Source organism: Cygnus olor, chromosome 4 (assembly GCF_009769625.2).
Source record: "Cygnus olor isolate bCygOlo1 chromosome 4, bCygOlo1.pri.v2, whole genome shotgun sequence".
NCBI classification, from domain to species: Eukaryota; Metazoa; Chordata; class Aves; order Anseriformes; family Anatidae; genus Cygnus; species Cygnus olor.
In genome coordinates, this window is record NC_049172.1 from 7295768 (window position 1) to 7349119 (window position 53352).

At 43.3% G+C, this 53352-nt stretch overlaps 2 protein-coding genes and 1 pseudogene across 4 annotated transcripts; 1 reads left to right on the forward strand and 2 right to left on the reverse strand.

Annotated features, from left to right (window-relative positions):
• Positions 1-207: 207 nt before the first annotated feature.
• Positions 208-4228, forward strand: LAMTOR3 (late endosomal/lysosomal adaptor, MAPK and MTOR activator 3). The gene is made up of 7 exons (XM_040556864.1): positions 208-306; positions 462-509; positions 635-669; positions 784-842; positions 1677-1810; positions 2790-2853; positions 3439-4228. Exons 2-7 carry the CDS (start codon positions 501-503, stop codon positions 3510-3512), a joined length of 375 nt encoding a protein of 124 aa, XP_040412798.1. The 5' UTR covers positions 208-306; positions 462-500; the 3' UTR covers positions 3513-4228.
• Positions 4229-4375: 147 nt separating this feature from the next.
• Positions 4376-30257, reverse strand: DAPP1 (dual adaptor of phosphotyrosine and 3-phosphoinositides 1). Of its 3 annotated transcripts, XM_040556861.1 has the most exons (9): positions 27843-30257; positions 18552-18674; positions 15473-15606; positions 11447-11577; positions 9360-9407; positions 9116-9178; positions 7323-7408; positions 6662-6749; positions 4376-6223 (listed from the first exon to the last, which is right to left on the reverse strand). In XM_040556861.1, the coding sequence occupies exons 1-9, from the start codon at positions 27902-27904 to the stop codon at positions 6173-6175; spliced, it is 786 nt and encodes a 261-aa protein (XP_040412795.1). In that variant the 5' UTR covers positions 27905-30257; the 3' UTR covers positions 4376-6172. The 3 variants fall into 3 exon arrangements, with proteins under 3 accessions (XP_040412795.1, XP_040412796.1, XP_040412794.1); XM_040556862.1 differs by lacking the exon at positions 9116-9178; XM_040556860.1 differs by lacking the exons at positions 4376-6223; positions 6662-6749 and having other exon boundaries at positions 7323-9178.
• Positions 17936-18052, reverse strand: LOC121070290 (annotated as a pseudogene).
• Positions 30258-53352: the final 23095 nt, after the last annotated feature.

The following is a 53352-nucleotide window of genomic DNA, read 5'->3' on the forward strand; positions in this document are numbered from 1 at the left end:
GTTTGCACATTTTTGGTGTGTTAGGGACTAGCGCAGTAAGTGAGCGGGCCAGGGTTCGACGAGGAATGGTTCCCAAAGCCCCACAAAAGCCGACGGGCAGCGTCTTCCCCGTCGAGCTCTGACAGACTGACAGACTGACAGACTGACTGACGGAGCCCCGCCGGACTGGTGGCGCTGCGCCTCCCCCAAGCGCCGTCCCCTCCCTCCCCTTTTCGGCCCCGCCGCCTCCCCGTAGCGGGGCGGTGCTCCCGGCTGCCATCACGTGAGAGGCGCTGGGAGCGGCAGCGGCGGCTCGCCGACCGGCAGGTAGGGCGGAGTCCGTCCCCCCCCCCCCCCCCCCCCCCCGCGGCGCCGCGGTGGTCCCGCCCGGCCGCCACCCCCGTCCCGTGAGGGGAGCGCACCACGGCGGCGGGGCGGGGGGGGCACGCGCGGGGCTGACCGTTCCGCCTCTCGTCCCGCAGGCCGGCGGAGGTGGCAGCAGCGCCGGGAGGCCGCCGAACATGGCCGACGTAAGCGGGGCGGCCGTTGGGGTTGGGGGGCGGCCGTTGGGGCGCGCGGACGGGCGTTGGCGGGCGGTGAGGGGGGGGTGCCGATGCCGGTCCTGGTCCTGTCACGCCGCTCTCTGTCCCCGCAGGACCTGAAGAGGTTCCTCTACAAGAAGCTGCCCAGGTAAGGCGGGGGCGAGAATATTTCTCCTCCCTCGTGCGCTTTTTCAGATAAAAATACGTTTTTTTTTCTGGTAATTCTTGTGTTTTTGACGCCGTGTCGCTTCGTGTCCCGCAGCGTGGAAGGCCTTCACGCCATCGTGGTGTCGGACAGGGACGGGGTGCCCGTCATTAAAGGTAACCGCAGCGCCAGGGGGCGGCAGGTGCCGCGAGACGCCCTGCCCGGCGCCTCAGCGCCACGAACTGCACCGCTTGTGCTTCCTCTACCTCAATAGTTCCTTATGCGTGTGTTTAAACTTACTCTAGGCACTCCTCAGTAGTTGTAGGCTGGGGGGGCTTTCCTCTTTCGCCTCGTTACTAAATAAAGTTGATGTGGCGCGAGGCGCTCACATCTTCGTGTCACCCCCCAACAGATACGGGGCACTTACCAGTGCTTTGTTGATGTTGAGGAGCAACTGAATCCACCTTTTACATGCCATACAGTTCACTTTGCTTTTTAGTGCTCTCATTTTTATCATATCTCTGCAGTCCTTGTTTCAGGCGTTTTTATACTGCAGGCAAAACGACTTAAGAACACAAAGATTCAAGTACTGCAGTTTTATGTGTTTTTTGTTGTTTTGGTTGGTTGGTTTGGGTTTTTTTGTGTCCCAAAGTATGTAAGCAGCTAGCAGCACTTGCATGTTTTCATCCACTTCCATTCAGTGACTGGAATTTGCCATTAATCACTTCGTTTAGCACGTGGGTGTGTGGGATGTGGAACTGAAGTGCCACCAGCACAGGCTGTGTGTTGTGAGGGGGAAGGCAGGCAGGGAAGGGTGCTGTGTAGCGACTGTAGGTCACTTACAGAGCACTGAGCGATGCGCTGCTCTTGAGGATTTTCCTGTACTTGTTGCGGAGGCGCAGATGATGCGTTACATGTACACCAGCACCAGATCTGCTTTTGGCAGACAAGGATTTGTGATGCAGTCAGAGAGAGAGTATAAAAGCAAAAATGTTCTTGTTCTGTTCCAGTTGCCAATGATAATGCTCCAGAACACGCCCTGCGACCTGGCTTTTTGTCCACATTTGCCCTTGCAACGGATCAGGGCAGTAAACTGGGACTTTCTAAAAACAAAAGCATCATCTGTTACTACAACACGTATCAGGTGAGTAACCTCAGCACGGCTTCTTCTCGGCGACTAGAGCTCCTCGTATGTTTTACTGAGTAAGGGAGAGAGCGTGGTTTGAAGCACGCTAGGCTTCCACTTGGCTGCTATTTCTGTTTTCTTTGTCACGCTGCTTAAAGCTGACTAAGCTGAACTTTTGCAGTATTTGTTGAACTTCTCAGTTTTGAGAAACATTTAAGAGACCATTCACTGGTGGAAAATGGTGAAGTTTCTGAACAGACAGCAACCAGGTATAAGCAGCAGGTGCTATTGATGTGGCTGGCCTTCAGAGTCTGCTGTGAAGGGTTTATGTTCTTTTGCAAAGGATATTTGTTTATAATTAGTGATGCCTACAGTTAAATAAGCACGAGCAGCCTACTTCATAGTTAATGTTACTGCTGCAAATATGACTTCCAAGAAAGGCTTGAAATACTCATAACTTCTACAAACTGGTTATTTGTGTCCTGGAATCTGTCACCTACTACGCTTCTGCTCCTTCTCAAGTCCTGGTGGCCTTGAGAGCTTTATGTTTTGGCTGCAGTAAACCAGCCCGCTGTTTAGCCCCTAGTATCTTGTTTTGTTTGGAGGATAAACGGTTGAATGAATTAGTTTGCATACATGAGTACGTTGCTGCAGTTCTCTTGATGCTACTAGATTGTTGATGTGCTTAAGATTGAAGTTCTCTATCGATGGAAGAAAAAAACATTGCTATATATTGAATCATATTTCAAAACAACAACCCTGCCAGCCCTCCTGTTATCTCCTGTTAGAGAGTGGTTCCCACAGAGAGCTCTGCAGCTTTTGCAGCTGAGGTAGCTCTCAAGCGGGTAACACTGGAGAACACCAGAGGGAAGGGAATGCCAGGCCTTCCACACACAGCTTCCCGCACTGCGGTGTAAGCCCTGCTGGTGCTTGTGACTATGGCATCCATCATGTGAACACTGCTGTTGAACGCTGCTCTCTGTCTCTCTCCTTGCAGGTGGTGCAGTTCAACCGCTTACCTTTGGTAGTAAGTTTCATCGCGAGCAGCAATGCCAATACAGGTACGTCTTACGGTGATTTTTTAAAAATATTTTGGTATTTCAAGCCCCAGGTGTTTGAATAATTGAAAATTAATATACCTTGATGTAAATTCAGGTAATTTACTTTTCTCCTGCTGTGAATTTTGTCCAAGTATTGTGAAGGGAAATGCGTGGGTAGAAATTCGTAGCTTCTGGGTGACTTGCTGGGGTTGTTACTCTGTTAGAAACACCTGACTTCTCCTGTGCTTAACCTTGCTGTGTGGGCGGTGACTGCACAGCACGAACCAGCTGCTCGGTCTCTTTCCATCAGTCCCAAGTTGTGTTGTGCAGTGAGACGTGCAGCTCCGTCCTCAGTTCTGCACGACAGGGCAGTCCTTCAGCAAGGCACCTGGGCTTGTGCGCGAGCAAAAGGGATGGAAGGGAGGAGGGGGGAATTGTGCTGCGCCGGGTGTTCCTGCTGGGGCTGCGGGCACTGCCCAGCAAGGACAAACAGCTCAAGTGAAACCCTTCCTGTGGCCCGGCAGGGGAGGGAGCCACAGGTTTTGGAGAGGGGCTTCCCTCTGTTGTGTCACCTGATGGGATGTTCCATTTATTTTCTTTTCCCAGGGCTGATTGTAAGCTTAGAGAAGGAGCTCACGCCCTTGTTCGAAGAACTGAGGCAAGTTGTTGAGGTTTCGTAGCCCGGTGGTACAGTCGGAGTGCAGCATTCCTCTGCAGCCCGGTGGACAGAAAGATTCAATGATCCTCAGTGCAATAGCACGTCTCGGAAGAAATACCGCAGCTCCTTAGTATACTAAATAAGAGTAAATTGTACATAGTACTGAATCTGAAATGATCTACTAGTGTGTTGTCGGTGGATGTTACTTTAGACCACGCTTCTTGTATCGCGCAGTACCGGAGAGACCACTACACAGCTCCCATGGAGTTTAGCTCAGCCAGCGAGGTGCTGTTGGCTCAGATGAGTGGCCCCCAGACCCCCTGCCTTACAGGGAGCCAGGCGCACGGTGGTTTGTCCTCAGGTGTCATCAAAGATGTGGCTGAAAGCGTTGTGAGGGCCAGCGTGCTAGCGGCGAGGTATCAGTACAATCAGCCAATACCCCATCTTTCTTACGTTGGTGATACTTCGGTGAGAGAATCTTACTAACCTGGGTGCTGGCTGCATCCTGCTTTCATTAAGAACGCTATTTCCATGAACAGTGTTGCTTTAGGGGTTTTCCTATTGCCCACATAAAAGCACCTGAACAGCGATTCACATGTTTTTGTTTTGTGTGTAATACATTTGTGAAGTTCTCATGTCTCTTAGTTTTGTGTGGGTTCATCACGGGTGACACTCAGCTCATTTACCTTTAGGTTCTCCTAAGTAAATATAAATAAAAATCAGTATTTTTAAATGACAGAGCCTGGTCTGCTCTTCTTTTGCGCCATAACACTCTACAGCATCTTGCATCACCTTTTCTGTGCAGAGAACAGGTCTCGTAGTTGTGTGTAAGTGTACAAAAGCCAGGAGTTTACAGGCTGAAAACTCACCAGTGTGCACCTCGGCTGGGCTGTGTGGGTGTCCAGTCCTGTGTCAACATACAGGTGCAGAAGTTCTGTGTTTGTAAGACCACGGGGGCTCCATCCCGTGCCTTCACCTCCCCTCTTCTCTCCTTCAAGATGACTCCGGTGCAGACGTTCAGCTCCAAATCCCACCAGCGCTGGTGAAAGACCCCCTCTGTGGCGCCGCGTGCCGAGCCTGCTTCTAACGTTTTGTGCCACAGCCTGTGCGTGACGAGGAGGGGTGCTTTGTGGCTGCACTTCCCGCTTCGTTTCCAAGCCGCTCGCGCGGAGCAGTGGGAGTATTGGGCAGCACCAGATCTCTCCTCCCTGCACGCTGCCTTTGCCACAAGCAAAGTCACCACAGCTTTGTAGCTGAATCGGAGGTGCCGGTGTGTTAGCTGACTTCTTTACGGCAGAAAGAAGGACAGGTGTATTCTGCAGAGCTTTAACAATACAGTACAGAAATACGGAAGACCTGTGGTAGTTTTTTAATGACATTTTATTCAGAAAAGTCTGTATAAAAACTATTTACATACATTTTGAATTTCTAAGTTGAAATAAAATACTATTCCTATGTCCAAATCTGCATTTTCTTTTTTCTTCCAGTGTGTTTTTCCCCTCTCCAGTTTTCTGACATTACAGGCATCTACTGAACACTGCTGACCTGCTGCGTGAGCAACACCCAGCCCTTTGCCACAGCGTTTTGCCCAGCAGGGGAGGTTTGCGTGTGGTGTTACAGCAGAAATGTGACCGCTGCACAGGGAGAGGAGGATCCTGCAGGAGCAGGATCACTCAGGGGCAGACAGCAGGTCTGGCCTGGAGAGCCCTCAGGGTGTCAGGTTTTGCTTCCAAAATGCAACACTTCTTTTCACTACAGCACCAAAGTACGGGGCTTCTGCTTCTGAACTCTGGTGAACCATGATGCTGTTGCATGTGCCCACGTCTTCCAAAATACAGAAATTTTCATCAGGTTATGTAGAAGATAAATTCTTCTAAATTCATATTTTTAGAGGACATTATGCTTTCCTGTTACTATTGCTTGTCTCATTCAATTTAAAGCAAGCACCTCTTAATTCTAGAACACGGTTCTGGACAAAGCCTCCTGTATGCTGAGTTCTCTGCCTGAGGAAAATGTACAAAATCCAGCCCATTTTCCAAGGGGTAGCATAAGGGACCAAAATGCAGGTGGCATTCCATTGCTGTGGTATAAATCTAAACTGTACAAAAACACATTTGACCAGAAGTGTTACTCATCCATCGCCTTGAAATATTGGGTTTAATTGTTTGTAATCTAGGTATTATTTACAGGAATGTAATTAGCTCTGTCATTGTTCTTTTGAGTTAGACCCTAAACAGGCCATACAAAAGAAGTCTTTAATGTTTCCAGAAGGCCTGGTTTTAAGTAACAGGCTCAAGGTTACAGACTCTGCTGCTAATGGTTAGTAGTGATGGAACTTGCAGTAAATTCTCAAGAGTGCTCTGAATGACCACAAGGTTTTGAAGTGACTACTGTGACTAGTTAATGGGCGTCTGAACTAAGTGTGCACCATGGACATAAATCACACATATCAAACCGACACTGCGATTTTGCAACAGTCTCCACACATGACTCAACAGCCTGAAAGCACTCGGCTGTACAAATCTGCGTGCAGAGCTGGATGCAAACATCTGTGTGTGGCAGACACACGTGCACAGGCCCTCTGCAAGTCATGCAGACATTTGAAACTGTCCCCTTGTAGCCAGGCGCCTTCCCCTTGGCAAAGAGGCGATTCATGCCCAGGGAGCAGTACTGGAGGTGCAACTAGGAATTGAGGGCGGAGTTACGCTGCTCCAGTTGCTTCCGTATTTGTGACTAGAACAGAAAAACAATCCATTACCATTTGTCTGCATTGATGTGGGAAAGTAAACACGAATCCAAATACTGATTTTTTTTTTTTTAAGGAAGTAACATTGTCAAGCCTTTATGTTGCCGTGTCATTGCTCCCTTCAGGACCAACACATGCAGTCTGTGCTGATGCTCAATACCGTCCACTATCTACACAGTGACATCTTTGAAGATGGAAGTCATTTCTTCTTCGTAACAAGTATCCAAAGGGCATCCCAAAAAATGTAAAGTAGGTTTGCAGACGTATACATTACATGAAAACTACGTATTCTGGTCTAGCTGGCCCAGAAGCCAGAGCAAGCACTCCTCGCTGATACTAGCACGCTGTAATACTGGGGCTTATTACGGTAGTACCAAGGGCACTGTTTCCCGAGACGCAGTCATTTAACACCACACATCACCTACCAGTTTCCATCGCAGTATTTTAATCCACTCGTCCGCTTCTATTCCAGTTTTTGCGCATAGGTAGTATGTCCTTAGTGGGAACACTAAGCTGTGAGTAAACAATCAGAATTATTTCTTAAATTGCTGGAACAACCTGGTGGCTCCTCCAAAAACCGAACCCATCTGGCCTGTATGTTATGTATATGTATTAAAACAAAGCAGGGCAGTGATGTTGAGAGGCTAGCCGGTGGTGACTCACAGTCCTTCACAGCTCATGGACATGCTGGCCTAGGCCCACGTGGACCCAAGACTCACATTTGGGCACAAAAGCAATTACTGTGTGACCTGTAGCAATATTTGATCTGGCAGCTGGGCCTTCCCTCACTGAGCTCCACGAGTCTAGGTGGCAATTATACACGCTTACAGGATTAGGAAAAGAAGTGCCCACACTATACAGGCCTACCCTCTTCCTCCTCACCAAGCCAAAAAAACCTCTTGCCACTGGCAATGAGCCAATGCTGTGCAGGACTGACACAGGATGGGTAACAAGAACAGGCTCATGAGCTAGAGGAAGATCAGGGCTGCAAGGTCAAGGGAGCTTTCAAAAGCACCCAGTGGCTACATTTAAAACTCCTGGCTATTTTGGCCTTCCCAGCAAGGTGCAGAAAGAACAGCAACTTACCAGAAACAATTGACTCTTTCTTGGGAATAGTCAAATTGCACAGCCGAGCATTCAGTTAAGTCAAGTGCCCGAATTGGTTCTGTAGCCTTGAAAATAAAGTGGTTTTAAAATGGGAACACATGAAAACAGAATATAAGGCTAATTCAGTTCCTCTTCAATGCACATGGACCCTTATACACACTCCAGGTTTCTCTGGGTGTAGGTGCAACAGGTACAACACTGCAAACCCACACTAGCAAAATCAACATCGGTGCTAATGTCAGATGAATGCAGCTAAATGTAAGATACTGGACAGTAAGCTCAAATCTGGACAAACAGCAAACTACTGCTGCAGGAAGTCAGAATTAAATGCAGACTGCTGAGGGTATGGTTGATTCATTGTAACGTAACAGATGCAGTAACAAATCAGGTGTCCAGCTGAGGCTCACAACAAGAAGGAGATAGTTGTAAGTCTTATCAGGTTTAACCAGCTGTTGGATATTTAATTAATTCCAAAGTGCTCTAAAAGGCTGAAGCTGAGTAGGGAGAAAGGCAAAAGGAGAGCTCAAGTAGTGTGTGTATGTAGCTTTCTGGGGATGGGCCTGGAAGTGCTAAGGTGCAGGGATGCAGAGTGTTTGCATGTGACTGCAGCCCAACACCCTTAAGAGTTACCTTCTCTCCAGGTGTGAGTCCTTTTGACTTGTTTCTCTCACCCTCACCCTGTTGAGCACCTCATAAGAAGTGGCTGAAGTGGAAGAGCAGCTGCTCTCTGCTCAAACACCCTCAGCAGCTCCCACAGTCCTTTGTCCAGCATACAAAGTGTTTTCTCGCTTTTCCTTATGTTTTCCTCTGGCTCATTGTCTGTTAGTTGTGCACCACGTTACAAGGAAGCTGCTTGCCCGTAGGTATCTACAGCAGCAGTGGGAGTGCCAAGACCTGCTGTCACGGAGGAGGCTGTATTTCTGCCCAAGATGCATTCTTCCCTGCTAAGTCACAAACGCAGCTCAAGCAATTGGGGTGCTGCCCTTACAAACGTTACGCTGGAAGCCTAATTCAAGGTGGCTTAACTGAAACGAACACCGATGGCAAATCCCACAAATACTATATAGTTGTTTATAAATGGGAATGTTTGGGATGAAAGGGCAGGTGCATGCTGTTGTGTTAAAATCTGTTAGGCACTTGAAATAGGGCTGGGCAGAGGTAAACCATTTGGCTGCACTTATGGAGGAACTCACCCTAGAGGTCTTGCAAGGGTAGGGAAACTCTAGCTGTATTTTTACTAAGTTTAAGACAAAAATGGAACAGCAACTGAAAGGGTGAACTTTTTCCCAGCTGCAATAGGTGAAACTATGTGCTAGGTGGAGTGCTAACAAAGAGTTTTTTTTTTTTAATGAACAGCTTATGTAAACTGTGCAACCTTTTGAACTAAAAGGATGAAATCAAGGAATGCAAAACATACTTCTGGTATTTGCAGAAATATTTTAATAGCACTGCTTTCCGTCAGGCTGTATGTCAAAACTACCATGAAAGCTGTGCCGGTAGCTTGAAATCCACTAATAAAAATGCCCTGTAAAGAGCAACTCTAACTAGTAGGTAAGACTGACAGAGCACAGATGTTTTCTAGCTGTAAAACTTACTAACTTGATCGTTAAGGTCATCAGCAAAACTCTGACTTTGAAAGGTCTGACTCCTCTGACAGCATGGGAAGCTGTAACTTGGTAAGCTGTGATAGATATGCAAGAAACCAGAGGTAGGAGGAGGTTGCAGCTGCCTCTACAGAGGTTTAAAGAGTGGAACTGGTGTTTGCTACTTACTGTCTGGTCTTTGAAATATTTAAGTTCGTTCCTATGCAATGTAAACCACCTTGTCTTCCAGTTCTGAAAGATTAAGAATGGATGGTGATTGCTTTGTGAGAATTTAGTGTACTGCTTCTTGGGAAAGAAAAACACAAATTTTTCCTCTCTGTAGGGGAATTGAGGTTGAGCCATTTCAGCTCTGCATTCTCTATCCTGTGTGTGTGATTACAGAGTAGAAGCAAGGAATAAGAGGTTTTCTTACCTTGACTATTTTGCCTTGTTTTACCAAATATCCCTCTTTCGTACCAAGCTGTGAAGTAAGAAGGAAAGGGATCGGGATTAGAGACAGCTCTGCTTCCATTTCCCACGTCCTCCTCTTTGCCTACATCCATGAGATGGAAGAGCAGCCTATTCTCAGGAAACTTTCCCTCGCTGCTTGCACTATCCTCAGCCCCGTGTGCCCTGCTCCCCTTGTGAGTCTGGATCCAACACCGGGATAAACATGGACCTGTGCTGGCTCTAGGGGCAAAATCTTACACCGTGCCTCCCTATTCAAGCTTCTGGCCTACATCTTGTCAACCAAATGAAGCAAAATACTTGCAGTTATGGTTGATTTTTTATTTAGTACACTTGGTTGGCTGTCCCTATGCATGTTATAACCAGAAGTACCCAGGGTTTACCAGACAGTGGAATTACCCACAGAAATTGCTGTTGAAATGCAAGACATTTCTTCTTTCAAGCAGCCACATGTTTCAGAGGAAAGACCTGTTACATTCTATGTGCTTACTGAAAAATTATTTTTTGAACTGTTTTACTGGTACCATGAGTGACTCTAGGAGCCTGTGATTTCTCAGATAGTCGCTGAAACTTTCTGTACGGACCTCACTGTGAGACTGCTGACCTCTAGAAACCAGATTCTTGGAGAATTGGTTACTATTTGCTCTTGGAAAAAAACATTGCCTTTTATGTGCAAGCCAAGTTTCTTCGAAGGCTAAGTGGAACTCAGACATGAATAGTTAGTTGTAGGATACAAAGTGTTTCTTTCATGGACTTAATTAGCCTGTATTAATGTAACTCTTCCTCTTTTACTCTCAAAAGTTAGTTATTAATATACTTTACTCTGTGTTTTGAGCAATAGTGTTCTGGACAAGCCACCTGTCTCACTTAGATATGAGTTACTAGGGATTTAAAGTCTCTAATTACTGTCCAAGTGAGTCACAGATGTCAGAGCAGATGGCCCAAATGGATATGAAGATGTTCTCTTGTTTCTCACACCAGGAAGGCATGGCTTCTAACATGACACAGCTTTTTACTAGGGCTGAAAGGGTCGAGGCTCTCCTCTGTCATATTGCTCTTTCTATTTTGGGTGCAAGTCTGTGTTAGAATACAGTAAGCCATCTTCCTTCTTATCATAGAGTAAGATAAGATGATTCTAAAATAGTAATAAGTTCAAATGAGAAAATGCTAAAAAATTCTTTCAAATAATGTACCTATCAGGATACAGATACACTTACTAATTCGGTTGTACCACACTTCAGTCTGGGGTTTCCTTTCATGAATGTGTCCCTGCCTGTCTTTTGAATGGTTTTTTGTTTGTTTGTTTTTGTTTTTTTCAAAAGCTCCCTTTTTAAGTGACTTAGGAAGTCAGAGTTGCTCTCTTCCTTCCTTCCAGTTAGGAAGGGGTCTGTATATTGCTAACTGAGTAAAAGAATTCTGCCAAACCAAGAAGGATACTAAAATAATGAGCAACGAGTTTCTGTCTAATCAGGACCACTGTTCCCTGTCAATTAATCCCCATGTTCACTGAGTGAGACAAAATATCACAGATCCTGTAGCTATTACTTGTTTTAGTTATTGTGTGTTCCTCCCCACACCTGTGGAGAGAGGAATTTCTCACTGACTGTAAAGGTTTGCCCAAACCAGGGCTGAGTGCAACCTGACAAAGGTATTGTAGCATACAGCCTGACAAGTTTGTCAGAAAGACTTGAGAAGTGCTTGTCTTCTGTGTTGTTTTTTTAATTCCTGATAATGTTAGTGATAAGGTGGCATTTTAAAGGGAAGATAATGCAGGAGAACTAAAACCCTCCTACGTACTTTGTTTTGATGGCCAGACTCACCTAGACCAGCTGCAGACAATGTTTTCGCACTGACAGCATCGAGGTTCTCAGAGAAAACAGTTGTGAAAGGTTTTGCCTGTACCTAGCAAATCTGTTTTGCCTTGTTTGGCGAAGACTTCCTGTATTTCAGAACCCGTAAAGGGATGAACTATTGGTGTTATTTCATAGCTCGCTCCAGCAATCATACTAAACTCAGGCCACCAAACATCCCTCACACCAGAATGTGACTTACTGAGGGAGCACTTGGAACAAGATCACTCTCTGTCCTTCCCGTCTGCATTGCTGTGTGAACTCGGACAGACTCATAAATGGATGGTTCTTCCACTTTGCATGGATAGGGATGCTTCAATACAATTAAGGTTCCTGGAGAGAAAAAGAGCGGGAGTGAGTAATCTGGTAAAACAGTCTTAGAAAATAACTGGCAGTAGCTGCCTGCTTGTGGAATGGTGAACTTGACCTTTTCTTAAAAATGGAAAAGGTATAATGACTCTCTCATGTTGATAAATCCAGTCAAATATTTCAAACCTGCACCATTTGAATAGTTCAGACTTTGTGAAAGATGTCTTCTACAAGAATTCACCCATGCTACAGAAAGGCACTTGTTGCTGGATTCACTTGCCCAGTCTCACCCTCTTAGCTCTACTGCGTTGCTCAAACAGACTCCACAATGACTTGGGCACCTGGATCTTGCTTAAATACATTCCCTCATCCCTGTACACATCCCTGGGTGTGGATTTGTTCGTGAAAACCCTCTTCAATTCTTCTAAGTAGTAGATAATTAAAACCATCCTGCAATGCATTAAAAAAAAAAAAAAGTGGGGAAAAAACACGGTGGCAATCCTCAGAGGTAAGTGTCTCATCCTGCCTGAACCTTCTTTCCAGTCACGGAGTAACTAGGTAGTACAGAATAAATAAACTGAATCACAGGTTTCATAGTTAGTGAATGCTTACAGATGAAATGCTGACCTAAGCATAGTCAAAATTTGCCTTGTGACTTTCTTCAAAGTACAGGCATCTCTTTCACTGCGTGCACGAAGATATGACTACAGCCGTTATCATGCCTGTTTACAAGCATCTGTGAAAACTGTAAATAAATGGTGCCTCTTTAAAACTTTTAAACCTACTGGTGTTCACACTAGGACATATTAAATTCCCTTCCCGTGCATGAGGCTGGGTGAGTAGGCAGGATGCTATACTAGATATGAGGTCATAAATTGTCCTGGTTTTGCCAACTCCCCACACTTTGATTCTGCATAAATCCTTTAATTTGTCAAAGATAGACTTCAAAACAGTAAGCCTGCATTACCATCACCTTTTATTATTTTGCCATAGTTCTTCCTAGTTAGTAACATTTTGATTAGAGGGATTCTTTATTCTTCAAATAAGTTTTCTTTCTCCCATTTTCTGCAAAAAACTGTGTTCACAGTAGTGAATCTATCTCACTATTCACCACAGTGAAGAACTTCCACAAAAAAGGAACTGCTATACCTTTTAATCTCCTTGTTTAAACACAATATCGCAGCGTACTAAATGCTGCTGCATTTCCATTTTATGCTGGTATTGTTAGCTGTTGAGGAGGAGGGACGCTAGAGGTGGCAAGGACTTGGACTTGAAACCCGGAGGTGATTTGAGTAACTTAAATGTGAAATAAGGTTTAAATTATGTTTTGTAATGTGAAGAGCTACAAAGGGAAGTGGAACCATGACATCTGAAGTAGCCAACTGAAATCTGCTCACAGGCGTACGTATGGGTGTATGCAAATATGACACATTCAACTTGCAATAGGTAAAAAGTCAAGATCAGTTTAATTCTCTCTGACCTTACAGGAAGAAAATGCTGTACGTAAAAAAGGAAATTGAGACACACCCCATCACCAGCCTACACAAACTATTCCTCAGCACAGACTCTGAATATTACCATACGTACATCGTGGACGGAGATCCCCATGGCAGAACTGGCAGGACTAGTTTAACATTTCATACAATACTTGTTTTCTAGTAAGCTCTCCATGTTTTTTTCTCCACAAAAGATACTTGTACAGAGTCATTTGGTAAATATATAAAAGAACTAGTAAAAGCTGTACTGCAGCAAGATTCTGCTGTTTGTGCACAGTATCTATTTCTAAAGAAGAAGATAAATTAGCCAAGTTGTTGGAAATGCTAGGTTCGAATGACTTTTGCTTTCCTGTCTGAGTAATGACCCTATGTTTCTGTATGTTTTCAAAATAATTTAAAGGAAAAACTGTTAAACAAAACAGACAGGTAAAAATAACATTTTGACCTTGTCCCTTTGAATAAAGACAGAAATATGGAAATATTTGCTTTAACAACATTAATTAATAGGTTCAGCTTGCCTGTTCAAGAAACAATCTCACAGAGCACAGTAGCCTCAATTTCCTTTTAATTATCTGTACTTCAGGAGGAAGTATACACGTTGCACTGCAGAAAAATAGGTTAATCCATGCAGCAAGCTGAAATGGCAAATGAAGCTGTAGCAAGACAAAGTTTGTTGGCCTTGGAGCACAATCCTGCAGCTGTCCCAGTACGAAAGAACCACTGTGCTCCACTGACCAGTTTGCAGGGCTGTGGCCCTCCATGTTCAAGTACTGATCAAAGAGCCTGGTGTACCTCTTCAGACACACAAATAGCTCCAGTGAGACAAAACTTGAATGGAAAATAGAGGAAACTATTACATACTCTTCTGTATTCTCCTGGAGAAGCTGGCAGCCCACGGCTTGGACTTTGCTGTGTTATAAACTGGCTGGATGGCCAGGCCCAGAGAGTGGTGATGTAAGCCCCTGCTCCCTTTCTAGTAGAGATCGGTTATCATCACAGAGAGTTTTGACATCTGCATCTGAAGGAATGTTGCCTGAATGCAAGCGCTCTCTTCCGCTCTACTGCTATCCATAGTAAGAAAAGGCAAAGCATTTTTTGATGGGATGTTCAAATGTTTTTTTCCTGCACTGTATCATGTTCAACTTAAATAATTCAAAGAGGCTTCACAGAGCCAGCAGAATCTGATCCGGGAGCCTTAAGGTGACAAGTGAGCCCATCCTTCAGCACTGTTGATTCTGTCCACAGAGATCACATAACATCGGAGCCTTAATTACTACTGTCTGCAACACATGTACTGAAGGAATGGGGAAATACAAGCTTTATGTCATCTGAAATCTTTACAGTTAGGCCTGTGGGTGCATGTCCGATTTCACAGGAAAAATTGTTTACTGGCACAAAAGGTACCACTAGAAACTCTGTTCTAAATGCAATACTGAGTTTACTACTGCATTGTTTTGTAAAATATTTTGCAAAGCGACCCTTGAATTTAATGCCTGTGATCAACTTCTGCTAAAAGAGCACCGATGTGTATTTGTGTGATATATCACAGTTACTGCATATGGCAGCTATTATTTAACTGGTCACTTCCATACATGATTAATGCGACTCAGAGTTATTTACATACACTTTCTACGCAGGATATTAAAATTTTTGGCACTAATCTGTTTTGACTCATCTTCTACTCTTACATCTGAAGCTTATTGTTAAAACTGTCACTTTCATGCTAACACACACCTGTTTGTTGTGGGATTCCAGTCTGGTAGTGCTCATCTCACTTGTAGGAATAGAGTTTAATCTTTTGACTCTTAATTCAGATAGTATGCTGGCTGCTAAAGAAGCCTATGTTTTTCTCCTGTTCTGAAAAGCTACACAAATCACTGTAACAGCAAATGAAATCAGCAGACTGATCTGCTGTAGACAGAAAGAGGGAGAAGTCATACAGAGCACATTTCCTACAAAAAGGCGGAGCATATCACTGTAGACTTGCTTGGATGAGGAATTACGAAGCTAAACAATTTCAGGTCCTTTTTCTACTTATTCTTATTGGGGGATTTCAACTTCATATATGAACACTTATTTCCTCACTAGTTAAAAACTCTGCTTCGGTTTTGCCCTTTTTTCAGAAGGTTCTGCTCCTCCCATTACATGCATATTTTGAAATGCTGCTTTCTCTGGGAGGCCAAAAAGAGCTCATGTCCCTAGATAGCAAAAACCCAGTAAGTTTACATGTAGTTTGTCTTCACCATAACTTGAGTTTTTGAAGAGGGATATCTTAGATACCTCAGGTTAACACAAACGTAAATTTCTGAAGAGGAGCACTTCAGCAATAGATCTACCTTTTAACATATCAAAAGTTCCTTTTACTCAGATCTGTGTGAAGCATGACTATAAGCATGTTGATACAAACATACGTCTCTCCTTACCTGTTTCACTTCCAATTAAAGGCTGATTTGCAAAGTGCATGACTAATTCCTTCAAGCTAGAAAATTCGTTAAATCCGAATTTGAATGAACTTCCTGTGTGTTCAACATGGAAGTGTTTCACAGAATCTTTTCCCCTAAAACAGAAAAGAAAAGTTGTCAAGGCATAAATACCAAGGGCATTTGGCACGTAAAATCCTTAAGTAGCAGCTTCCACTACAGGAAATCAGATCACAGGCTGAAAATCATTGTCCTGGCAGTAATAATGCTGCTATTACTAATAGGCACTAATAGTCAACACATCTGAGAATCAGATTTATTAAGAAAATATAATTGCTGCTTTACAGATGAGGGATAGTGAGAGCCTAGAAAGGCCAAGTAAGTTAAACTAATTATTGTTGCCAATAAGTAAAAAGACATAAACAAGGTTTCCAGCCTTCTGTCAAAGCAGGATGACACTCTTTGTTCATCTGGCTTTGGTCATGATGCTGTACCTGGGTCACTCAATGTATCTTATTTTTCAGGTGTCATCCCAATCTCACTGAAAACGCTTTGTTGCTTTTTCAATCGTAGGCTTTTTTGCACCCAAAGAGGGATTTAATAGCCTAACTTCAGACAACTAAGGCTTTAAAATTTGTCTGCTTTGTCTCTGTCCTCAGGCAAAGGGTTCCTCTACAGTGGGTGCTGTCAAACATGAACCAGGGTCCTTTTCCTGTCAGGGAAGTAACATTATTTGTTTATGAAAGCTGATGATATTTAGAGAAGTGTGCAAGGCCTCACTTCCTGGATGGGTACTTATTTTGACTTCAGAAGGCAGTGAAGCACTTAGAGCGAGTATCTCTTCTCTGAAAAAGTTACTTCTGTTAATATTACTAGCATCCAAAGGAGTCCAGAGAAAAATCTGTCTCAGGAAAACTGTATGTAGGAAATACACAGACAAATTTTGCAAAAGAAAGGGATTTGTCTTTTCTGTTGTTTATTGCCACTTCCACAGGAGACTAAACAGTACTCAAGACATCATATTGTAGAATATGCCTCTGTCAACCTCTCACGTGCTTTGCCCTACAGCCAGCTCAGATACAAAGCGTGCAAGTCAAGTGCAGAAGCCCTATCTACCAAATAGCCACTACAGCCGTTTGCTATAATGACAGAGTTTTTATCTTTTTATTTAATTTCACAAGAAATACAATGTTGCAATGAGAGTAACTTCTATTCTATTTCCTTGTTCCTTTCTAAAGTTGGCTAATTTAGCTGGGGAAGGGAGTTTCAGGCAGCATGTAGTCTCTCTCCCTGTTCTTCTTACAGCTGTCAGTTAAAACCCCAAGGGACGTTTGAGCACGGTTTCCTTTTACAAATTACAATAACGACTGGTGAAGTTTCTTCAGAGGCAGAAAGTAAAGTAAAAGCTGTAGAAATAATTTTAGGATAGAAGAAAATGGCAGCTATAACTTCCAAAATAATTCTACAAAATAAATCAGAACAAAAATGAATTACTTCTTCCAAAATGAAGTTTTATTATTAGTCAAAAAATGCAAAGGAAAATTTAGAGTAGAAAACGGACAAATGAAGTATTTTAAAATCAAAATAAGTATTTCAAGGGAGTTGTACCACCACAAAACTGATGTAACAGATTAAAAGACCAAGCATCAGACTCAGGTCTGGAACACTCCGTGCATACAGTGATGCTGTGACTCTTATCTTATGTCAAGAGATGAATAGAAGAAGATTGGAACTGGCCCAAAGTAGACTTTTCTAGGTATCATAAGCCTAGAATTTGTTAAAATGGCAAATATATTTTCACTAACACTTTAGCTTTCATTTCATATTAGAACAACTACTTAAATTTCATTTTGTTATGATGAATTGTTTCCGAGTGCCCTTGAAAACTAGTTTCACAATTTTTTTTTAAAACTGAGGTAGATTATTCCAAATAATGTTTGGTTGCATTTTATAGTCAAAAAATACTAACTAGCAAGATATAGGTTCTTCTGAAATTACTTCTTTAAGGCAGGCTATTATACATACATGCTACCATTCTGCTTTCCAACACTTGCACTCAATTCAGACATTCCTACTCTGAATATCTGTTCTGTAACATCAGCTTCAGATCTCAGTCTAGCACCCCTCAAGCTCCCTCTATAAATGGTTGTCTATAGCAGTAATACCTTTAGCAGTGTGTGTATAGTCATACTTGCTCCAGAGCCTTCTACCAGAAGTCAGCTACACAACTGATATTTACTTTTCATACCTCAGGGGATCAGGACATGGGCAAAGTGCACTTTCCTCGGGTTCTGAGTGACTACGCTCCCAAATCGTAACAGCTCCTGGTACTGCACATAGAAATTCACAGTTTCAAGGGAGAATGCTGTGTTCCTATCTACCAGGGTCATGAATAACTAGCATCGTTGTATCTATCAGAGTGACTTTGGCTTAAAAAGTTACTGTGATTCAGCTGAGCTGTGGTTCAGAGGCTTAATCTGAGGCAGAAATGGGCATGAATGCAATAGCTTAAATGTTCACTACAGGCTGATAAGATAAGAACAGATACTACACTTGATCTTAGCCAAAAGGCCAAGAAGCAAGGCTTGATATACCATACAGTTGCCGAAGGTTATGGATGTAATTAGGGTTGGTTTCCTCCGTGCAGCAACCACTTCATGTGTCTAACGTGTGTCCCATGTTGACTGTCTAAAATACTTTGGCTTCTTTGCCTCTTGGGTTTTTGAATGTTATTCAGTAGCAACTTACTCAGGCTAAGCTACACCAGCATTGTATTGGCTGTGTCCTGAACTGATGTAAATTTCTGTAATTCTGATGATACGGTCAATCCATGGAATAATGTTTTCTCCAGTAAAATTAGTTCATAGTTTGGAAAAATGAGATCAATTTCCAAACCCAATGCACGTTCAGGTGTCATTCAACAGGATTACATCATTAGGAATATAAATTAAAATAGTTTGGGCCTTAGAAAGAAATCTGAAGGTCATATCAAGGCACGAGATGCAAAAAAACATAGGAGCAAGTGAGACTAAAAATGCCAGTTATGCAGCATTAGATGAACTCACTTCTGTCTGTACCTTACCTTACAGAGAGGGAATACAAACCTTCCCTTTCATTACTCTTCCTCAAGAGATAGCTTCCATCCTGCCCGTTGGAAAGAAGCAGAGCTTCTGCTGCGTGTCGGGTAAGATTATCATGATACCACCTGGGAAGACACAACAGGATTAAAGCATCATTCACTCTGCTCTTAGTTAACAGCTTCTGCTGAGTTATGGAAAAAGGAAGCACTGCAACTAACACTGCTAGGATTCTACATTATTCTTCTCACAGGCTCACACAGATTGCACAAAACTCGGCCTCTTAAGGAACCTCCTTTTGACAAGCTCAGAAAATGATTTTCATTTTAATGATGAAAATGTGTTCTTCCACAATTTACAGTTGATAGCTTGCTGAATCTTTTTAAGAAGCCTGCAAATTCTACCTGTGTAAGCAACAAGAAATACCCAGACCTATTCTGAGAAGGTGAACGCAATTCTGGGGGGTATGCAGGATTCCTTCTCTAATTTCAGAATCTGTACTTCCTGCCGTATCTACACACTTAGGTATGCTTTCTCTTTTGGGGCAAGCACACAGCACTTTAAAATAAAAATCTCCTCCCAAACTCCGTATTTCTCACAACTCAGTTCACCTGCACTGCTACAATCTGCAATTTAGCAGATTTGCCTAACCTTAAATTTTTTATTTGAAGCATAACCTTTTTTGGAGGATGGAGCAGAGGGAAGGAGCAAGGTTAACCAACAGAATTTGATGTGAAAATTTAGAAAATATTGCCATCACTGCTGTTCAGCCATATGTGGTCTGAGGAATGCAGTGAAGTATCTGAACACTTGCTGCATTTAACTTCAGTGAATATTCATTACTTTTTCAACACAAAAAAATCCATAAGGAATACACACGGAATTCTGTGGAAAAAAATCCTGCAATGAAGACCACGAAATGCTGTTCACAGCCTCATTTGTGTCCAAAATGATTCAAAATAGAAACAACTGATTTGTTTCAACAGAAAAGGATGTCATTAGAAACATTCCCCAGACTGAACACAGAAAAAGGGCCACAGCTATAAAAGGCTGGAGTGCCAACCCTGTAAGAGACACTGTATGCAGATATGAAAATGGCTATATATGGCACCAGAACTTCTGGTGCAGAAGAAGGAAAGAATACAGTGCCTCTGGTACTTCTCCCCTCCTTTGCACGGGGGTGGTGCTGTTTCTCCTTCCCCTTCCTTTAAAGAAGGCTCTTAGTGTGTGCCTGTAGTTTTGGGGTCAAAGTCCATTACTATTTCAGCTATTGAAATATAATTTGTTTGAAGGCAGAAGGTTGGATCACAGCACTCTCTGGCATTTGTATCACGACAGTCTTCAAACTGAAGTGATGTGTAACTATACACTCTTTCTCCTTATCTGTTCATCACAAGTTGCCACTAAACTTGGCATCTCCCACAAAGTTTTAACTCTGAATTTAGCTGGCTGCTTATTTGAAAGGCCAGCTGGTTGATAAATTGCTTTATAAGAGACCTCAGACTGTTAACCCTGTGCAAGACAAGTTCCACGTGAAACTCAATACAGGCAGAGTATTGCTGCTTTGGCTCTAGAACGTGCTCTGTGGACCATCTACACAGTAGAATAAAATAATGAGTATTTAAAGATCAAAGTGTCATCCTCTGAAACACCTGTCAGCCAAAATCTGTTTTGGGATTAACTGCCCAAGTAACAGTCAAAGGTCAGATCTGTTCTGATGTGATGAGGATCACAGCAGCTTGCAGGGTTGGCTGGATCTACAGCTGAGAAGACAACGCTGTGTTCTGGGTGGAATGTCATCATGCGTTTTCTTTCACGTCTGTGCAAAAGAAATATATTCAGAAAACGTCAAAAAAGTGGTCATTTTCATAAAGAAGGCATGTTCGGTTTGAGGTTGCTCATAAGTGTGCTGTTATCTTATTTCCAAAAAGCCTTTTATTTGGATTTTAAAACAGGTGCCACTTAAGTTCATAAAATGTTCTATTTAAACCTCTTTACACACAAGAGTGACAAATGAAATTCTGCCACTATGTTAGCAGAGCCTGGGGGGAGCACTTGGGAAAGTAACTTTGGCATAAAGTGGATATTTAAATCAGCTGGAAAGGTTGCACCACTCTTCTCACATAAATATGCTATCTCAGACAAAAATCCCTCAAATATTACCACGGTCATCTTGTTCAGCTTAAAAAATAGAAGTGAATGTGAACTAATAATGCAGCTTTCGCTGTCAAAGTGGCTGTGTTACACAGCTATTTTATCCCCTCTGTTGTCACAGATGGCTCAATCAGTAACAACTGTCAGGTTACTTGGCTATTCCACTCTGAAAATGGTCATCAAAATTCGTTTCAATAACATAAAAGCAGGTACCATTTAAAAATCCCGTGGAAAATTTAGCATTTGAACGTGGACCACCAGTAAAGTAAATACACATCCATGGAAATATCTGAAGGTCCTTCTGCTCTCCTCACCAAGTCTATCTGATGACGCAAATAAAAGTAAACAAGGCTAAAAAAAAACCCTAATAACCTTGTACTTGGATACTGCTAGATGCACTTCAATTGAATTTAAGTATTTGTTGGGAGGGAGAAATCCTTTTTTTTCTTTTTTGGAAAAAATCTTGAAGGCAGTTTCTTGAAATTTGCAGTCAAAATGCAGGATTAAAAAATAAATACATCATGGTAATTTGATAAATTAGCTGTTGTATGCTGTCTGATACCAACTGAACTTTTAAGATAGCAGACTGAAGCTCAGTCTTTGTGGGTATCAAGGAGGGGAGACATGGCTCATTCAGCAGCACATTATAAAGGGCCGTCACCCTTACCTTAAGTTTTGTTCTTCTGAGTGATAACTGGAAGAGGAAACTGTAGATAGAAAACATAATATATCTACTTCCCTGACTCCTTAACTCAATAAATTAGTTCAAGTTGAAAGACACTACAACTACCCATCTGTTTGAGGTCATTAGGAAGCTCTACTTCAAAAAAGCTGAATTATCTGGCCAACGTTTTCGTTTTGAACGACAGCCCATGCCTTGCATATTGGGATCTCCCTAAAGGTCCTTCAAAAAGTCAGCTCTATTTGACATAACTTACAGAGCTTGCATTTACTGCAAAAATTTTGGAAATATGCTCTGTACTCTGACACTTGCCAGACTGAAAATCACCAGGAGAGCAGAAATTGTCTGGGACTCCTGACACAGACCTCTCTGAAGAATACGGAGGGAAAGAGAGAGGAAAGTCCTTCCCTGCTTCTGAGCCTCTTCTGCTGGGTGCCCTTGGCCTTGCACGTGCTCCTGTCTCAAGTACTAATTTCTGGGAGGTGTTTTTTTTGTGTGTTTGTTTTTCCCAGTTACTTTATTTCTCCTATCAAAAATCCTGTATGCTCCACGATGCTATTTCTCCTGCTCTCCAGGGTGGAAGCATCTGCTGGGCCAATCAACAGCATGTCTTAAGACAGGCACACATCATACTGACATTACCTTTGTTTCTCTCTGGAAATATAACACTTTTTCAGAAATCAGACTACCCTTTAGATGAGATTTCATCAGTGACAGTGTAGGACCGGCTCTGCTGTTGTCACTGTTAAGATGAGGAGGGGGCAGAAGAGAGACAGTGCCCCAGGGAGCCAAAAAGCCATCACAGTGCACGGCCTTCTCCTCAGGATCCGCCCACCAGCGGGATTCCCCCGTGGTGGCTGACACACCACAAACCACATCTGTACCAGCCATCTGTGCCATTATCGGTATGCCAGTCCGTACAGGCCCAGGATAGGGCACTTTGACATGAAAACTTATTTATTTTTTTAAGATCTCTATGTAGTTAATGCAGTGACTAGATCTCTCACCACAGCAGTGTTTGGGGTGGGAAGCTCCCTCTTCAGATAAGAACAGCATCCCCAAAACGTGCATGTGTTCTTTAATAACCCAAAATACTTCAAAGAAAAATGTTACTGAAACATCATTTCTAGGTCCCCTACAGATCAGGCAGTTCTTATGCGTGTCATCTGCCATTTCCAATAATGTTGTTGGCAAAGAAATGATATGGGTATTTTTCAAAAATGTTTCTTTTCAGCCCATGGGGCTGGTGAATAAAGCTGCAGTTGGCATCAGATGGATTAACTTTTTAACAGTATTGGAATACACAAGAAACACAAACACTCATCCATGGCTGACATAAGGATAAGTGCTGAGAGACTTGGCTAATCCTCTTCTCAGACATTTCTATATGCAACTGCTTCATGTCCAGCAGCAAAGCTCGCTTCTCCTCATCAATAAAAATGACAGATAACTAGTAGCTGCACGGAGCACAGCAAGAAGTTTTGACTGCTGTTTGCTTCTCATGTCTGAAGTGATGCTTAACTTTGAGGTATGCCTCGCTATCAGAAAAATGCAGTAGGGCTTATTTTTTGCATCCTTATCAGATTATGTTCCCAGGTAGTTACAGCCTGGATAGAGTTAGATACTCTTTGTACTTCTGGGTCACTTCTGTAAACGCTCAGGCAATTTCAAGTTCCTTCTTTGAAACAGGAAGGAGATTCTCAATATTCAGCTGAATTTCAGCTGAAGCTCCCTCCCCTGCTGCAGTAGGTGCACTACTGCTTGTTCTCCGTGGGTGAGCGTCCCTGCGGATAGCACTGTGGCTGCCTGAGCTGCAGGAGCCAAGCAGAAACGCCACAAACTAAGTCACCTCTCATCCAGCTCTGAAAGTGAATGGAGATACACATCAAGGGGAGACAGTCTAGAAGCGCTCTCAGTAGGACTTCATTCCTAAATTATTCAGAGCAGCTATTTACCCTGGTTGCTGTTTGTTGTTATGGTGGTGTTGGTAGAACTTGGCAGGTTTTGCACCTTTTTATGTATAAAAGGTACCTTCTACCACAGCAAGTTGAATTACTTTATACTTTGAAATTATATACTAGCCTCAAAGATGTATTCCAATCCTTAGTTTAAAGGAGTACTATACTGCAGTGCTTGATTTATCTCCTTTGGCTGGACATGATGCTCTTCATGTGCATTTACCCCAAAAAGGACTCTACAAAACGGCCTCACCGGTTTCTCTAGTCTCTGCATGCTGCATATTAGCAACTTCAAAATCAGACAAGTCAATTTCTTTTTCCTATTCAGAAACCCTAGAAATACTACCTATCACCATCACAAAGGGCTCCTTGTTTGTCACGTCAGTGAAAGCAATGATCTGGCAATGTCTTAATTGCACGAGTTGACAGAGCTCTAGAGAGCCTACAAAAGGGTGAGAATGTTGAGAGAGGAATTATGGGTGGCAGACAACCAAAATGGTATTTAATAGACATCCTTTCAATGTGTCACACTGAAACACTAAGTTTCAGTGTGTCACAGTCAAGCACACACCCATGGAAAGTACTTTGCTGGAATACAAGGGTGCCACCTCATAGGAACATTAACTAAAAAACAGAAATATAAGGAAGTGACTTCAGTGCACCCAACCTTAAAATTCACATCTTCTATCTGCAGGCTTTCACTAGTTCAGCTTCTGCTTCTCACTTCCATTTTCTCTCCTCCTTCTTTCAACTGACTTTGTTTCACACATTTCTTTGGCCCGCTTTCTAGCTGAGTTAATTTCGACCTTGTCTACATTAGAGATATAGATGAAGAAAAAAAATTATTCTGACCATTTCCTCTGCCCTGGTCATATCAGTTCCTCATCCCAGAAACAAATTTTATCATAGTCTGATTCATGTCTGTGGTCTGATTTCTTTTCTCTTACTAAAACTAAGCATGAAGTTGCTCATGCTTAGACTTATTCAGTCTTACAAACACTGTTTGTCACTATATTGTCAAACCTGGAGCAGGAGAAACATAAAAACTGTGCTACAAGAGATGACAACACTGGAGCTACAAAGGGAAGAATGCTACAAAAACCTGGCTCCTCTTCCCACATTTCTTTCACCTCTCAAAGACAGAAAATAAATCAGCGTTGCCAAAGCTGTATTATGTTGGGAACAAAGGTGCATTACCAAATCAGTCTGTAATTACTGAGATGATGAGATATTCCACATTCTCATCGCTTGCGCAAATAAAAGAACCACAACGTGGAGTTCCCCAAACTCACATTATACGTGATCGGCTACTGGAGTTTCACGCTGCAGTACTCAGGCTGTCCTTTTAGCACGAGTAACAGCAATAAATGCAGCTGGAAAAAGTGCTGACTCCAGGAAGAGCCAGACAGCTCTTGAGAGAAGAATCATAAAGTCAGTTTCCTTTTCCTTTAAACCAAGATACGTCTCTTTTGACAACCCTCAAAGCTCCCTTTCAAATATTTTTGGAACATTTAGGTAATTTAATGAATGAGGTAACATGTTTTTTACTTATGTTCTGGTTTTGGTCTTCCTATTCATTCAGTATTAGTTACATCTATAAACACCCTGACAATGGAGCTGACAGGATTCTGGATGTCCACTTTGAACTCTTGACTGCCTGACCACCAAACCTATCAAATAGTTTAGATGGCTTCAAATAAACAAGCCACCATCTTCCCACAGACTGAGCGACTGAAATAAATTGTTTAAAATAACAACAAAAAGCCAAATCCATCACACTTCCTGTGATGTAAAGGGCTAAAAAGTTCTTCTTTATAAATACTGAGGCTTTGCAAAACTACTACCCAATCTAATAAACAGCTTTAGATATGCCTAGACCTCTCAGTGTCTATGATTGTCCCTGATAACAATTTGGATTGTTAAATCTCATTTCTTGATTTTTATTTTTATTTTATTTATTTATTTATTGGTGATGGGTGATATACCTCTAGCAGGAGCAAAATAACAATGGGGTTTGTGTAGATTGACTTTTTTTTTTTCCTTCTCCCTTCTGCATTGTTCTCAACAATGTACTAATTAAAGTGTAATTACAGGAGCATTAATCTAGACAAGCCCAGTGAACACCAGGTCCTCCAAACCTAGCAGAGTGTCTGATAGGTTTTGTACTGTACACCCAACTGCACTGTTGTCAACTTTCCATTTTGATAACCAGCTGACCTGGTAAACTCTTAAATTATTCTGGTACCAATCTCCTTTCCCTTAAAAGTTAAAAAAAGTGCTTCCCATTTCACACTTCTTCAAACCTTCTCCAACTTCTTTGATTTTTGCACAACAAAGCAGAAGCTGTAAAATAACCTATTTCATTTTTTCCCAAAGGCATGTGAACATCAAAGTTGCTCCTCATTTGAATGAGCTTTTTCTCTATTGGTCTTTACTACGGCAATGACATATATTCCTCACCAGAATCGGGTCTCAGCTGTTCTAGATGCTACACTGGGTGTAAGGGAAACTCATCACTACCATAGCACCAGGGACTAAGATTAAGGGAAAAAAGTTGTGGTGGCTGAGAATTGGATGTTATGGTCTGGCGAGTGACATGCTTACTTCTTACAACTGAAGAAGTATTTACATTAAGAAATCTTTTAGACCATGCCACCAGCACGATCATACTGATTGCCTCTTTTCCTATTACTTGAAACTTTTTCCTCTTTAGGAAAAAAAAAAAAAAAAAAAAAAGTGGACTTAGTACTACCCCCAAAAAAAGAAGTGCTTTATTTAATGATTTGAAGGGAGTCTTTGTTTGGCATTGATTATTCAGCTTTAGTTCATTTAATTCAACACACTGCCCTGAAGGAAATGCTTAGTATTTTGGAGTAGGGTGAGAAGTTTAGATCTTGCCCCTAAAGCAGAAATAAAATAAAGAGGCTACAGCTTTAAAAAAGCATCTTTGTAGCTTTCTCATTTGCAGTCTTCCATTCCCACTTGTACCCAAGCAGGTTGCTGTCCTATGGGACCATCAATTAGGATGAACTTCTTGCCAACCAGCAAAGTCATTTATGAGCATAGGTCACTGGCATAGATCAGCTCAGGCCATATAGTCTAAACAAATGAAAGTCTGGCAACTTGGAATCATGTTTTCTACAGCAGCTGAAACTCACTTTTTTTTCCTGTAGCCTTTTTTTTAGGATGAGAGTAATCTTACAATTGTACAGGGAAAGCAGATAATGCCCACTATGGCTACCATTACAAAAGTGACTTCACTTCATTTTGTAAGTTAGATGCTTCACTAACAAGGCACTTCATTAATAGGTGCTTCCAAATATGCAAACTTATTAGCTGTATGGAGATAGTAATTCCAAGCCTTTGTATTCCAACCTCTTCACTAAGTGAATTAATCCCTAAAATAAATGGTTATTCAGTCCTCATCCGTAAGTACCCAGAAAGCAAAAGTTTTGCTTTTTTCTTCTTTTTGAATGCAGAGATGACACCAGAGCCTGTTTGCTTTTTCAATATCATCACTGGTCTTTTTTTCCTGCTTCGTCTCCCCTCCAATTTGCCACCGCAGCCCCTTCCCTCCCTGGCCTTATGGTTGCCACCTCTGCTGCTCCACCAGCCTCCATTTCTTCCTATCTACAGCAACACTGCCTGTGGAAAAAGCAACGCAAGCCTTCCCGGTGTAAAAAGCAAAACTAGCTAGAGCAGACAAAATGGGCGAGACACGTCAGACTGCCAGTGGCGAGGAGGGAACGGGGTCTGTGGCAACCTGCAGACTTCCTTTTGCTTCTGGGGCTTTGTTTTTGGGTGAGGATGGCACCTTCCAGAGGGCTGGCAGCTGTCCACTGCCTGCTCCTCTCGCTGCCAAAGCCCAAGGTGCCCAGTGAGGTGTGGAGTTGGGGTGGCCTGGGTCCAGGTCAGGCTGCCCACTGGGGCTGAGGATGCTCAGAGGATGGGCTTGGTGCTCCCTTGGGATGAGGCAAGTAAACCAAGAGCCAGAAAAAAATCCATCCCCTGGCCCTACATGGGGACACCAACATAAAAAGCAGCGTCTTCCTGATGGAGAGGTCTTAACCAACATAGATATGCCCCATCCTGGAAGAGCTGTAACCCCCTGGTTATATCTGAAGCGCCTGCCTGCACTCTTGATTTTTCTAATTATTATTTATTCCCCACCTGCTGTGCACCAGCATCCTCTGTACACCTGTTGCTCTCTTGGACCCCATCACCTGACAGGGTACCAAGCCCCTCCAGCGGGCTCGTTAGAACAAACCACTGTTTTTCTTACTCCACGCTTTATTAATATATATATACTTTTTTTTACCCAACGCCTTATTATTAAAGCTGGCACTGCCAGCCCCGCGCTGCCCCCCACCCCACACCGCCGCGCCTCAGCGCCGCCATTTTGCGCGGGGCACCCCGCGCCCCTCCGCCGCCCCGCGGGCCGGGGGGCCGCCATTTCGCGGCCGGACCCCCGCAGCCTCGCCGCCTCTGCCGCCGCCGCTTACCCCAAGGCCTGCAGCTCCTCGTCCAGCCGGGCGGCGGGACGCGGCTCCCGGCGCTCGGTCATCGCCTCCGCCCCGCCGGGGGACGCCGCCGGCCCGCGGTGGCCTCCGCGGGGCGCTGGGGAAGTGCGCGGACGGGCGGCCCCCGGCGGGTGCTGGCCTCTTGGCGGCCGCCCTGCCGCGGGGAGGGCCTGGCCGCGGGGATGGGGCACCCGGTGCGGGCTGGCTTTGCGGTGCTGGAAGCACTTTTCCCAGAGTGATTCAGCCGTGAGAGCACGCCAGGGGTGGTACTTGCTGTCCTCATGAGCGCCCGCAGTGGGTACCCCGACCTGTTTCGTGTACACGATGAATAAACCCGCACAGATCTTTTACTTCATTTCGTTCACGTTTTATCTCTGACTTACGATGTTACATCTCTGACTTCTGATGTTTCTTCAACTGTGCCAGCAATAGGTTAGAACTTGTTTTTTCCTAATGCAGATCAGAACTGACGGAGATTCAGCACGTGTGAAAGTCAATATAAATACACAGCGCTCACTCATTATAAAGGCTCTTACGTTCAACAGACTGATGAAACATACTTTTATTATTACTTTCTGAAGCTGCTGTCTCTTTTTCTTTCTTTTATCTATTTGCTTTGTCAGCTTCCTGAGCACTCTTTTACACTCATAACTGCAAGTTCAGGGATAAGTGATTTCTGCAGCGGTTGTCATCCCTCTCCATGTAAATTTTAAAGAGATCATACTGATTGCCTCTTGGAAACAGTAATGGGAAAATATTGTAAAAGATTGCCAAAAAATATTAATGTAATATCTAACAGGGAATGAAGTTTTATTAGATGATGACTGAGCTCTGTGAAAGAGAAATTTCTCATGTTAGCTAGTGCCTGTCCTTCCAAATGGTTAAAAGACTTGTTGGGTAATAGAGGATATCTGTAATCCCTAATACATCATGGTCAGTAATTATTACAGTTCTGGCAAATTCTTATCTTTATTAAACTTTGATAAAAAAGCAGGGCTCTGGGGAGGGGAGGGAAGATACAACGCTATTTTCCAGTCACACACCAAAGTTTTCCCTGGGTATCCAGCACTGAAAACTAGTTGTTTCTAGAAGAACTGATATTTCAAGAGGCCAGAAGAACTATCTGTTTTCTCATAAGTAGTCATTTGAACAGTGTGCTCAGTGTGGAACTAAGATTAATTTGGAACAGGCTCATTAAAATCCTACTGTTCCTGATGCTCTCAGTGAGTCGGTTTTGGAAAAGTTTTTTCTAGCCTCCTAAATAGGAAAAGCTTGACAGACTTTCCATACATCAGATCAGACTGTCCTGCTCCTGGAGCTTCTAATTGTGCTTTTCCTGGTTGCAAGCTGCTCATCTCCTTTACTTGACCATTCATCTCAGCAGCCAAGCATTCAACTGTAGACAGATTTCATAAATTAGCTGTTTTTGTTTTCTCCTTCCTAGCTCTGCCTGCTTTTGCCCCTTCCTCTATCACTTATTGATAGCTTGTGACCAGATATTGTCTTTGCTAATCTGGTCCTGATATCCACGACCTTCAGTTAAATAGTTGTTTTTGACATCTCCACAATTTGCTTGTATTTATTTTTTTTTTCTCCTGATCTGAAAGCTGCTTGCTTTGTTTTCAACAATGCTTCTGCTTAGTCCGTTTCAGGTTATCACGTTTGCTTGTGTTACTAATATAGGAAGAAAATTAAAGAGACTGGAAAGAAATCAATTAAATTCCAAACAATGATGAGCCACAACTGAATTTTAGCAAATTCTAATTATATCACAAATTGTCGTAAAAGTTCAGCTTTGCAGGCCAGAAGGTAGTTTCCAATCCTCCTTCATGTTTTATGCACCAGTGGCTGCGGTGGGAGAGGGTTCCCATCTCAGAGCAGATGCTTCCTCTTACTCTGCACCTGGGAGTGCACTGTTTCCTTTTCATTTACAGAAAAAAATGAAAGCAGAAACTGAACTCTCTTACAGCATGGATCAGCCTTCCCTTTAATCAAGTCCACTTAGTAGTTTTTTACACACTTCAGCCACGGAAAAGAAAGGCTACAGATTCCCAGGTCGCATTTCCCAAAAGCCAACAGGCTCTAGCGATAGGGTGTAGGTCCCTTTCCCAAGACAAAATCCCCGTGGATTGGATTTGTGTGTGTTTAGAGCACTGCGCAGAGCAGACCTGTAGGTAGCAGCAGTGCTCCAGCGCTTGCTGTGCAGTCCAGAGTGCTGCTGAGCACAAAGCATCCCTGCAAGAAACAGCAGAATAAGGTGCCTCTTTGGAAATCAGTGTATAGTTTTTGTTTGTTTGTTTGTTTGTTTGTTTCCATCTCCTCATACCTTTCAGTGATTGTAAACCAAAAAGTGTGATTTAATTCAAGCCTTGAAGTCTTGCTTGAATTGCTGTCCTGCAGGAGAAAAAAGAAAAAAGAAAAACCTATCATTTTAATTTTAGGTCATAATTAAACAAAAGGAAAACTATGACGAGGAAAATGAGGAGGGGAAAACCAATAATGATACCTATGTCTATGTATTTATTCCTTGTCTTCTGTGTCACTCTAGGCTATTACAGAATGCCATTGTTACAGAGAGACTTTAAATGCCACTGAACACATTGCAGCCACCAGGTCTGACAGACTGACAGGTGCTTTCTGTTAGGACAGTGCATTTTGGGAAGATGTGCCTGTGTTTGGGCAGAAATTGTGGAATCACTAGGTATTGCTATGTATCTCCTGGGTCCTACGAGCAGTCAGATCCCAGCATCATGATGGTTCTTCCAGGTTTTCAAGTTTTTTACAGAGCAACTGCTTAAAACTGTCTGAAATAATTTCAATTTATTCAGAATTTAGGCTAGGAAGCCACCATCTTCTATTCAGATAAGCGTAATTATGTGCTTAGGTCCCAAGATATGTTAATGTAATAAAGGAGAATTTGGCTAAGATAGCTGTGCAACTAATAAAGCTGATAAAGAGATGTAAGTGCTGCAGAAGTATAGTTAAAGAACTCCAAATACTTTACGGAACTTGACAGGAAAGAATAGAAAACTTTATTTTGTTTTTCCATTCATTATTTAACCTCACCTTCTAACAATCTGAGTGGACAGCTATGAACCAACCAAAACAAATGCTAAAGGGAAATCCAGGAATTACAGGAACTAGAGAAATCCTTCCAGTGTGTTCACAGACACACCAACTATTGCACACCAACACCTTCTGCAATTAACTTGGTTCTTCCCTTCTGAATGTGTCACAGATTGGCTTGGAGTGCTTATTGAAAAACATTTATACTGTTTTCTTGGTTGGAAGGCACTTGATGCGCTAGATATCAACACATTAATGACTTTTTCTTCACACATTTTGAGATGCCCGAGGCTTATTTATTTAATGTGTTCCCAATTTATGTGGCACATTTACAAAAGGTGCCAACTAACCCAGCTTTGTCTGTGGTATATTCAGACAGGAGATGCAGAATAGCGGTGGGAAAAGGGATGAGAAATTACCAAGGTTCTTAGGGAAAAGGGGCTTGAGGAAGTGTTGGGCATAAGGAGGGGATGTTCTTCCTGCAGTTTTCACTGGCCATCGCCTCTGTATCTGAAAATCACTGTAGCCATGTCAGCGTGAGGGCTCCTTAGGTGAGGACTGCATCCACCTAGGTGCAGCAAGGGATGTTAACAGCCATGTCCTCCCAGATCTTTGCAGAGTTCCATCCCAAGAAGGTTGGGTACAGCCAAATCATCTGTAAGTATGATTACGTATGGGATCCCAGAAATAAGTATTTAATAATTCAGCTTTTTAAATCTCTTAGTTCAGCCCTTAGTAAAGCAAACCCAAAACCAAAGTCACATTCCCCAGCCTCTTGAAGATGCAACTCTTGGGACCACAACTGGTTAGCGTTTCAAAACACATTACACCTTGTCTTGTTTGATTAGTTCTAGGAAATACAGCTACCCTTTCAGAGGAGAGTAAAGAATGATATTTTTCTGATCCGTGAACTTACACGGGGACATGAAAATCAGTACAGGAAATTTCTGATGGTGCTTATTCATTTTTTCTAGTCCTTGCTTGCTGTGTCTATAACAAAGAGCTAGGGCACGTGTATTCTGAGATAACTGGAAATTAAATACCTGTACTCAGAACAGCTGTTATTGCACGTGGCTCAGTTTCTACAGGTTTGATAACGTAGATAATGATGTGAAGGTTACATGTTCCCAGTTTCAGTTCTACAAGAAAAAATTTCTAGGAACTTTCTCAATCCACTGTTCAATGCACACGTGTGCTTGAAGCCTTCAGCACATTTTTCAGGTCTCCTCAGAAATGGCCAGAGTCTCTTTAAAGCTTCCCGTGTTAGAGCAATATTGTTCTCTCTAAGTAGAAGGTGTGTGTTGCAAATGCTTTTTCTATCGAACCAGTCCCCAAGACAACCTCAAGAAGCAAACTTGGTCTGTGCTGTAGCGATCTGGGAGCTGCAGTAGGGTTGGAGACTGAATGTCCTCACACCAGGAGTCCCACCAGGGATGGGATGGGGTGCTTATTTCCAGTGTAAGAGTACCTCCCTGCAGGAGAAAGAGAAAACTGATGGAGATTTAGTGTGTGCTTATAGGCTTGGGTAAAAGTATCTTAAAATACAGAATGAGACTTTTTAACTTACAAAGGAGGTTAGGAAAAAAGCCAAGACTAGTTTTGCTTGCCTGTTAAAGGAATTCAGTTTCATGCGTAATCTTACTACAGCTCCTTTATATAAGTTTTTTCTTTTCATTTTGAAACTTGCCACATTAGCTTTATTTAGCATAAAAGTCTAGGTTCAAATAGCATACAAACTGTATGCATGCACTGGCAAACTCACTAGCCCTGCCCCTTTGTGCCTCTACATATGGATACTGGGACAAACTTTATGAGTAGCACTGAAAGCTAAGCAGAAAGGAGCTCAAATAAAACTATGTTATATCAGTAGCTCCAAAAGCATTTGATTTTTTTGTAATTTTGTATTTTAGGGTGCCATTACTGAATAAGCAGGGTACTGAGGATCTGGGTCAAAATGGGGATGTAAATTACTTTCTAAGGATAATGATTGCAATTGTAATGCTTTTCGATTGCTGGGGAAACATGGGTTAATAGGCTGCTCACATCTGTGTAATGGACACTCAGAAGGCATCTTGCTGGAGTTACGGATGCCAGGCATTTTCCACAGCCTTGTCAAAAGCTCAGTACATTGCCAGTTGCTAATTTAAAGCTGCATATGCCCCGTGGCAGGACATTTTTTTTTTTTTCTAAAAAGGATAAAAACCTAATCTTAGAAAGGGTGCAGATGCTTTATGATTAATATTTCATGAACTTTAATCAGTTTAGCTGGTGTTTGATGCGCTGCAAATTCTCAGTATCGATTGCTTCTTCTCTTACTAGCAAATGGCATGAATGGCCATTTTCAAGCCAGCAGCGGTTTCATCTTCCATTCTGTGTTGAGGCATTTCAGCTACTCTAAAAACCAATACTTTGTCACATTAACACCCAGGACCAGCCACCTATCGGGGGCCGGGTTATAAATAGAGATCCTCTCCAGAAGCCCGGCCTCACCTGAGGCATCCCTCCATCTGTGAGTGCGGCGAGGTGCGAGGCCTGCGTGTCTATTCCTTGGCAGCCCTGCTAAGGGAGGAGGGAGGAGGCCCAGCTCTGGTTATTGCACACAGCGTGCTCTCCTGGTTCAGTGCTCCTGCTCACAGACATGAGAGCAAGCGCTCTGTCAATTTTACTGAGCAGAAAGTCGTGTCCAGGTAATCTAGGGAGGGCTGCATGAAGGCAGGGCAGGGTGGGAGAGGGAGGCAACCATGCCCCGTTCTCACCCAAACCTTCAAAACACACCAACATTGTTTTGGCATGCACTTACACTGCAGACACGCCTGGTTTTTAGCAAAACGAGCATAGTCAGCCAAGTAGCACAGTAGGTGGTGTTAAAAAATCCCGGGTGGCCGTGCAGCTTCCCCATAGCTATTTATTGTAGCATGGGCTATAGCAGCTGCTCTTGGATTCCACGTGACATACATGTTTGGCCTGTGCCAACATATCAGTCAGCCCGTCAGGTCCTTTTATTTATGCTGCGACTTTCATAGCAGCAATCTCACCCCGCTTCGCATGTTATAATTAGACCTCGAAAACCAGTGCAGCTGAACATAACTCAAATGTTAAAAATCTGCAAACTGATTGACATAAACAAGTCAGGTAGCAAGGGGCTGGGGCGTCTGGGTTTGCCGTGTCCTTGCCAACGTGACTTTGGCACAGCGGGCCAGCTCTGTTTTAAAGGGGGCAAAATACAATTTGGGGGCAATGGTTTCACATCGAAGCAAAAAATGCTTTCCCTCTTGGCTAAACTGAAGAAAACAAGTTATGCAAGGAAGGACGATTGCTTGGCATGTTTGCAGCATGGTGGTCTTTGGCTTTGGTCATGTTAACTTACAGCAAATCAGGGTTTACTTAGGTTTATCTTTTGCAGAGTGAGCGTAGCTCAGACCTTGTCAACACAGTGGATGTGCTCCAAGCATAGCCACCAATCCAACTCCATTGCAGATTGGCAAACGTAATTAGAAGACAGTTGTAACCCTCAACAGAGAAGACTGAAATATAAGCTATACTTGAACAAAGAGGTAATTTGCCTATGACCCAAAAATGAAGCACTGGAGATTTTGGTCTTTTTGAAGAGGGAGAATTAAGGAAAATGAGATTTGAGACACGGACCTGATACTGTAAGAAAACAGAGGAAACTCTTAGAAGCACGGGGGTCATGTCATTATGGCCTGATTTGAATTCAGAAAGTTAAGAATCTCCTCTTCAGACTCAGAAGTTCAGTTGGCACATACTAGATGAGTTCACTTTCTTTCCAAATCTTGACAGATTTTAAAACCTAGCACTGGAATTTGGGAGCTCTTGTCAGTCACCTTCAGTTCTTGGCATTCCTCCCATTTTTACACTTTTGTGTGTGTGACACGGACTGGAATCAGTGTGGGCTGCATGCAGGCTCCCAGAAAATCTTGAGTTTGAGGCAAGAAGCTCACGAGGTGCTTGCTCTCAATGTCATTATTTTTACCAACTTTCCAATTTAATGAACTGCTTCCTTGCTTTGCAAGCATTTGGCAGTCCACAAGTCTGTTTGCTGGAGGTGGAATAAAAATAAAAATAAAAAAAAATAATTAAAAAAAAAGCACAGTCTACAGTCTCTTGAGAAGTGCAGTAAAAGTGTGTAAAGGAAAAAACAAAAACAAAAACAAACAAACAAAATGACCACCACCTACACCTGGGAAATTTTAGTTATTTAATCAATATTTCTTGCCTATAGCAACCCAAATCTTTCATGCCTTAAAAAAAGACATGGATTGTTAGTTCAGCTAGCACTGGCCAAAATAAATGTGTCGTACCCACAGGAGACATTTTACTAACTGGTTTAAAAAAACTTATATTGTACATATATGAGTTGCTACAATTCAATCTGGGTGTAGCAAAAATTGTGGCCCCTGAGAAGCTGGGCACCATTTAACCTGTGGCATATTTTGCAAGTGATAAAAAAGCATTTTAATAACAGATGCATGTTCATGATCACATTCCTCAAAGGAGAGTTGCCCTTGCAACATACCTTAGAGGTGTCTCACTAACATACAAATAGGGATCACACTCACAGCATCTCCAGAAAAAAAAAAAAAAAAAAGAAAAAAAACAACAACTGTGGAGTCAGATGCATGGACGGGGCGATTTGGTTGATGCCAAGAAGGAAAATGTCACTTTGATTCTTTGTCTGCTCTCATGGTTACAAGAAATAACCTAGGCAGCAGCAGCAGCACCTGTCAGCACTATGAAAAATGAGGTTTTGCTGTTTGGGATTCAAGGTGATTTGGGGGGTTTTGAGTGATAGATTCTGCTCACAGCTTTGTGTTGCTTCACAACACGGGCTGTGGACCTGACTGGCTACTCTGTGCTACCGATGTGTAATCACGTGCTGAAAGTTTCCTTTCTGATCTGAAGTACAAGGAGTATAAACTGTCCTCCTTGCAAATTCAACTGCCTGACATCAGAAAACGTCTTATTTTTCTGCTCTGCTCTTAAATTCCATTTTTCTTTAACATCAGAACATACAGTAATAAAACACACCGAAGCTGAGCTGTCTCCGGGATGTCTGAGCCCAAATACATATGCCACTGGGGAGTAACAGCAGCAGGGGAGGAAAGAGGAACTCTCATCCAGGAGAGGCTGGCACATTGCTGCTACAGGGGCACTGTCAGCTCCTTCAAACTGATCCAGATCTGTATCTACAGGATAGATATATCTACAAATAAAACTGCAAGGAAAATAAAGCCTGCATCAAATCTTTCATGATCACAACCCAAGGCTTCAGGAAGCCCCTGTACTGCCATGCTGATACATTTCTCTTATTACAGGCTTGTTCTTTGTGAAAAAGTGCCGTTCACACTGAGGAGCTTGGAGTGCCAAATTAGCAGGGAGAGAGGGTCCTCGACCTTGCTATAAAAGCAACCACATTTAGATGCGATCCCCTAATTTATGTGACAGCGTGTTTTGGTAGTATTTTTGCAGCTAACTAAAGAATCACAGCAAGTAGGTAGGCTGCTGCGTCCGTCCCAGTTGTTCACAACAAATACATTATAAGTATCTTATTGAGAGGGAATTTCTTATGAATCTCATGTTATTCCATGTTTCCTGAAAGTAGAACTGGAAAACCCAAGCAGCAGTCTAGCTCCTTGCCTTTACATGAGGGAATCTTTCCTACTTGTATTTTATTCCCAAGGTTTGATCTGGGAATAGAGAACTGCTATTTATTTATAGAGAAGAAAGAAGTCAACATGCAAAGCTCAAATTTCAAATTCCCACTGATTTCACTGCTTGAAGGCCCTATTCAGAGCCAGCTGAACATACTTGCCTTTAATGTATGTTGGGAAGAAGCTATATATATGACTGAAAATGCATACCCAGGGTTTTTTCTTAAATGACCATTTCCATTCCCCTTCGATTGTTTGCCCTCATATTTAAATAGGAATATGTTTTGAGCTACTGTCTTAAAAGCCCTGTGGCTAGATTTTTAGGTGAGACCTTGCACCTCTAAATTCTTCTTTACGTGTTGTTTCCCCATCGGTAAGACAGGATCCAGCATAATCTGCCTCATTTTACTGTACGTAATGCAAATTGTCATGTCCAGATGCTCAAATGAAGGACCCTGTGGACTTGAATGAAGCATGAGAAACAGACTCTATAGGGGGAAAAAAGAAAAATCAGCTCTTTTAGCTTTCCTGACCTCCACTTGGTGGAACCCTGCCGTTGAGGACAGCTGAAGGAGATGCCCTGAACCAGCATGTCTGTCAGCTGCCTTGGCCACTCGCCCTCCTCGCCCACTCTTTGGGCTTCCCTGGCTATCACCCTGTCTGTATTTATACCGCACTCCCCAAATGCTGCAGTGGTCGCAGGGGTATAAATACTTCTAGACAGCTATACATCACCCTTGTCACTGCCATGCCCAAGTCTGGTACAAATACAATTTAGCACATGGGTCTCCTTGGTGCAAAAGAGGGGTTTTAGGCTTCTTTTTGACACCAGGACCTCTTCCATCACTGTACCCCCTCTTTGGGACTTTGTGCCTGCATGTAGATTGAGGGGAGCTGTGGTAAGCTTGGGGCAAATCCCTTTTCTTAAAGACAGACTTGTTTAGAGCTATTCTGTGGTGAAAGTGCACTGCTGGGCTTGGTGTTGCTTGGTTTTCACTCTTGGCAAAGTCAAGCTGTGGAGAGATTAGTGAAATAGGAAGGAAAGTTTTAACAAGTAAGGTGCTTATGACACGTTTTGCACTTCTAATTTTATTTTGTTTCATTTTTTTAGAAAAACACTTTTTTTCCCATTTTGATATACGTGTGGGACTTGGCATAACTTTTTTTGAAATGCTTGGGCTGCTTTAGGAGTCTCTACATAGGAAAATGTGTAAAACTTAGAACCAGAGGAAAAGAAATAGTAGGCTTCTACTTCAGAGGTCCATGAACCTCCCTGAGGGAAGCGAATACAAAACACCATGGTTTTATTTTGGAGGGAAGTTTCAACATCAGAGCTGTTAAACACAAGAACCCAAAAGGCTGATTTTTCTTTTATCAACCAAACGTCTGAAACTCCTCTGTCCGCTGTCACTAAAGCTGGTTGGAGTATATCATCCATTTGTTTTTGCACTGAGGCATCTGTGTGCATGTTGGACCATGGTAATTTGATTTCTGCTTTCTGAGCTCCTTTTTTTTTTTTTTTTTTTTTAGATTTAATCAGGATTTCAAACAAAATATGTACATATGAAGGCACTTACTACCTTGTGAGCAATCCTGAATATATAGGTTTAATATAGTTAAATGGAATAAAATAAGCACAAAGGGAGTGGACAGAGAAGAGAGGCAGCAATGACAGCTTGTAATTTCTGTGGAAAGCATGAAAGAGACTTGAAAGTGTTCCAGGCAATACTTAAAAGCTCACCTACTTAGTAATTGCCCTGAACCTTCTTGCTACCACTTGGGATAGTCTTGCAGCTGTCCAGATGAGCTGTTGAGGCAGCCTGTCACCTAAATTTAAAGACCAGACTTAAATTTCTACAGCTGGGGTCAGCACATGATATCTGAAGCCAGAGGAGTGGAAAAAGTGGAACTGTCTTTCTTGGCAGGGCTTGGTCCAATGGCTGCAGAGTTGTCCGGTTTTTCCCTTCACCTAGTCAGGATCTTTTTTTACTTATTTTTTTAACAAAGAGGGAAAGGTAGATGGGATTTCACCTAGCAGTTGCACTCTGTGTGCAGTTGTTATATTGCATCTATCATGCCTCATCCCCGTGTCGGGTGAATGGGAAGAGAAAATATAGGTTATGTACTGCAGATCCAATGTATGTAACTTAGCTGATGCTGTTCTTGACTTCACATACAGACCCCCAAGCTGCATTGCTTCGGGCCGTGGGAGGCTGAGGAAACATGGGTGTCTCCTGGTGTCTTGCAGATTAGCCAAAGGCCCCTTGTCTACCTCTTTAATGATGCATGAGCAACCCTGTTTGCACCGGGCTGTGCCCCTCCACTCTCCCTGCAGGCACCATGAAGCCTAGGAGTCCAACCACTGTAGGTCATTCATCGAAAACCCCACAAGCACCAGCTTAGCTGGCGAGGGAGGAACATCTCACTCTTGACTTTGCACATAAATTTTCTTGGAAGAAAATACCTGGCTGGCATTTCAAGTGTGTCCAGGAAAGAGCAGCGAGCGGGTGCCAGCATGGGATTCTCCGCGTTGCTGGATTGCAGGGCTCTGAAGAGCCTCTCACAGTAAGGACTCAGCAGCACGCACAGCTCCCATCCCTGCTACAGAGCGAGACCAGAGGATTTTCCTCCCGTGGCCCTGCTTGCAGTCTTATGGTAGATTCATCTTTTTTATTCAAAAACAGTGGTAGCATTCTTAGTTATTCACAGTTCCAATTTTAGCTTAACAAATCAATTCTTCCCCTAGCTTAAAACAAGTGGACAGTTATTTTCACATCAAAATATTTTCTTCCAAATATCTTTCCATTACTTGTTTTGCTCTCCCTGATGGCTCATCAAGCTCCTGCAAACACCTGTGACCTCTCTGGATCACAGGATGTGCCACCATCATGACAACAGACCACATTTTGAACTGTGAGCAGCTCTGTCTGAAAACACGGAGCAAGAAGCTCTCCTCATTGTGTGTGGGTGAAATACAAAACCATGAAACTTTTAAGTGCACCAAGAAAATAATAGTGGCAGTAGAGGAGTCAAAGAATGGAGGTGGGGGCAAAAAGTAATGGGATTGCCAAGAAGGGAAACGGAGAAATAGAGACCAACCATGAAATTTAGTAATTTAGTTGTATATTGTGCGAGAGAGGCTGTGGTATTAGTGTCTGTTAGTATATAAAACTGCAGGAGCTTGGAAAAAAAATGGATGAAGTCACAGGTAGGACCTCAATAAATTCACAACCAAACAACAGTGATAAGAGCTGAATGTTCTGGGCTTTCAGGGGATCATTTCTAGGGCTGGGTTGGGTCAGGCACTAAAGCAGTGTTCCCACTTGCATGGGGTCTCGGGCACTGGGTGCAGGTTTTGAGCTTTTTTGGAGGTCTGAGCTCACAAGGAGGAAGCTGAGGTGGCTTTTTCCAGCATAGGATATGCCCTGTTTTATTGCAAGCAAGCAGGCAGGAGCCAGACAAGCTAGTGAAAGCGTAATTAAGGTGTAGATAGGAACTAAATACAAAGTACTGAACAAGGAGTTGTTGCAGAAAGAAAAGCCTTGATTGGGGAGATGAGAAGCAGGCAGTAAAAAAGAAAGCTCGGAGGATAGCTGTAGTCCTTGCAGGCATTTTGTCCAGCCTATATTTAAATAGCTTCAGTATTTGTGGGTCACGGTATAAATAGCTGCTGCTCCTCAAGGGTAATGTCAATGAGGATAAAAGCATAATGTGAATTTGTAAACAGGTGTCGACCTGTGGGTTCCTAATGCAACTTAGAGTATCAGAAGGATTTCCTTCTGGTTTTGAGTAGGGATTCGTAGCACCTTTTATACAACAGCAGTAGGGAATATATATGTTTATGGGCTTATTTAAAGAGATATAGGTGTTTAATCCTGAAACCAGGTGCCTTTGGAGCACCACCAAAGTCTTGTGTGATTGTGTACCACCATATGCAATAGAGGAACTGGGGCCTCTGCAGGTTTGTAGCTTACAAAATTACCTTGTTTAACAAAGAAGTCCCTGTGTGGGTGTGTATATGTAAGTGTATGCAAGACGAGGATAAAGCTGTTAAGAAGGGGCCATGGGGAAGCTGGCTGAGATAGATACAGACAGACAGACAGACCGACTCCCTGCAAGGCGCTGCCTTGGAGCTGGGCAGGTAGCAGGCTGCTGGCTGTTTGGGAGATGGCTGTCTGGTATTTTTAGAGAGTTTAGGTGTCCAAAGAGGCCTGTGTGTTGGAAAACACAGGGACTGCTCGCTGTGTACGCGTTTGGGAAGCAGGACAGGGATAGCATCAGTTTAATACGATATAAAACCAGTATGCATCATTTTTTGTGTCATGCTGCAGAAGACCTGATCTGGGAAGAACTGCTTTTACCAGAGGAAAACAACCACCTTGCTTTTCTCAATAGTGAAGTGCCAGTGGCTTGTCTTGTTTTCTTCATGGTCCCTGAGGACAGGAGCAGACAGTGGAGGATTTCTGAAAGGCAGGGAGGGCAGAGGCACACACAGCAGCAACACTGCAGCCAAGCCCAGCGACCTCACCCTCCCTTTCCCCCCGAGGACAAAGCAAGGGTTTTGAGAAATCAGCTCCTTCTGAGGATTACTTCAACCCACTATCTGCTGTGTCCGTGCATCCACCCGCCCAGACACTACTGCTTAACTCCGTGAGGCCGGGGCTTGTGTGATATTTAGAGGGCAGCGTATCACCTTTCCTTGGAGCTGGGTCCAGCGAGACACAGGAGGTGATCTAGCAAGAGGAGCTCTGGCCTTCGGGTCCTGTCTGCCCCATGGGGGTATTTCTGTTTCCATTAGCTGACAGGCAGAAGGGTAACGTTAAGTGTTGGCATATAAATGTACATGTTACAAAGCTGTAGGAAAATTAAGGTCAGAGGAGACCTCTGGAGATCATCTAATCCAACCCCCATCTATAAGGCTGTTACCCACCTATTTGTGTGCCTCTTGTATGAGGTTTACAAAATAGTTTTAATCAGTGTTGTAATTGCACTTTAATTATCTCATCATATAGCCAAGGCAAGCAAAGATGATAATAAAAACTGAGAGGAGCAAGGAGACAAAGTGACATCAGAACTCTTAGCTCTTAACCCCCAGCAATATTTGAATTAAACCAGAACTTGAATTCATTGTGTTACCTCTGTCATGTGTGTGTTGTACATCTAATATTTTGGCTAAGTATTCTAAATGTTGTGTTTTCAAAATTTGTTATGCAGGCAGAAAGCATACCGCCTTAGTGAGTTAAATAGAGCTTGTTCACACTGGATTTGCAGACCTTTTCAAAATAGTGAAGAGGGCTTGGAAAAAACATTAATTTTACTGTGACCACTGAAAGCATAATTGCAGAGCATTGCACTGCATGAGTGATATTATAATTATTTTTGGAAAGAACTGGGGGTCAGACAGCCTTCTGAGACAGGAAATGTGAGACAACAGATAACCAGCATTGTTCACAGGACACACGAACAACAATAAAATAATGTTAAGGAAGTCTTGTAGAAACTTTTTTCTTTCTGCATAATCCTTCTCTGTTCCCCTAATACCCATATGCTCAAACACCCTTTTCTAAGACTCTCATTCTTGCTGTATAGAACAAGCTTTGTTGCTGACATATGGAGTGGCTTTTTTTTTTTTTTTTTTCCTTTTTAATGATTCCTACTACGCTCTTTGTCCTGAATCCTATCAGTCTTGCTGGGGTCTGGACACCTGAAGGAGGATTTTGCCTTTGAAATGCCATGTGCAGAGCAGCAGGGACGGCTGATGTCACACACTTTAATTTCATCATGAGTTTAGCAAGGAGCAGGAGAGGGCTCAGCACAGAGCAGCACTGAAAGACGATTGAATAAAAAGTGTCAGGAAACATAACTTCAGCAACGAGCAGTCATAACTCAGGCTCAGACCTTTGCACCCCTCTAGTGGCTGACCAACTACAGGGGTCTAGGAGAGCCTTCACCCACCTGTGACTACCCAGACCCGCTGCTTCACCTTCACCCCTGCTACAGGATAGCACATACTCAGAGTGTGATTACCCCAATAGCAGAAAAGTAAAAATAACAACCAAAACAACAAAAACACATGCTCTAGCAGGGAGCATGAAGCACACCCCAGGAGGAGCCTAAGGAGCCAGACAGAGCTCTGGTGGCTGCTGCTTAAACCAAGTTACTGGGCCAAAGAGCTGCGTGGGAAGGTGATGTCTAAACCCAGCAGAATTTTGGAAGGCATATGTTTCCTATAAGTTCACTGGTGCCTGCAAGAGAGGCAGCATTTCCTCCATTTTCTCTGTTCCCTGCCTTACACCTCTATCCCAGCCAGCAGTTTGATCCCTGAAGAAGGAGGCAGTTTGGCACATAAATTAAAAGAAAATTTGGATGCCTGAGAGACATGAGGAAAAATGTAGCCCCTGATTTGGGTAGGTAGGCATTTCAAAACTTCCGCAGGAAATTCAGTGACGGTGCCCGCAGGTAGCTCTGATTTATGTGTGACATAACCGGTCTGGTTTCTTCCCTGAGGGGATATCTGGAGATCCAAAAATAATCGTGGCATGCTTTGTGTTTTTGGCAAGATGGCACAAATACCTTTCAAATTACTCTGTTCGCTAGAAAACAATTGCCCTTAGGGCTCTGACAGCGCCAGCACCTGCTGCCTCCCCAAGTTTATGTGCAGCGTGAATCATCAGCAGGCCTCGCAGTGACACCGGTCCATGTTAGGCCCTGGAGACCTGGCACATGTGAAGGCCTGGCCTTTTATGGGCCCCACCTGGAAGCCCATCTTCTGCTGGTTGTCTTCCTCACCCTCCGTCCTTCCTATAGGAAGCAAGTGTAAGCTGCTTATCCCAGCCAGCACTGCTGTGGTTCTTGCTCCCTCAGGGTCTATGGACACTGAGTGGGCTCTGCCCGCCTGGGTGCCCAGGCCCTCGTGTTTCAGACCTCCTTTCACTGTTAGGAGCCAAGCACAGCGCAGTCTTTGCCACCCTGTGGTCTGTAAAGGAAGTGAGGGAAGCATGATCACATCCATGGCCTAAAAGAGCAGCGAAAGGCTATTTCTGTGCAAAGACATATAAGCTTTTCTCATCCAAAGTACAGCAATAGCTGGGCTGTTGTCCTTCACTAGCAAAGGAACTGTGTATGCTACACTGTTCTCCAAACTGCCAGCAGCTTTGCAGCCATAATCTGCTGTTTAACTCTTACTGCCTGGATTTCAGCATCTTCAACATTATTTACAGCATAGAGCTGGAAATATCATTATAGATGTCTGTACCTCAAGAGCTGCAGAATCTTAGTAACTCTGAATGCCCTTGGATGTGAACAATGCTAAGCAGCAGGCACTACATGTTTTTATAGTAGCAATTACATAGCTAGGCTGGCTTGTTTAACAATGTAGGACTTGTTAAGGAATATCTTGGTACCATGATTTCCTTAGTAAAGGGAGTAGAAGGCAAGTCATGATGTGGTGTGGTTTCCTAGGCTGTAGGAAGAAAAGCCGCATAAGGATGACTGTGTCTGTTTGCATTGAGTGTGTTCCAGCTTTCCTACGAGTGAAAAGCACACGTGCAAAGGAGCAGGGCATTGAGATACTGAAGCCAAACAAGCTAGCTCTGGCATCAGAAGCAATACAGCCATGACATTGAAGTGCTGAGCTGGAAGTAAGTGCCTCGGTGGAGATGGATGTGACTGCAGCTTCCTGTGACCGTCCTGCTGGGCCCTGCTGCTGTGCAGCAAGTGCAGCCATCTGTAAGGGTCTGGGGAGCCTCAGCCCCATGCTGCGTTTCACAGTGTGGGGACGCTCTGGGTGTTCTTGCATAGCTCCAGTTATGCACGCCGTTTGCTTGTCCAAAGCCAGAGCCTCTCAAATAGCTCCCTGAGAGCCGGACACGCACCCGCGGCTCCTGTCCTGAAACAGGACAGCTGCAACTCGTCTCTGTTCCCCCTTGCCACCTACGGCAGCGAGGCATGGCTGGCAAGGGTTTAACTCTCCTTGAAATTCCCAAATGTCTCCTGCCCTAAATGAATGTGACCCATCTAGATCTCGATCAGACGTCTGCCACCCCCGATCCTCCTGTGTGCGGCATTTCAACGTGATTGACTTCAACCCCCGAGGGCTTCGAACCTGCTCTTCCTGACATGGATTAGTGCTGCTAAAATATGGGCACAACAGATGTCTCCTCTGCTCCGTAGGTGCCAATCTGCCCCGTAGGTGCCCCTCGGCGCATCTCCCTTGTTGCCATTTAGCAAGGGAATCTGCAAGGTCCCTGTAGACGCTGGCCCCGTCTCAGAGATCTACTAAAATCATGCAGCTAAGTATGGGCTCGTTTGAAGCGTGGTTGCAGCATGTAGCCCTGCAAACACTTGCCTGTAAAAGGCAAGCATCTAAACTGAACACAGACAGCAAGTTACATCTGGGAGATGAGAAGGTGCTGCAGAAATCTACAGCAACCCACTTATTTTCATTGAGTCATTGAAACAACACTGCATTTCTTTATTTTTTTTTCTTTATTTTTTTTCCCACTAAAAAGCTTAATTAAAAATTACAAAAGGAGGAACTGGGTCAGATGGACTAAAGCCAAACCTCTTCTGTGATTTCTGGACTCTGTTTTTAGCACAGCTGGGACTCTGTTCCGAACAGAGCCTTTGCTGGGATCATAGCATGGGCAGTAACTGTAACAGAGCACCTGTTCTGCTTAAAATGGCAAAGATGGGTAATTTTGTCTTTCTGAAAACTTGCCAGTTGCTCACCTGATGTGCAGAGATACTGCGTGAGTTTGCTGCACTGCCATTCACATTAGTAAGCTATGATACCTGTGGACAAAAAGTAACAGAAAAGCACACGTTGTTTTGCAAACCGCCAAATCTGTATTTCAGGTGTTGCAGATGTCAGGGCTGCCTGGATTCAGGGTTTTAGTTCAGTTCCTTTAGTCCAACAGTACAAATCTCAATTTCCACTCCTGACCAAGTATTTCAAACTGAATCTTGAAATTCCAAAGCCAGGTGCCTTGTTTTTGGCTGCGTTGTCTTCCATCTTCAACCACTCTGATTTTATGATATAAGGTGAATTTGATCAGGTTGCTGATAAAGTTAGCTTCTTCGAGCTCACAGCTCTATGAATGTCTAACAAAGGTCATGATATCCTCCTCCCTGTTGGTTATTAATGCTGCTTGTCCGGTGTAATGATCAATTAGTGAACGCACAGGCTCTGTTCTTCTCTGAAGGCTACAGTGAGAGGAGCACAGGTATTGTGCTGGGTATTTCCTCCCATCCGACAGCTCAAAGAGAGCACTCTCCATGGAGAGCTCACTTTCCATATAGAAAGGTCACGTGAACTTCACACTTCCCAGATTTTATTACCCAATTTTCGACATCCTTCCTGATGGCTCTATCACGTGGCTAGCTTGAGCATTTCATCCTTCATTAGCAGTGATCACCATGTTCATTTTTGCTCTTTGTTCCCTGTTGCTACAAAAAGTCCTTGACCCTGTAGATGCCCACTGGCTGCTCAGCCCCTGCGGTGCTTGCACTTTTGTGCAAACATGTTGCCTATATTCATCCTGTGGATTAGAGCACTCTGAAAGAGCTTGTCACTTATACAGCAGAGCCAGGAAATTAGGCAAGTTTCTTTAGCAGCTGCAGGCACTAAACAGGGCTAGGTAAGATACATCCACCTTCAAAGATAAAACTGATAATTATACTTTTATAATGATGTAGCTGAAATTTGCTTTGGGAATATTTTGCAGTCAAACTCTCATCAAGAATGTGCCTTGTTTTTAAAGGGATACTGCTGTGTATACTTAATGCACATTTTAGAAAAAAGGCACGGCTGCATTGTAACATCTTAATGACAGCGGTAGAAACAATGTTGGGTTTTGGTTTATGGTTAATTTTCCATTGTCAGCTTTTATTAAAAAAGTACCCATGATTTAATAGTTGAGTTTGAGGGTGACCAGTGCAGACTCTAAACCAGTACATCTACCTACGCTGTTTTCAAAAAAAAAAAAAAAAAAAAAAAAAAAAGATGAATTTTGCGTTATAAATGTTTGGGATTGGTAATATGATTAACTATTAATCTAGTGCCAAGAATTTAACATCTACCTTCTCTGAGGTGTTACTACAAATTGCTATTGTTGTTTTCTCTAAAGATCTGACTTCTCGCCTAGAAATTTTTGCACATAGCCAGTGAAGTGCAGGGGTGTTCTGAAGCCATCTGCTGATCTTTATACAGTGTCTCTATAAATAGCCAGTGCAGCCACTGCATCCTCTGCTTAGTGCTTATGTCAGCATTAATGTGACATAAATTGTCTCTGGAAGATACCAGGTCCTTAAGGCAACAGATTTTGGATGTCTTGCTTCACCTTCCTATCTTTTACTAAAATACATTTCAGTCATGTCCAGCTGATAAAGGGTGATGAATATGATTTTTATGGTAACCTGCACTTAAAGTTAGACTGAGGGGAGCTGTTAAAATGCTGCTTGACCCATGCAAACCCAGCTGGGTACACTGCCATGCTCTTCCATGTAGAAACTGAAATCACCTTCTGCTTGGGGAATAGAAATACTGTTCGGTTGGGAGGAATTCCATTTCTCATGCCAAGTGAAAATGTTGGAGCAGCGCTGCAACTGGTTCAGCAGATGGAGTGAGCAGTTGATTCTGCTTCCATGCTGGTGTAAATCTGAAGTTATGCTGTAAAGCCAACAGGCCAGCCACTCCTCTGGTCAAAGCAGGAGAAGATTCACCTTGTACTGATGTCAGGGGCACCTGATCAAGGTGAAGCACCCAGATATGAGCTTGGTGCCTAGTTCTGTTTTTCTAGTTTTGCAAATCAAAGATCAGGATAACTTTATTTTAAGAGGCAGTTGCCTTCTCTCTGTGATTTATAGGGGAAAAAAATAATTATTTTAAATGTTAATTTCCATTACTTTTATTTTTAAGGTATTCTGTTCTGCATTGCCAGCCAGCCAACACAGCCATAAAGTACTGTCAGAACACTCTGTATTAAGGAAGATCAGATAATCCATATTCTGTTAGGTCATCTGATCAGTCAGGAAATGATAACCAGATTCTGTAATATTCATATCCAGGGAGACACTGCACAGGAACAGCAGCAAATTTATACAATTGCAGAAAACTTTTTAAAGCACTGTCAGGAATATGGATAGCTGTGCTGACTTTTCTTACTGCTCTTTTGTGTTTTTTATTTCCCCCCTCACACAAAGTAACAGTATTTGACCTAAATGATATACCATAGTACCCTTTGTTTGATAAGCACAAGAGAAAGAGCTATTTCTTCAATTTTCAATGTTTTCCTTTTTGGGATGCTCTTAAAAATAACCTAGGTTTATTTTTAAGATGTTCTTACTAGGCACTTGTTCACTACTTCTGGCACTTAAATTTATAAACATGATATCTGAACATAAAACCTGTGCAGAATGTGGTAAAACCTGGTTGCTAACACAAACGTCTTTTAATCTCTTTTGCAGCAGCGTACTATGACGGTATTGAATTTTCAGTTGCCCAACCATTTCCTGATTAGCAAAGCTCAGGAGCAAAGCTCGTTTGTTAAAAAGGAGAATGCAACGAGCTTCCTTCACACTTGCATGCTGAGACCTCTCGGCTGAAGTCTGGTTATGGCTCGTCTTCAGAGGGCATTAGTGCACGTGGGGGCGAGCTAGCTTTTGTACGTGTATCTATGTCTTGTCTGTTTGGCTTTTGTGCCAACTTCAAAGCCATCTGCTCTGGAGTAGAAAAGCCTGCCTAATGGACTAAGGCAGCTGCCATCGAAGTTTCTGCATGCTGATCTCTCAGCTACTTCTCCTGTAACCTTGGATGACCATCTCTTCTAGGTAAAGTGGGAGAACATTAATCTCTGGCTTAGAATCTGATAAATTGCGGGTTTTCCCTAAGCATACATGACACGTTATATCACTCCTGAGTGAAATTGTGTGACTGAGAACCTGGCAACGTGCACTAGAGACGGGCACTGGTCTGTTCAGCTCAGCACTGTGCTATCATATGGGCTGTACTCCCTCCGTCGCTGCACGGCTCTTCTCGAGTTGCCATCCTATCCCTGGAACTGCTTTTGTGCTGCTTCTGATCATTAAAGCAACTGTGCAGCACAAACAGGATACGTGTTCGTAGAGCTTTATCATCAAGTGCTGCTTAACTTTAGCCCCAATCGCTTCCCAACATAGTCACAGTAAGATGTATGGAGATTTCAGCTGAGAAGAAATTTGTCCAGAAAGACCAACATATGCTTCCCTCTATTATCCAGTGATAGAAAATTATTACTCTGTGTTTTACTCTTGCTTCATATTCACATCATATGATTTACTGCATTGGAAAGGCAACTAGCTTAGACGCCAGTGTACCAGAGTAAGACCTTTGTGGACCTTCCCCCACAAGGAGGTGAACATGCGGTAGCTAGATGTATGTGAATCAGGGCTTGAATGTTCACTCAAGCTAAATATATCACTGCAGTGTTGTTTGAGGTGTCAGACACTAAGCTTACATGAGACTGCTTTTTTTTTCTATACAAATCCATTCGAACATTTTCATCAGGTTTGCCACCATTCACAAAAACAGCCAAAGCACAGATTTTCCTTTGCTTTCCCTTTAGTGACCTGGACTTAGTGAGACCGCTGATTCCAGCTCGGAGTAACCCATCTCACAGGTCTTCATACTGAAAGACAGCAGTGGGTTTCCAGTACCTCACTTACCTCTGTGAGACCCCAAAAGGCTCAATTGCTCTGGAAACTTTGCTTTTCCTTACAAGTGGGAAGTAAGGTGGTTATTTTATGGCCACTCAGTGAAGCTTGTTTTACATACCATCATGCACCAAAGTGACTTGTCAAAAGTAAGAAGCAAATTATTGTAGGCCTCCCTGCCTAGTGAGAGATGAACAAAGGAACTGAGACTTTGGGTGGATTTAATACCCTCTTTGCTGGCTATGCAAGGAACCCGCACTCCTAGTTTAAGCAGTTCGATCACATTTCTGGCACTAATTGGGATGAATTGGTGAGTGGTAAACTTCGAAGTCTGGCCAGAGAGGCATTCAACTGCTTTAATGAGTCTACCTTGAGTATTTTCAGCGTGAGAAATCAGGCAGGGAGATCTATAGAATTTCTCTGACGAAGCAGACATTCTGGGGTTGGGCCCTTGGGGATATTTGCTGTTGCAGAGGTGACCACAGTGGGATGAGATAAAAAGCACAGGCAAGGATACTTGGCTCAAAAATTTAAAGCTAGCTCAGGTACCTCTGTGCCATGTGCTGCCCTGCAGCCACAAACTACTATAGGTGTTACTAGTGTCACCGCACAGCACTCTTTTCTGTCACTTATACCTGCATTAATAGCGTCGGAAAAATAGCAATTACCAGACTGTGGCCAAAAAATAATTCCAGCTGGTTCCTTATTAATTGAACGCTTCAGTAAGTTTGTTAGTTTGGGTAAAATTCAGCAAATAGTTTAGCCTGGAAAGGAGGAGGAGAAACAGTTGTTAGTATTTAAATTTTCTGAAATGGATGTTTTTTTGTTTTGTTTTGCATTTAGATCTCGATTCACCGGGAAACCTGGAAACGATGCACAGACAGGAGGGAGAAGTCCTTCCCTCAGGTTCCTCTCCTCATAGCGACTCCCCAAAGCAGATGACCCATGCTCAATTCCTCCATCCCAGACCTGAGCAGAGACCTCAGCCCGTGGTCCCATCTGTCCTGAGAGCGCCCTTTGCACCAGCCCACTCTGGCTTAAGCCACTCCTTGTCTCCCAGACTAAAGTTGCCCCAGTTTTATAACCACCCACAGGGCCAAAGAGGACGTGTGGGGAGCAGTGGGTTGGGTTGCTGCCCTTTGGGATAGAGGACCATCAGTCAGGTGCCTGCATCACACTGGGCCCTCTCATCCTCACAGTAATGTCTCAGTGTCAGCGGGCATTTGGGACTTCAGCCCCAACTAAATTTCCTTTCCTCTGATGTAAATGCAGCTTCAACGTGCCAAGATCTGCTTGCCAATGGAGAGCAAAACGTTCCACGTCAGGGCAAGCAGATCATTTGCCTGGCAGAGCAGTGCTTTAACACGTTCCAGTGCTTTAACATTTCAGCTGGAAGAAGCAATGTTTGGCGTCTTCCGACTGCCCTGGGATGGTTTTTCCTCCCTCTGCTTTCTCAGCAGGAAGCTCTGGAGCAGCAGAGGGACACACGGGGCTCAGGGCAGTGCTGCAGGGCTGAGGCTGGCCTCTGGGGCCTGGTCACTTGGATGCGTGGGGTCTGAGTCGGGGCTGTGCCAAGGTTTTGGTGGGAACCCATTTTCCATCTCCATGTATTTTTGGCCTTCATTTCTTCACAGTGGTCTCCAGAGCAGCTGGCACTTGCCCCAAATGCACCGCAGACCACGTACCATGGACAGTGTCATAGGCAGTATGAGCAGTTTATGAGCTGAGACCCTCCTCGGAGGCAGCCCTGGAAGACAGGGCTGTCACAGACTGCATAGAGGAGGACTCACAGAATGGCATGGGGAGAGATGTGGTCAGCCCTGCCTGGCCTGGTGGCCCGGATCGCAGGGATTTGTGAGAGCTCATCGCTTCCCAGGAAGCGCTCAACACCTCGCAGGATCAGGCCTGCCTGCAGGGAGCCCTCCGAAACCCTGCCGAGTGCTGGAACACCACAGGTGTTTTACTGATACTGTGGTAGAGGAAAACAGTAGACTCAAAGAGTTTCAGGCTGCTTGGAGAGAATAAAATAGAGGATGTAAGATAATCCTATTTTTTCCTGAATCACCGTTGGTTAAAGGAACCGTGGAAAAGACAGAACTATAAACAAAAACCCAGCATAGCTATAGGCAGAGTAAAAGATCTTGTATGCTTTGAGGCTGAAGCTTGAAACTGCAATTTAATGAAAACTGCATTATTTTTCAGCATGAAAAGAACTGCCTGGTTGATGAAGGATGTGTCCAGGAGATTACAGTCTCCTAGAGACTGTATTCACTCATTGCACAAGAATTAGGGCAAAGTCAAAAAAAACAAAACAAAACAAAAAAAATCGGACCTGGTGTTAACACTGCTTTTTGAAGAAACAGTATTAGGTTGAAAGAGATCTTTACCTTCCAAATGAAAAAGTACTTTTGCTCAGGTTAGGTACACAAATGCCCATCCTTAGTGTGCCCCACTAAGATGGTAACAGGTTATGTTTGTATGCATTTATATTAAAAGGACACCTTTGACTATAAACTCTTTTAGACAGGTTGTCCTCCTGTATCACGGTAGAAAAATGCAGTTTCTCTAAGACAAAATTGTGTAAAAATTTGTGTAACAACTCTACTATTTCTTCTTCTGAGGCTAGCTGTTAAGAGTTGATGTCTTATGTATATATTTGCAAAACAGACATTCATAGACATTAAAAACGGATATAACCTTTCGATTGTATATGAGGGGAAAAAAACATGTAGAAGTTTTTGAACATAAGATTACAGAGTAATGCCTTAGTTACCCAAATTACCTTTTCTTACCTTAGTTGTTCAGCTGACTGGAGGGGGGGCTACCCACACAAGTAAGGATTTCTCATCTCAGTAAGATTTGGCAGGATCGAGGACAAAATTCAAAATAAAAATAAATTTTAAAAAAAAAGTTGTCCAATTTAAATAAATCCTTTGCTCTAATATTACTCAGCTTCAGCCAGGCTATCATTTTCCAGCCTCATAAAACTGTCATGTCATTAGCATTTTGGGATGATCTCCTTATAAACCTGACCTTTACAATGGATTTTACACCTGGGTTTAAAAACCTCATTCTTGCTTCCCTCTGCAGTCGCCTCATCTGCTGGCTAACGTGGGTTGTCGGACAGTAGCTGGTTTGATTTATATTGACTTATTATGCAGCCAATGTCTCACGTGTAATTGTTTAATTTGTAAGCCAAATGAGCCAGTGAAGAAGCACAGACCTACAGAGAGGGATGTGCGTGACCTTAATTCTGGGCAGGCAGATCACAGGCAGTTCCTAAGGGTGTTTATTGAACTCCTCTATATATAGATGCTCCAGCCTGGAAGAGGCTTCACCCTGGGAGCTGCGTGATCCTCCTTTTCATCACCACGCGGTGCAAGGCACTTTAGCTGGCTGTTACTGTAAGCCCGGGGAGAAATACCCACGAGTTGCTTTCGGCACGAACCACTGCTCAGTGACCAAACATAGGCCCCCCGGCAGGGAGGTGGGCGCGATCAACAGGGATTGCTTTTCACCTGCTCCTCTAAACACGTTGCTTGAACCCTGCGAGAAAATTAAGCCCAGCCCAATGCTGGCAGTTCTCCACGGCATGGCAATTTCATGTTACGGGCTCATGGTACGAGATGCACGATTTACGGTTTAGGTGCACGGTTGCCTGTAGAGGCTGTTGTATGGAAAAGTGTTGCCTTCTGCAATGTAGTTGATTGCACAAAGGACTGATATAATCCAATGCAAAAGCAGCCCAGCTCCTTGTGTTTCTAATTCTAAAGTGAGGGAAAACAAGCAATACTGCTTTATGTTTCCATCTAATGGCCACCAGCCAGCTAAAAATAGATATTTTTAAAAAATATGCATTTAATCCTGTTATGTTCATGTTGCACTAAGTAACTATTCCTTCTTCTCCCACGTCCAAACATCTTGAACTAGGAAGAAGACTGGTTTTGAGACTGAACGTCTCAGTTCAAGGCTACCTCTATAAATAATTGGTTTAATGTAATTTTAATGAATGGCCATAAATCAGTTCTGTTACCCCCCTCCCAAGCTTGGCTGATAACACTCAT

Bases quoted from the DNA above. Each gene is read 5' to 3' on its own strand.
- LAMTOR3 (XM_040556864.1), top strand. The intron at 670-783 runs GTAAGGCGGGGG...CGTGTCCCGCAG, and splicing joins CTCTACAAGAAGCTGCCCAG to CGTGGAAGGCCTTCACGCCA. The intron at 843-1,676 runs GTAACCGCAGCG...GTTCTGTTCCAG, and splicing joins CGGGGTGCCCGTCATTAAAG to TTGCCAATGATAATGCTCCA.
- DAPP1 (XM_040556860.1), bottom strand. From the start codon at position 27,904: ATGACCGAGCGCCGGGAGCCGCGTCCCGCCGCCCGGCTGGACGAGGAG. The intron at 18,675-27,842 runs GTAAGCGGCGGC...GTGTCTTCCCAG, and splicing joins GAGGAGCTGCAGGCCTTGGG to GTGGTATCATGATAATCTTA. The intron at 9,179-9,359 runs GTAAGAAAACCT...TTAATCTTTCAG, and splicing joins AACAAGGCAAAATAGTCAAG to AACTGGAAGACAAGGTGGTT.